This window comes from Neophocaena asiaeorientalis, unplaced genomic scaffold (assembly GCF_003031525.2).
Source record: "Neophocaena asiaeorientalis asiaeorientalis breed wild unplaced genomic scaffold, Neophocaena_asiaeorientalis_V1.1 scaffold190, whole genome shotgun sequence".
NCBI lineage: Eukaryota > Metazoa > Chordata > Mammalia > Artiodactyla > Phocoenidae > Neophocaena > Neophocaena asiaeorientalis.
In genome coordinates this window covers 2,509,983-2,582,071 of record NW_020175017.1, presented here as the reverse complement: position 1 = coordinate 2,582,071, position 72,089 = coordinate 2,509,983, and positions in this window count along the sequence as shown.

The following is a 72,089-nucleotide window of genomic DNA, read 5'->3' as shown; positions in this document are numbered from 1 at the left end:
ATGTTGAGATGCCTATGGAGCAGTAATGAATAAGATAAACTTAAGAAGTTTTCCTTTTCCTAGAACTAAGCAGAAAAGTGCAAAGGGGTAAAATTGATAAGTGAGAAGGTGATAGTGATAGATTTGCCTCCAACAAAATGGAGGCCTCATACCAGGACTGAGGAAAAAATGCTGGACAGGAACACAAGCAGTCATTAAAGACAAAACAAAATAAATATTCTTGATCTGAAAGTGACACAAGTATATAGAACAAACTAATTTGACATTTTGCCAGTACATACAACAATTTTTTTGAGACAAAGAACTGTAAACATTTAGTGAGAAAAAAGTGAAGAAAGATAGATTATTCATAAATGAGCACAAACTAGGACAAACTCTGGCTTTCTTCTGCATCAGTAAATGCTTAAAAAAATAAAACAACAGTGAATACAAAGAAGTAAGGAAAAAATATGTTCTCCTAAGAATTTTGTACTCAGACAAATTAACTTTCCAGTGTGAGGGCTACAACCCCCCTTCCAATTAGGTGGTGTCTGTGCTGGGTGCTCTCTTGTCATAAGGAAAATTAATCCTAACTTCAGCTGAGTAGCTACATTTGAAGACCACCAAAATATAATCTTGAACTTGCTTCTACTTAAGAAATTTCAAAAACTTGACTGTGAGCAACAATATTTATGAGGATTTTCTGTAGGGTACTACTGACATCCAGTTTCATAGACAGGTATTCATCAACTGTGTTCATGTGAACATAAATATTCCCAGAATTATTTGTAGAAACACAAAAAAATTTCTGTGATGAATATGCCAGGAACATGCTGAGCTAAACTAAGTTAAACAGAATTCTCTCCTATAGTATTCCGCAGAGTTTGTAAGAAGCAAACATGCTTTATAAATCTTTAAGAGTAGTATATAGTGTACAGTATTCAAACATATCCATTTCCATTGCATCCCTAAAACACACGGAAATCTCTTATCATTATTTCACATAGTACTAATACTCCGTAGACCATTCTTTGGGAAATGGACTTGAGATAGTTTTAAAATGTATCCCTGTAAATGCCGTGTTTGTTTTGATCTGTTCAGCCTGCATTGGGAGAGGTTATAAGAGATTTACCTATAAAACTCTTGATCATATCAACTACATTGCATAGTGGTGTTGTCTTTACATGAGCCAACAGGAGAAATATTCCACTGGTCTTAATACTGAGAGTGGTTGTGATTCTCCTAAGAAACAAATATGTTTGTTACTATGAACCTCCTAACTTATTGAGTTTTTCTTTTTACATTGTCTGCTAAAAACCCTACAGAAAAAAAATTGTGGTCAACTTCCCTGGAATGTGTAAAAGAGAAAGATGCAAACAGGGAAGAGAACAGCAGTACAATGATGGGCTTGGCAGTGTCTGTCCCACCACCCAGATCTAGCCTTCACAGTGGACTTGACCCCATGAGCCCTTCCAGAGTTGTGAGCAAAAGCTACAGAAACTGATTTTCATGAGAGATATTATGAGACTAGGTATAAGCAATGCTGCTCTGGACACAGGTGAATACATGGCAGGAGAGAGCATTTTCCTTCCCATTTGTGCTCTGACACAAGTAGGACAGAGTTATTGTTTTGGCACCTTAGGAGTTTGGCAGTTAGAGGACAGTAGGGTTTATGCTAAAGAAGGACTTGTTCTTCCCAGAGGGGCAGTGGCACCTAGGACAGCAGAGTCTCAGTGAAGACAGCCAAGAATGGCTGCAGACTGATACTGAGACACACGGAAATTTCAGAAATGCTTGAGGAGAAATTCTCAGGCATGAGTTCCTGCACTTATAAGGATGAGGGCTAAACAATGTGTGGAATTTAGGTACAAATGCTAATATTAGTGCATTATTTCCTTAGGATGGTGGGGCCTGGGATTATCTGGGCTTCTTGTTTTGATACTAGCTCCAATTACCTACTCTTATTTTCTTTAATCTTACTTTTTTAACATTAAAAAGTTTTATATTATGGTATATCTCTTATTAATGCACATTAGATAATGACTTAAATAATTAGATAAAACTAATTATTAAATACATGATTAACTAATTGATATTTCACAGTAGAAGAAACTCAAATGATCAATAAACATGTGATGCCAGTAGGAGCTTGTGGTGGACAGAATAAGGATCCCTCGGAGATGTCCACCACTTACCCAGCAGTACCTTTGAATGTGTTGTCTTATATGGCAAAAGGGACTTGATGTGGTTAAGGATTAAAATAAGGAGAGCAACCTGGATTAACTAGGTGGGTCCAGCATAATCACAAGGATGCTTATAAAGCAGAAGGTGGAGGCAGAAGAGTCAGAGGAGATGGTGCAATGCAATCAGAGGTCAGAAGGACACAGCCACGAGTCAAGGAATGTTGGCAGGCAGTAGAAGCTGGAAAGGGCAAGGAACAGATTCTTCCCTAGAGTGTCCAGAAGAAATGCAACTCTGTAAGTATATTGATTTTAGCACTGTAAGACCCATTTAGGACTTCTGACCTCAAGAACTGTAGGAAAATAAACATGTTATTACAAGCTATTAAATTGGTAGTAATCTGCTACAGTAGCAATAGAAAACCCATATAAAACTTCAATGAGATACACTTTATTCCTACTAAATTTTCTTTTGTGGATAGCACTAAATTTTTAGAGAGTTTAGGAAATATAGAGCTCGTATACCACTAGTATAATATAAATTGGTACATTTCCAGAAGGTAAGCTACATGGACCAAGTTCTAAGTCCTTAAAATAATTTTAGCATTTTGACCCACTAAACTAAACTTCAGGAATTTATAGTGAGAAAATAATCAGACACATGTACAAATATTTTTGCATAGTGATTTGTATTTAGATATTATATATGCCAAAACTGGAACCAAATTAACGATCCAATTTATGGAAATGGTTTAGACAAACTTCACTATATCCATGCCAAGAAGTATTATACAGTGGCCAACTCCATAAAATACTAAGGGAAAGAAGCAGACATCCAAACTTATGTAAATTACAACTCTAATATTGTAAAGGTAGACAGATATAAAGTTATATACAGGAAAAAATTAATTAAAATAACGGATTATTTTTGTATTATAAGATTTTGTGTGATTTTTATTTTCTCCCTTATATAGTACTGATTTTTAAACGTATTTCCCACAGAATTAATGCATTACTTTTATAATCATAAAAATTAAATATGAAATGTATATTTAATATACTGTTATGAGGAAACTCAATACATAAAACACATCATTGTTGCTATGTCAGGAGTGGATGTAGCAAGCTCAGAATCCTCACTGTTCTCCTTTTTGTACGATTGTCCTGCAGCCCTCCTTTTCCCCCTCCCCCCTTTCCTGGATTCCCACGGACCTCTGAGCTTCTAGGGAACATAGTGTGAAAATCACTGATCTAATCCAGTTCACTCATTTTGCTGAAATCCAAGAAACCTAAGTGAAAAACTGTTATTGTAAAGCTAGATCTAGAAGAAATGTTTTCTAGCTCCTAAGGCAGTGTGCTTCCAGTTATATCAATCTGCACTTCACATTTCCCCCAGACTGGTTTGAAAAAAGTATGAGTATCTGAATGTCTCCTTCTCTACTGAGACATCTTGCTATAGAAAAAGAAAAAAAAATAAAAATAAAAAGAGGAATCCAGCTCATGCTTAGCAACTCAAATAAGAGGAATGTTTAGTCCACAAATCCATTTGGAATCTTGAAAATCTTAGCCTTTTGCTTGTGCCCTGTAATCCTTTATGGGAGAAAACATATGTATTATGTTTGTCAATAAAAGAGTTGTAGTGTTTTGGTTTTTTTTTAAATTGGGCCCCAAATACACAGAACTTACTGTAGAGTTGCTCATTCTTTCCACGGTGTGTTCACTGGCAATGTCGAGCTATGTCCTGCAATTGCTGCCTAGCGAAAGTGGATAAGTTGTGCTGCACCTCAGTTCCTCTCATAGAGCAGGAACACCAAATTGTGTGGCTGTCTTTGTTGTGTTGTACTGATAGTGATGTTCTGGGCTAGGAATGCCTGAGGCAGTCACCTGGCCCATATTTCTCATAGGGAGCCCCCATGGACATTTTCCCCACTGGGGCCAAAGTTGTGGCTGGACTGACCCTTATGGTTCTTATGACTGCAGGATGTACTTCAGCAAAAAGGAAATTTTGACAAGATGTATCACTCTTGTGATATCACAAGTCCTGGAGGGTATAGGCAGGGGTCCCCTGTTAGTAACCAGGCCACACAGCAGGAGGTGAGTGGCAGGGAAGTGAGCAAAGCTTCATCTGTATTTCCAGCAGCTCCCCATCGCTGGCATTACTGCCTGAGCTCCGGCTCCTGTCAGATAAGCAGCTGTACTAGATTCTCATAGGAGCTCGAACCGTACTGTGAACTGCGCATGCAAGGGATCTAGGTTGTGCGCTCCATATGAGAATCTAATGCGTGATGATCTGAGGTGGAGCTGAGGCAGTGATGCTAGCACGGGGGAGTGGCTGCAAATACAGATTATCATTAGCAGAGAGGCTTGACTGCACAGAGACCATAATAAATCAATTGCTTGCAGACTCATATCAAAACCCAGTCAGTGAGTGGCAAGTGACATTTAAGCTGCATCTGGTGGCAGGCTTTATAGTAGCAAGTGAGTTGATGTACTGCAATTGTACAGCTGCATCTGGTGGCAGGCTTTAAGTCAGAATCCGACACTTATTTTAGTCTGAGTGTGGCCTGCACATTATTTCATTTACATGAAATAATGTAAATCATCCACGCCTCTTTCCCACACTGCGCACTGTCTGTCATAGTTTTGGTAAGCTAATCCTAGCCAAAATGAGTAAAAAACAAACGTCGCTGGAGAGCTTCTTTGAAAAGGGGGAAAGACCCAATGATGAGACAGCAGAAGACTCTCTAAGACTGCCAACAAAAAGAAAGCTGCATTAAAAGAAAATATTGAGTCCTATTAAATTACAGCAGGGTTCATTGGAACAGGTGATCCACATTCTTCAAGCCTGCTTTGTATAATATGTGGCAAGTGGCTATCCAGCGAAGCCATGAAACCTTCAAAACTGCTTCACCACATGGAGACCAAGCATGTTGCATTAAAAGACAAGCCTTTCTTTGTAGAACAGAAGCAATTATTGAAGGCCACCACTTCATCAAGTGTGTCTGCACTGAGAACATCATTCTTAGTGGCTAACCACATTGCTAAAGCTAAGAAGCCCTTTACTATTGGTGAAGAATTGATCCTGCCTGCTGCTAAGGACATTTGTCATGAACTTTTAGGAGAGGCTGCAGTTCAAAAGGTGGCACGTGTTCCTCTTTTGGCTAGCACCATGACTAGATGCATTGATGAAATAGCAGAGGATATTGAGACAATTGTTAGAGAGGATTAATGAGTCACCGTGGTACACAATACAATTGACAAGTCTACCGATGTTGACAATAAGGCAACAGCGCTTGTTTTTGTGCGATATATTTTTCAGGAGGATGTGCATGAGGATATGTTATGTGCACTTTTTTTGCCAACCAACACCACAGCTGCAGGCCTATTCAAGTCTTTGAGAATGAATACATATCAGGAAAACTGAATTGTTCATTTTGTTTCGGTATATGCACAGACAGAGCGGCTGCCATGACTGGACGTCTTTCTGGTTTCACTACTCAGGTCAAAGAGGTCACTGCTGAATGTGAGTCTACACACTGTGTCATCCATAGAGAAATGCTGGCTAGCTGAAAAATGTCACCCGAACTTAACAATGTTTTTCAGGATATGATTAAAATTATCAACCACATTAAAGTACATGTCATTAACTCATGTCCTCATGTCTGTTCATGCAGCTCTGTGAGGAGATGGACACACGTCTTCTCTTATACACAGAAGTGAGATGGCTTTCTAAACGTAGATCACTGGCCAGAGTTTTTGAGTTATGGGAGCCACTCCAGAGATTCCTTTTAGAAAAACAGTCACCACTGGCAGCACGTTTCAGTGATACAGAATGGGTCACAAAACTTGCTTACTTGTGTGACATATTCAACCTGCTCAACAAAACTCAATCTGTCACTTCAAGGGAGAATGACAACTGTGTTCGAATCGGCAGATAAAGTGGCTGCATTCAAAGCCAAACTGGAATTATGGGGGTGACGAGTGAACATTGGGATTTTTGACATGTTTCAAACATTAGCAGAGATTTTGAAAGAGACTGAGCCAGGGCCTTCTTTCTCCCAGCTGGTGTATGATCACCTATCTCAGCTTTCTAAAGAGTTTGAGCATTACTTCCCAACCACACCCCCAGATGGGACCATCTAGTTGCAGGAAAACAAGCTCAGGGCTCCCACTGATTCTGGATTATGGTGAGTTGTATAATTAATTCATTATATATTACAATGTAATACTAATAGAACTAAAGCACACAATAAATATAATGCACTTGCATCGTGCCGAAAGCATCCCCACCCACAGTCCGTGGAAAAATTGTCTTCCACAAAACCGGTCCCTGGTGACAAAAACCTTGGGGACCGCTGGTATATGGTATGCTCATGGTTCACACAGCAAGTTCTCAGGTAAAGAGAGTGAGAGAGCATGAGAGCAGATCTGGGGCTCTACCTTTGTTAGTGTCCAAAGGTGGGGTGCCTAGAGTTTCCTAGAAATCATTTTGTTCTCAAATATTTATCCTTTACCTTCCATTCCCATTGCTGCCACCTTTCAGAACCAATTCCCTAAGAGTTTGGTTAATCTCTCTGCTTCCAATCTCTGCTTCACACTTGAACCTGCCTTCCTATCCCTGCCTCACCAACACCATCACCAGTCTCTGCTGAAAAGCTCTCAAAAAATCATCTTTCAAATCACATATTTCCATATCAAGGAGTGCTCAATAAGAGCGAGTTCTTCTATCCACAAATCCAAAATCTTTAGTTATATTTGTAAAGACTTTTACATTCTCTGAGTACATATTTCACCCAAACTTATTTCTCAAAACTTCTCAGCATAGATACTCCATTTCAACCAAGTTTACCTCTTTATTGTTTCTTACACATCCTTGGTCATTTCATTAGCATATGTGTCTTTGCTCAGCTTTTTCCCCCAAACCATTTCCCCCAGTTCTTTGGAAAGTCTCTCTTTGTCCTTCCTATATAACCAAACAATATTTATCATGTAAAACCTAAATCAAGTTCCATTAATTAAGCTTATAATCAGTTTCCTAGAATTCTGGATGCCTAGAATTCAATTCTAGCATATTGAATTCCATTAAGTCTGGTACTTTGTTATTTTCTGATTTGATAAGTATACAACACCAACACATTCTATTGTATTTGAAGTACATATACTCATCCAAATTATGTATGCATTGTACTTGATGAATGGTTAACCCATGTAAACTCATGAGATGTGCTTATAGAGATAGGCTCTACTAATCAAGAGTGAAGTCAAGGTTTCTCCTCCAGTTGTCATTCTCATATCACCAGTCTCTGTACCCTTTTTCACCTAACCCATGTGTCTCTGCCATCTTAATGACACCACATTCTCCTGCATATCATTTCTCTAAAACCTTGTATGTTTCTCTTGAGTGAGTCGCTTCCTCTGAAAAATACCTCTGAACCAACATATTCTATCTCCCTTCTTCATTATCTCATTCTTCACTTTCTCTCTCCTTCTCTCTCTTTTTCCCTCTTTATATAGTGGGCTCATCTTTTCTCATAACTTCGCCCATGTCCTCCAGGTGAATAAATCGTATATCCTTATTTCCTTTCTGATGTCTCTCCTAAATTTCATGCTCATGTTTCTTATAGTTTCCTGCATATTTTTATTTGTATTCATCTTTTGTGTATTATTTATAATAGTTAAACTTCTTGATTTTTTTTCAAAATTCATATTTTTGAAATCTTCTCTCTACTAATGTAATTACCATCTTCTCAGTAATTCTTACCAAATGTCTCAGCTGTGTTTTCTATTTCTGCTTTCCCAAAGGTCTGGTGTCTTCCTGAGCAGCATGATTCAATAATTGATATAGAACTTGTCAAGTGAACCACATTTTTTGCTGTGTTTGGAACAAAAGTGCATGAAAGTTCTTTTTTTTACTTGGGTAATGTTTCAAAATTTATGGGGGATATTCCACTAAAATAAAATACATCCCCTCTCACCACTTCATTTCAACATTGTACTGGAAATCTTACCTAATGCAATAAGACAATAAAAAGAAATAAAAGATATGCAAATGGTAGAGGAAGAAATAAAACTATCTTTGTTTGCAGATGACATGATTACCTAAAAATCCAAACAAATTAACAAAAAAATTCCTGGAACTAGTAAGTGATTATAGCAAGGTTTCAGAATACAAAGTTAATTTACCAATGTCAATCACTTTCCTCTACACCAGAAATGACCGAGTGCAATTTGAAATTAGAAACCCAATGCCATTTACATTAGCAACCAGGAAAACAAAATATTTAGGTATAAATCTAATAAAGTATGTACAATATTGATATGAAGAAAATTATAAAACCCTGATAAAAAAATAAAAAAACTAAATAAATGGAAAAATAGTCCATGTTCATGGATAAAAAGACTCAACAAGATGTCAGTTTTTCCCAAGCTGATCTACAGATTCAATACAATCTCAGTCAAAATCCCAGCAAGTTGTTTTGTGGATATTGACAAACTGATTCTAAAGTTTTATATGGAGAGGCAAAAACCCCAGAATAGCCAACACAGTATTTAAGGAGAAGAACAAAGTTGGAGGACTGACACTGCTTCATTTCAAGACTCACTCTAAAGATACAATAATCAAGACACTGTAGCATTGGTGAGAAAAAAAATAGACAAGTAGATCAGTGGAACAGAAAAGAGTGACCAGAAATAGACCCCCATGAATATAGTCAACTGATCTTTGACAAAAGAGCAAAGTTAATACAATAAAGAAAAAAAGTTTTTCAACAAATGGTTCTGGAACAACGGGGCAACCACATGCAAAAAATGGATCTTACTCAGACTTTACACCCTTCACAGAAGTTTACTAAAAATGGATCATAAACCTAAATGTAAGATGGAATATTATAAAACTCCTAGAAGATAACTTAGAAGAAAACCTACATGACCTTGGGTATGACAATGACTTTTTAGATAAAACACCAAAGGGATAGTCCATGAAAGTAATAATAAACTGGACTCCATTAAAATTAAAAACTTCTGCTCTGCAAAGGATAGTTTCTAGAAGATCAGAAGACAAGCCACAGACTAGGAGGAAGTATTATAAAAATACATCTGATAAAGGATTATTACCCCAAATGTACAAAAAAACCCTTAAAACTATCTATAAAAAAACAAACAACCCAATTTAAAAATGGACAAAAGGCCTGACCAATGTATATCAAGAAGATATACAGATGACAGGTAAGCACATAAAAAGTTGTTCAACATCATATGTCATTGGGAAATTGCAAATTAAAACAGCAAGGAGATACCATTACACTCCTATTAAGATGGCCAAAGATGAAAACGCTGACAACACCAAATGTTGATAAGGATGTGGAGCAAAAAGAACTCTCATTCATTACTAGTGGAATGCAAAATGGTACAGGCACTTTGGAAGACAGTTTGGCAGTCTCTTACACAACTAAACACACTCTTACTGTGCAATCCAGCAATCAATCTCCTTGACATTTACTCAAATTAATTGAAAACTTATGTCCACACAAAAACCTTCACATGGATGTCTATAGCCTCTTTACTTATAATTGCCAAAGCTTTGAAGCAACCAATTTGTTCAGTAGGTTAATAGATAAATAAACAATGGTATAGCCACATAATGAAATATTACTCAGTGCTGAAAAGAAATGAGCTATCAAACCATGAAAAAGCATGGAGGACATTTAAAGCTATATTACTAAATGAAAGAAGTCAATCTAAAAAGGGTACCTATTATGAATCCAATTATATGACATTCTAGAAAATGCAAAACTATGGTGATAGTAAAAAGTTCAGAGGTTGCAAGGGCTTGAGGGAAGGAAGGATTAAATAGGTGGAGCACAGAGGATTTTTAGGACAGTGAAACTATTCTGTATGATACAGTAATGGTGGATACATATCATTATACATTTTTTGTCAAAACCCAGAGAATGTACAACACTAAGAGTGACCCCAGTGTGAACTATAGACTTCCTGTGATAATGACGTGTCAATGTAGATTTATCCATTGTACCAGGGGCAGGGCTTTATGGGAAATCATTCTACCTTCCACAAAGTTTTGCTGTGAACCTAAAACTGCTCTCAAAAAATAAAGTCTACTTATATGCCAAAAAAAATTTTAAAGACACAAAAGAAAAAATAAAAATACATTTTCTTTCAAAGGCAAGATAACAATGTTTTAATTTCTTAAAAAGTACAACATTGGTATTTTCTACTTGTAGATCACACAATAAGTTTGAAGTTGTATGATAAATTATCACAGATACTTAGGGAACTACATTTCTAGAAACACACTTGCATTTCTTGTCATTGTCCTCTTCCTTTGTAATAGGAATAGCCCAAGTTTAGCTTGCATAAATTTAGGGGGAATGACTTTTTTTTTTTTTTTTTTGCTGTACGCGGGCCTCTCACTGTCGTGGCCTCTCCCGTTGCGGAGCACAGGGCTCACGGGCCCAGCCGCTCCGTGGCACGTGGGATCCTCCCGGACCGGGGCACGAACCCGTGTCCCCCGCATCGGCAGGCGGACTCCCAACCACTGCGCCACCAGGGAAGCCCAGGAATGATTTCTTTACATGAGTGAGAGGATGTAGAAATTAAAAACTCTAAAAAGAGTCTAGAGAATAAAAACCTAGGGAAAGCATATCTTGAATATTCTAGATCACTAAGCAGAGTTTTCAGGATAGGTGGATAGCTTTCATTTCCTAATTACACAAGTAATATACAATAAAATTCTACACAAGTGAGATAAATGCTTAATTGAGGTCAGCCCGGCTAACACTGAAGTCTGGTTGTCAATGTCTCCCAGTATTCTTGTCTATTTTTCTCTTTGCTTCTGTCTTTGCTCTGATACTGATTATTTTCTGCTCTTTGCCTATCATTCTATTTTTGAACAACTACCCTAAGATAGAAACCAATAATGCAAGAGGAACTGTAAAAGCTGCTTTCAACTTTCAGATGAACGGCTTTCCTCTCTGAAAGTTACCACAATTGCTTTCACTGAATAACCAGCTCTCATTGTTTTATGAAAGGTTTTCATCTGCTATGCCATGCACCTAAAGACTAAGGCTTACAACACATTATTTTTTCATGCTGTACTTTGATGCCTATTGTAAAGCTTCTGAATGATTGACAGGTGCCAGCTAGACAAGTTTCCATGTGGTAAATCTTAAAACATATTTAGAAGGCAGTAAAAAGAACACTGCTAAAAATGTTTTGCCACTTTTAAGACTTATCAAGCAGTTTAACTGATAAATCCCCCCTTAACATAAAAGAACAAAAACTGTTAAACTACTACATATAATTTTTATTATTAAGCAGTAATGTTATTTATTTTTTGAAAAAACACTTTACTTCCTTGCAAAGTAGGAGAACACCCTAAATCAAAATGTTTATTTTATAGAAGTAATGCCACTCAGTTGACTAATATCCAGCCACTGACTAAGGGTAAAATATTGAAGAGTGATACACTCAGCTTCTTAAACATCTAAACAGTAACTAAACTGAAGAATGTGAGGTGGAAAATTTTATTTCTCATAATTTCTATGTATTTAGTTTCATAAAGAAGAAAAAATATATTCTCTGGCAATGGTATCTTTTACAAATAGAAAGTATAAAACTACTTTTGTAGAGGAGTAGCAAAGAATTTGTGTTCATCTTCATATTATCACATTAGTATCTATTGAATTCCTACCAATACAAGGGGCTGTGAGTAATGTAATCTTCAGACCCTGTTAGCTAGACAAACTGATAATGTAGTTGTACTCTTTTTGATCCTAGTTCTCCTCAAGATTAAGATCATAGGGTAAGAAATGTACTCAGTGGACTTAACTTATTCTGCAACCAAAAGTGTATGGATAGGGCTTCCCTGGTGGCACAGTGGTTGAGAATCTGCCTGCTAATGCAGGGGACAGGGGTTTGAGCCCTGGTCTGGGAAGATCCCAGATGCCGCGGAGCAACTAGACCCGTGAGCCACAACTACTGAGCCTGTGCGTCTGGAGCCTGGGCTCCACAACAAGAAAGGCCGTGACAGTGAGAGGCCCACGCGCCGCGAGGAAGAGTGGCCCCCGCTCACTGCAACTAGAGAAAGCCCTCGCACAGAAACGAGGACCCAACGCAGCCAAAAATAAATAAATAAATAAATTTAATTTAATTTAAAAAAATGTATGGATAGAACTTGGAATTTCTTGAGTGTATAAGTAAATTTTAATTATTTATGCTATGTTTCCCTTCCAATGACATAATTTTTATGTTAAAAATCAAAATCTCTACAAATCAGACCTCTATAGCTTTTCCACTAACTGTAATATTTTAAATGTATATTTTCTGAGAAACTAAGGTTTTGAAATAGCATTGAAATAACATTTCTTGTGATTTTGGGTTATACTAATGTTGTGTAATGTGATAAACGTGTAAGTTTGTTGTGGTATATTATTTTATTTTGTTGATTTTTCAAAGAATATGAGAAGTATGGCATAAAACATATATATTAAACATTCAACCAATATATAAAATGACATAGAATAAGAATCAAGTCCCAAAAGAGAGAGGAGGAAATAATGTGTGTGTGTGTGTGTGTGTGTGTGTGTGTGTGTGTGTGTGTGAAAGTACTCTCATAAATAAAATTTTCTGTCCTGTCATGAGAATTTTTTTCTAGATGAAAATACTAACAAGAATATCTCATATTTCTTCTTATTTAAAGAACACTGACCTATGTACTGGGTAGTCTTTCAACAAGATATTTATAAAATGATATTCCATATTATCCATATAGATATTTTCATATAACCTTCAAAGAAACTAAGGCATAATGTTAAATCACAGCCCTAAGGAAATTTCTATGGAACGTTAAAGAAATTGAAATAGGGTTGAAGATTTCTGGTAATCTGACTTGCCACAGGTGCCGAACCTAAGGAAACTAAGGCAGTGATTCTCAAGGTGTGGTCTCCAGATCAGAAGTGTTAGCATCAGAGAGGATCTTATTCGTGTGACTATTCAGGTCCTACATCAATTCTATTGAATCAGAAACTTCTGGGGCAGGGAAGGAAATCTTTATTTTATCAAAGCTCTTCTGATGATTCTGAATCACACTAAAGGTTGAGAACTACTAATCCAGTGCGACATTTCTCAGAATGTGTTTCATGGAACATTAGCTCCAGGAAGTATTCCAGGGAGGAAAAAATAATTGTTCTAGTTAAAAAACAAAACAAGACTTTGTGTGAAAGTTAAACAGATTTCTTTAAGCTTTCCTCAGGGTTTAATGTGATACACTTGCCTTAATACCACAGAGTTGGTTCTCCAACCAACAGCATTAGTATCACAGGGGAGCCTGTTAGAAATGTATATATCAAATCCCATCCTGAAACTACTGAATTTGAATCTACATTTTACTGCACATTAAGTTTGCAGAGCACTGTGCTGAAGTGTGAACTAGGGGATATGACAGAGTGCAGATATGATATGCAATCTGTTAAAAATGCAGTGGAGCCAGTAATGGGAAAATCTGATCCAGAGATGTGTATCCAACATATGGTTAGAAATCATTCATGTCTAGGATGACCTGGGTTGCAAAAGGCAGAAGAAAAGCATCCCCTTATACAGTATTCTTTTTCACTGTGAGCCGGGGGACAGGTGGCAGAGCTGGGGTTAGATGAAGAGGCTGTCTTAGAAATAACCAGAACACTTGTTTTCAAATGTTTAATGTTGTTTTCAAGGTACTGTCAACCAGAGAAACAGAAAGTAAAAATATTAGTCTATGAACATAGGAAAAGGAGATGTGTACAAAGATAGTTGATTTAACAGAGTATATTTAAAATGTCTTTTTAATAAATGGATTTGACTTTAAATGGCAAAACCTGATAGTAGTTCGCATTGAAAGAATGGTTCCAAGAAGGATTTAAATAGCTTTGGAATTAATGCAAAATGAGAAAAGTCTTCCAATAATAACATGGTCATATCCAGTGGTTTCTTCCTTAAAGCCACATATTTTCCTCACATTTCCAACAGAGCATCAGCTGGATGGTCTAAAATTACCAACAACTATAAATAGCTAAGGTATTAAAGCTATCATTAAGAAATCAGAAGTAAGATATAATAATGTGTTTTATGCTATACACTCTAGCAATATACATAATTTATAAAATTAGAAGCAAAAATGTAAAAGAAGATAATTCATCTAATTTTTATAAAATGTCTGTATGAGATTAAAAGTAATTGTAGTTTGGAAGTTTTGCCTACTGGGGTAAAAATACTAGCTATTATTTCACTATAGTTAAAGTGACTCACAACTGTGAACCCAGTAAGATGCAATTTTATTGAACTATTAATTAAAAAAATAATAATTTTCTGAAAAACAGAAATATCTAGAAAGTGATCATTCTTCTTACTATTATTAGAACATAATGATGATGCTATTTGATGCTATCTCATATAGTACTGTTGTAAATATACCAAAATATTTTCAAGTAGAATTATATTATAATAAAAACATATAATTACTTTAATGGAAAATAGTATTTTTCTTCTTACTATCTTGTGAAAATTATAAGACTTAATTTTCACATATTAACTGTGTATTTAATTAAAGCTAGATAACTAGTCAGGCAAAGAAATAACCAGTACTAGAATTTGTAATACTTGCGTCCAGATAACAAAAGAGAAATCCTATTTTGGAATGCAGTGGAAATTCTAATCATGCTTAAATTTATTATACATAGAAGAACCATTTAAAAGCTACCATTTTGCCGTGAAAAAAGAGTATTTATTAAACACTTACCTTTTAAAAGAGTTATTGAAGGAAAGGACTATGATTTGGGAAGCTGGTGCCTGTTAAGGAAAAACAGATGCTTTGATGCATTCATGCCCTCTACTGTCCCCTTTTGGCTTGAGAATCCTTCTTATATTTCCAAAGACGAAGATTTCTTTCAGGCCCACTTGTGAAAATATCACTTATATGGAACCCCTGCTGCGTGAAGCAAAAAAAAAAAAAAAATCACTAACTGTGGGAGAGATGTGTTTTTTCCTTCTCACCACAAATGCATTTTCCTATGTTGCTTTCTTAATGACCTTGGAAACTTCTAAATAATCATTACAGGATCACAGGGATCTTGCGGCCATATATACACGTTTTTTTGGTCCATGTATAAACTTTGGCAAGACCAATGTCTTTTTATCTTTATATCCCCAGCACCAACAACACTCCTCCTCAAGAAGATACTCGTGTATTTCTTGAACACATGAATAGCCAGGTCAGTAAATATCAGTGTCAAAGCAGAAGGACCCTTCTGCTTTATGAAATACAGAAGTTTTAGAAAGGTATTGGACTACACTGGGATTCATGAGTCTAAATAAAATCAATTATTTATTTAGTAGAATTATTGAACTTGAGGTCATTTAGTACTGCAGTGTCTTGTTTGGGATTTGTGGACTCAATTTAGCTGCCATTGTATTGGAAGTATCTGCATTAGTTTTAATATTTCAAAAGGCCTAAACATTTGCACAGAGTAAGTAAAATTCTAAGATTCTTTGCTTTAGCTGAATTTATACCAATTATGATGCGTTTGTAGAGGCAAGTATATATGACATTAAATAATTTAATATATGTATTTTAAATGTGTGTACATGCATATATGTATAGGATTTATATAAAGAAAAGTTAAAAGATAGGTTAAAAAATTAGAAATAATTTCTCCCGTGCCAAATGATTCATCTAAGTCAAATGTCTACTTGGTAAACAGGCCAAGACAAACATCTGACTTTACTTCCTAATCTAGTATTCAGTTTCTGGAATAATAGGGAAGTTTATTTCACTACGAGGTAGGAACTACATTAAAGGACAAAATGTAACAGCATTACCTTTTGAATTTAATAAAGCAACAAAGGTAAAAATCATGAATTTATATTCCATAAATAGTAACTAGGCTGTAGAAATACATGATAAGGCAATTATCTTTAATTGCCTTAGAGGAAAAGGATTTAGGATGATAGAATAGGTTATAAGCCTAAGGCAAACAATGCATTCCTGTTTAGAAGACCATTATGTTTTTTTTTATTTTAGAATAATTTTAAATTTACAGAAAAATTGTGAATGTAGAAGTTTTCCTGTACTGCACATCCAGTTCCCTCTATTATTAACAACTTATATTAGTATGGTACATTTGTTATGCTTAACTAATTTTGATACTTTATTATTAATTAAAATTCCATAGTTTATTCAGATTTCCTTATTTTTTACATAATGTCCTTTCTCTATTCTAGGATCCCACCCAGATATTACAGTGTATCTATCATGTCTCCTTAAGCTCCTCTTGGCTCTAGTAATTTCTCAAAATATCCTTATTATTAATAATTTTTACAGTTTTTAGAAGTACTGATCAAGAATTTTGTAGAATTTGCCTCAGTAAGGGTTTTATCATGAGTTTGTTGTTTTTATCATGATTCAGCTGGGCTTATGTGTTTTGGAGAGGACTGCAGAGATAAAATGCCATTTTCATCACACCATATCAAGGGTGTATAGCATATGTGACTTACTGTGTTAACTTTTATCACCAGGCTGAGATGGTGTTTATCAGTTTTCTCCACTTTTAAGATATTTCCCCTTTCCATGTTGAACTGTTTAAAATAAAATCATTACAAATAATTCACACTTAAGAAATGAGGTATGCTTGACCTCCTTGAGGGAGGAATATATCTGTAACCATTTGCATGTATGTTTAGATAAAAAAGAGTTCATACTGTTTCCAATAATCCCCCTTGGATCCTTCTGGTCTCCTCCCCTTGTCTCAGAATGTGATCTTATTTGGAAATAGGGTTGTTACAGATATAGTTAAGATGAGGTCATATTGGAGTACAGCAGATCCCCTAATCCATTATGACTGGGATTCTTATAAAAAGGGGAAACTTGGGCACAGATAAACACACAACAAAAACACTGTTGGTTCAAAACCTCAGGAATTCCCAGGTAAAATCTGAAACTGGCCCCCATACACACAAGGCAAGGACAGAGCAAAGAAAGAGGCAGATCACTGCAGACTGGTAGGTGGCAATTTTAAAAAGCAAGGGAACTTACTTGCAAGGTTTGTCTTGGACAGTGATAAGTTGAGTAGATCTCCACACCTGCCTGCCAAAATCTTAAGTATTTACATAGAAAGGTTTGATTGGGTTCAGTCACATATACCATCCACATGGTGTTGATAACATATTACTTTCTCAAGGCTATATCCTTGTAAATGGTTCCCACTGTGGGAATGCTGGGCAGAATGTACATTCCAAGGACAAGTGAGGAATGAGGAGCCTCAGATGGCCTGGGTGCAACTCCTGGGTCCACTGGCAGTCTCATCTTCTTGTTGACCTCCTCTAACACACACCATGTTAAGATTAGAGTAAACATCTCCCAGCTACAAGCCAAGGAACTACCAGAATCTAGAAGAGAGACCTGGAGCAGGACCTTCCCTATTGACTTCAGAGAAAGTCAATGGCCCTAAGTACACCTTGATCTCAGATTTCTGGTCTTCAGAACTGTGAGATAATACATTTCTGTAAGTTAAGCTACCTAGTTTATAGTACATGTTATGGCAGCCCCTAGAAACTAATATGAGCAATATCATAATTGCTAGCCTGTACCCTGAGGAGAACGGGTTGATCCATTAGAGTACAGTGTTATTGTACAGCTTTTCTTGCATTGAGTCGTTTTAAAATCCACTCCTTTCCAACGTTATTAGGTCAGCAGCCTATTCCTCATGTCTCTTCATTGAGGCTGTTTCATATGATTGATTCACATATTAAGGTGTTCCATCACATTCTGCATTCTATCCTTGTGTCATTCAATTTTCTAAATGATTTTTTTATCTGCATAAAATGAGGTTCTCATTTTGTGCTATAAAACTCTAAAGAGTTTGACAAATGCATAGTGTTATTTATTCAACTTTACAGTATCATACAGAATAGTTTCACCATCTGAAATAATCCCCTGTGTTTCATTTATTCAAACTACCCTACCTCTCCAACAAGCAAACTCCTGGAAAATATGAATCTGTTTATTGTCTCTATTTTTGCTGATTTGGAATGTCATATAATCGGAATCATACATTAAGCCTATACATACTGGCCTCTTTCACTAAACAATATGCATTTAAGATTCACCCATGTCTTTTTGTGGAATAATAGCTCATTTTTTATCACAATAATATTTCACTGTGTGACTGTATGACCGTTTGGTAATCCAGTCACCTACTGAAGGACATCTTAATTACTTCCAGTTTTGGGCAGTTTTGAATGTCTGATATAAACATTTGTGTGCAGGTTTTTGTGCGGAAATGTTTTCAAATAATTTGAGTAAATACCTAGGAATGAAATTACTAGATCATAAGACTCTATTTAACTTTGTAAAAAAGTGCCAGACTGTCTTCCGAAGTGGCTGTATTATTTTGTATTCCCATTAGCAATGAAAGAGCATTTGTTGTTGCTCTAATCCTTGCCAGTAATTGGTATTGCTAGGGCTTGGAATTTTAGCTATTCTAACAATGGTCTCTGACTCTTCTGAATTCTCACAACAAATGATGTTGATCATATTTTCACATGTTTTTTTTTCCCACCTATATATTTTTAAATTGAGGTAACTGTTCAGATTTGGGGATAATTTTTTATCAATTTCCTTATTGTTGACTTTTAACAGTTAATCTGTATTTTTTGAACATAAGTCCTTTATCATATATGTGTTTTACAGATATTTATTTCCAGTGTGTGGCTTGTCTTTTCGTTCTCTTGGTAGTGTCTCTTATAGAAGTTCTTAATTTTAATAAAGTTTAACTTATCAGTTTTTCTTTCAAAGATAGTAGATTTAATATCCAAAATATACGAAGAATGCATATAGTTCAATGGTAAACACACACACACACACACACACACACACACACAATCCTATTAAAACTAGGCAGAGGATCTGAATAGACATTTTTCCAAAGACATACAAATGGTGAACAGGTACATGAAAAGATGCTGAATATCACTCATCCTTAGGGAAATGCAAGTAAAAACCACAATGAGATAATACCTCACATCTGTTAGAATGGCTATAATCAAAAAGACAAGAGACAAGTGTTGGAAACTATATAGAAGTTTCTCAAAGAATTAAAAATTGAACTATCACATGATCCAGCAATCCCATTTCTGGGTATATATTCAAAAGAATTGAAATCATGATCTCAAAGAGATATCTGCACTTTCATGTTCATTACAGCATTATTAAAATAGCCAAGTTATAGATATAACCCAAATGTTCATGGGTAGATGAATGGACAAAGATGATGTGGTATATACATACAATGGAATATTATTTAGCCTATTTAAAAAAGAAGGAAATTCTATCATATGTGACATCATGGATGGACCTGAAAGACATTATGCAAAGTGAAATGTCAGCCACAGAAGGATGCATAATTCCACTTAAATGAGGTACCTAAAATAGTCAAAATTAGAGAAGCAGAAAATAGAATAGTGGTCACCATGGTTTGGGGGAGGGGAAATGGGGATTTGTTGTTCAATGAGTAAAAAGTTACTATTATACAAGATGAATCATTTCTACAGATCTGCTATATAACATAGTATCTGTAGTTAACAGTAAGGTATTTTACACTTAATTTATTAGGAGGGTAGCAATCATATTAAATGTTCTTACCACAAGGAAACAAGCAAAACAAAGGGCTCAAGGAAACTTTTGGATGTGATGGATATGTTTAATACTTGGATTGTGGTGATGTATCAAGGGTGTATGCATGTGTCCAAACACATCAATTTGTATTAATTAAATATGAGAAATTTAAAAATATTAATTATACCCCAATAAAGCTGTTTAAAAAAATACAAAGAAATTTGCAATCCTCTAACCACAAAAAGTCACAAACAAGTAAATTTAAGATGAGGAGATTATCCTATATTATATGGATGCACATAATATTACTATAATCGTTCTTATAAGTAAAAGAGGGAAACTGAAGTGTTAGTATCAGAGTGATGCAATATGTAAATAACTTGACAAAAAATTGCTGGCTTTAAAAAAGGAAGGAGTCACGATCCAAGGATGTAAGCATTCTCTAGAAGCTGGAAAAGGCAAAGAAATGAATTCTTCCCTAGAGCCTTCAGAAGAAGCACAGCCCTGCAGACACTTTGATCTTAGCCCAGCAAGACCCATTTAAGACTATTAAACTCTAGAACTCTAAGACAATAGAAATACATTGTTTTAAGTCCCCCAGATTTTGGTAATTTGTTATAGAGGCAAGAGAAATCTAGTGCAGGTAGTGTGAGTCATCCAAATTTATTCCTCTTCAGTATTGTGATGGCTATTCTAGGTATTTTCTTTTAACATATAAATGTTAAAACAATTTGTTGATATCTATAATATAGATTGCTTGGATTTTGTATGGATCGAATCAATAGATCATGTTGAGAAGAGTTACATGTTAACTATATTGAATCCTTTAATCCACACACATGAAATATCTCTCAATTTATTGAGATCCTCTTTAATTTCTTTCATCAATGTTTTCTAGTTTTCAGCATATTGATCCTGTTTATACTTTATTAGATGTATACCTGTTTCATTTTCTTCTTGCCATTTTGTTTTGTATTCAATTTTTAATTATTCACTGCTATTAGTTTATAACAAAGCAATTGACTTTTATATAATAACCTTGCACCCTGCAAAATTTGCTAAAGTCATTTATTCTAGAATGTTTTTGTTGATTGTTTTGGAGTTTCTACATAAATAATTGTCATCTGTGAAAAAACACAGCTGTATTTCTTCCTTTCCAATCTTTGTTATTTCATTTTCTTGTGTTATTGCACTAGTTACACTTCATGTACAATGTTCAACAGGAGTGGTAAGTGAGGACATCAACCTTTTTCCTAGTATTAGGAGGAAAGTGTTTACTCACCATTAAGTATGATGTTATTTGTAGGTGTTCTCTATCAAGTTGTTTCCATCTATTCCTAGTTTTCTAAGAGTTAATATCATGAATAAGTGTTAGGTCTTTTAATATTTTTCTGCATGAATTGCTATGATATATGGTTTTTCTTCTTCAGTCTGCTGATGTGGTGGTTTACAATGATTGATTTTCTACTATTAAACCAACCTTACGTCACTGGAGTAAATTCCACTTGGTCATGAGTATAATTCTTTTTTATAAATAGTTCTAGTTGCTAATTATTGTTGAGGATTTTTGTCTCTATATTCGTGAGAGATATTGTCTGTAGCTTTCAAGTAATGACTTTATTTGATTTTGGTAATAATAATGATTTCACAGAATGAGTTAGGAAATGTTATCTCTGTTTCTATTTTTTGGAAGAGATTTAGAAAATTGGTATAATTTCTTCAATTGTTTGGTAGAATTCACTAGTGCAATTACATGGGCCTAGTGCATATATTTTGGAAAGTTAATAATTATTTATTCAATTTCTTTAATAGATATGGGCCTATTCAGATGATCTGTATTTTCTTGTATGAGTTTTGCTAGTTCGTTTCTTTTAAGAAATTAGTGCATTTAAAGCAGTGTTGGTGGTTTAGTGGTAAGCATAGCTGCCTTCCAAGAAATTAGTTCATTTAACCTAAGTTATCAAATTTATGAGAATAAAGTTGTTCATGTATTATTTTGTAGACTTTAATGTACATGGGATGAATAATGACAAAGCTTCTTTCATTACTAATTTTGGTAATGTGTGTCTTCTCTCTTCTTTCCATGGCTTGATATAGTCCGTTTTTAGCACTGAATAGTAGTTCATTGTTTGGATGTACTACAGATTATCAATTCATCTACTGAAGGACATCTTGGTTGCTTCCAATTTTTGGCAATTATGAATAAATCTGCTATAAATATCCATATTCAGGTTTTTCTGTGGATATAATTTTTAACTCCTTTGGGTAAATACTGAGGAGTACAATTGCTGGATAATATGGTAACAGTATGTCTAGTTTTGTAAGAAATTGCCAAACGGACTTCCAAAGTGGCTGTATCATTTTGCATTTTGCAATGAATAAGAGTTCTTGTTGCTCCGTTTCCTTTTAAAATTTTTATTGATTTCTACTCTAATTTTTAAAATATTTTTCTGCTTGCTTTATGCTTAAATCTCTTTTTTTCTCTAGTTTCCTAAACAGGAAACTTAAGCCATTGTGTTCAGATCTTTCTTTTTTACTAAATTACACTTAGTACTATATATTTCCCCCTAAGGAATCCTTCTATAAGGTGTATTTTTATTTTTGTTTGGTTCATAATGTATCTTCTCTTGAGACTTTCTGACTCATGTATTATTTAGAAATGTGCTTCTTAAAATTTTAATACTTGGGGAATTTCCGGATATCTTTCTGTTGTTGATAATCTATTTTCATCAACAGAAATCATAGTTTCATTATGGTCTCAAAACGTACTTTGTATAATTTCTATTTTTTAAAAGTTGTTAAGGTACATGTTATTATTAAGTATGTGGTCTATCTTGGTGAATATTCTACGTGAGTTTGAGAAGAATGTGTAATCTGCTCTTGTTGGATGGAATATTCCATAAATGTCAGTTAGATCAAGTTGACAGATAATACTAATTAGGTCAGTTATATCCTTAACTGATTTTCCGTTTGCTTGGTCTAATAACTTTGGAAAGAGATTTGTTGAAGTATCCAACTATAATAGCTGCTTTGCCTATTTCTCCTTTCAGTTTTATCAGTTTTTGCTTCATATATTTTGACTCTCTTGTTAGGAACATATACTTTTAGGATTGTTTTGTCTTCTTGGAGAACTGACCCATTTTTTATTGCATAATACCTCCATTTATTCCTGATAAATTTCCTTATTCTCAATTCTGCTTTGTCTGAAATTAATATTGCTACTTCAGGTTTCTGTTGTTTAGTTTTAGCATGGTGTATATCTTTTTCTATCATTTTACTTTTAATTTATCACAGGCTTTATATTGAAAGTAGGTTGGGGTTTTTTTGTTGTTGATTTTTTGTTTTGTTTTGTTTTTTTGTATATAACATGTAGTTGGGTCTTGTTCTATTACAGACTCTGACAATCTCTGTTGTTTAATTGGCATATTTAGACCCTTCACATTTTAAGTGTTTATTGACAGAGTCAGATTAACATCTATCATGTTTTTAACTGTTTTCTATTTATTACATTTCCTCTTTGTTTCTTCTCTCTACCCTCTCTTTTTTTGCCTTCTCTGATTCTAACTGAATATTTTATATAATTCCATTTATCTTATCTCTTATCAAATATATTTTAAAAGAAACTTTTAGTTTTTTCACTAAATTTTTCATTATAATGTATCTACTAGTCTAACTAAGCCTACCTTCAGATAATGCTAGAGTCCATTGCTTGTGGTGCAGGCACCTTATAACAGAATATTCCTAATTTTTCCCTCCCATCCTTCTTGACATTGCTGTACTTATCCATATGCTGTACTCATTGATAACAATGTAACAATTAATAACAATTAATAACAATGTAATACATTGTTATTATTATTACTTTGAATAAAAATATCTATTATTATTTTTAAAGGAATTAAAGTTTATTTTAACAAAAGCTCCATAAGCAAATCTGTGTCAACAAAAGGCAGAGATTTGTACTGATTACAGTATAGACACTGTTATAGTATATCTGGTCCTTGACTACTTTGCAACTTAATTAATTTAAAAATGAGAAAAATAAAAGATTTCATTTTACCTTCATATATTCCTTTTTTGATATTCTTCCTTTCTTTGTGCAGAACCAAGTTTGTGACCTATATCATTTCTTTCTCCCTGAAGAATTTTTCTTTAACATTTCTTGCAGGACTGGTCTGATGTCACAGTTTTTATTTATCTTAGCCTTTTTCTCCTTCACTTGAAAGATTATTTCACTGGATATATAATTCTGTGTTGTTGGTGGTGGGGGGTTCCTTTAACACTTTAAATATTTCACTTTACTCTCTTATTGTTTGCATTATTTTTCATTATAAGTCTTCTGTAATTCTTATCCTCTTTCCTATATAGAGAAGATATTTTATTTTGCTGGCTTTTTAAAAAGATTTTCCATTTGTCTATGGTTTTCTGCAGTATGAATACAATATGTGTGTATAGATTTTTTGGTATTTATCCTGGTAGGTGTTCATTTTTGGCTATTATTATTTCAAATGTTTTTTCTACTTCATTGCCTCTTTCTTCTTCCAACTACACATATGTTACATCCTTTGAAATGGCATGTGGTTGAATATTGTGTTATGATTAAAAAATTTTTTTTTCTCACTGCATGTCAGTGTGGGAAGTTTCTATTGATGCACCATCAACCTCACTGTTTTCTTTCCTTAGCCTTGAACAGCCTGATGAATCCACATCAAAGGTATTTTTCTTTTGTTATGTTTTTAAAATCTAGAATTTCCTTTTGATAATTTCTTAGAGTTTACATCTTTCTGCTTACATAAGCCATGATTTCTTTCATACTGTCTACTTTTTCCATTACAGCCCTTTACATATTGATTGTGATTATTTTAAGTTCCCTGTCTGATAATTACAATATCTGTGTCATATCTTAGTCTAATTTTGATGCTTCCAGTGTCTCTTCAGACTGTATTTTCCTTGCATTTCTTTCAAAGCCTTTCTTTGGCATGCTTTGTAATTGTTTTTTTGTTGATGAAATAAAGATGTATTTAGTAATAGAAACTGAAGTAAAAAAGACCTTTAATATAAGTATTTATATTGACCTGACTAGGAGTTGTGCTGTGTTTAATGTTTAATATAGCTAGCTCTAGGGGCCAGCATCTTTCAATTATTGTAGTGCTCTTGTTTGTGTCCCTTCCTGACTTTGTGCTTCCTCGTATACTCCTCAGGGAAGGTCTATGTCTTGCAGTTCTTTCATCCATAATCCACTCTTACACTGGTGTCCTGTTGATGTGGTGTTACAATGTGGGACAGGCGCAGCTTTCTACATAACTTTATGGTTAAATCTCAGTATTTTATTGGGCCTATGTGTCTTGGCTTTGACCTTAGCTGGTATTTTTGTGATGATATAGGTTTATTTTCCCTTAGGTGAGGCACAAGAAGCCTAGAGGAGGCTGAAGTGGGTGGGAATTCCTGTCCCCTTTCCCAACTGAGATAGGGCTCTGATAAAGCCTTTTCCCCTGGAAAATAGAACACTTCGGGTGTATTTCACTATGATTACACTTTCCTTTTCCCTGCCAGAACCAAGAAGATACCTTTGTCAGATCCTTACCATAAAAACATTGCAGGATTTCTAATGAAAAGGCCATGCAAATGTGAGAGACCCTGTAAGACTGTAGTCCCCAGGCATTTCTAACTATCATGCTAGTCCACACTCAGCCTCCAGCGATATATCAAGGTTACCACTTAAGTGTTCCTGCCTGTTTTATTTTTTTCCCAAGTGTATATTGACTGTGATTCTCCATATTCACCTGTCTGTCCAGATTCAGGATGGCAGTTTGTCCTGAAACCTCGTATCTCTGTTGCGTCCAAGAAAAGTTGTTGATTTTCAGTTCGTACAGGTTTTTCTTGTTGTAAGGATTAGGGTAATGACATGTAGGACCTGAAACTGTAAGTTTCATTCCTTTTTCAGTTACACAAAAAGTTTCCATCTTCACATTGCTGTTGAAAACTTTGTTCTTACTTTGATAAACTTCACCTTCAGAAGGCTATTTTTTTTTAATAAAAGAGAAACCCTATATTTCCTATTACAATTTAGAAAAATTCTAGAAAAGCACCATCAATTTTAAGATCATATTGTAGACTTCAGTTTACCTGATGTGGCTAAACATTTATATTGTCTTTTATGCCAGTAGACAGAGCATTTGTTTTATAAAGGAATACATAATTTTCCCACAAGGGAAAGCAAATTTCATGCTAAACTCCATCTCCTAGATTTCTTCCCTTACATGGCAGAGTTGTAGGTGATGTTACATTCTGCTCTGTTCTCATCAAAGACTTCTTACCTCAACCATGGATATTCTTTGAATCAGACCATCCCACCAACACACCATGTAGCCAACATCCAACAATCTGACCGTTGTTTTCTCTGGCTATTTCAAGAATAAACTAGGCTAAGGCAATATTTTGTTAGAAATGTTGTTCTAGGGCACTAGATTCATGAAATGCAGTTATAGTTATCACCATTTGGGCATGATTATATTTTACCACCTTCAGGCCCAGTTCACTGTGAAAAATAAAAAATAGAAACCACATTTATTCTGTGTTTCAGTCTTCCCAATTGCTTTTCTTTTTCCTGACTTGAAACAGGATTGGTTTCTTCAGCTGCTATCTTCTTTTTATTCTTGCGTGACTATTGTGATTCTCCCTGAGAGATGAGCCTCCTCACATTACTTTCATAAAAGTGAAACACCACTGCTACTTGAAGGGCAAGACTTCTCCACGTGAAGCCTTCCCAGGCTTTGTGTGGAGATGTGGGCTGAGAGCTTCCAGAAGGAGGTGTGATTATGTTCCAGAAAACAGCACGTGGTTTTATCACATTTCTACTGTGCTCACTTTTGGCTTCTCCAAATGTTAGTCTTAGCTGTTTACCACTGAGCCTGGGACAAACAGCTCCTATATGGGATGCTTAAGAACAGGTCAGTGGAAGAGGTCAATCTCCCACTTGAGTCTCTTTTCCTATCCACACTCAGGAGCAGAAGCAATTTTTGAGGAACTAAACTGTTTGGTGCAGACCATCAGGACAATCCATATCCTATTCCACTATAATGTTTCCTTGATTTTAGTCTCAGACATTGTTGTTGTTGTTGTTCTTCCCTGACATTGTTTACTACTAGGATAAGAAGTAAAAAACCTTCGCTATGTCTGATACTGAGCCACTCCAATGTTGCGGCATGCCGTCTTGAGAACAGCTCCTATCTTTAGAAGTATTCAGCAGTTCCTTCTCCTCCAAGTGTCTCCAACCATTCAGTATGTCTTGTTTTTTCCATGGAAGTGTTTCTTATGTTTCCTTGTAAGATAAAAGGAAAAGTCTAGATGGTCCCTGAGTTCCCTTTGAGTTCTTACATTTTGTAATGAATACAAATGTCTTCACAAGGATGTAGTTACAGAGAATCTGCTCATAATCTCTCATTTTATGTAATTTTCTTATAACTTACATTTTACATGTATTTTCCAAGTAATTAGTGTCATAGATAGAATACAACCATTTTTTGTTAACTCCTGGGATACAACGAACTGAAATTCTTACCATACTTCTAAATAGGAATTCAGTGGCACAACTAACAATTACATACTGTCACATGAAAAATAAAAGCCACACAATGATATTTGACTTTTTTTTCAGTCTTTGGATGTTTAACTCTCACCCAGGCTTGGAAGGGTGGGGTAACTTCTTAAGTATCTCTCAAGTTCAATCTCCAGTATCTCCGAAGACTGCAAAACTCTAACCATGACTTTATTCATTTATTCTTTATTGTTTCTTTGATCCATTTGTTCAGAAAGTAATTGCTTAGGCACTGAGGGAACGACACAGAGGGGATCAACAAGTAAACATTCATAATTAATTGTGTTCTGTGCTCTGTTAGGACCAAGCACAGAGGGCTAAGGGAGTGCACAAGAAGGGCAATTGAATCTCCTTTGGGAGGTGTGGGCAATCAGGAAAGTCTTCTAGAGGTAAGAGGATAAGGGGGGCGGGGAACGGACAAACAAACAACAGTAAAAAAGATATTCCAGTAAAAAGAAACAGCATGTACCAAGGCCAGAGGAGAAATAGAGTAAAATCATGGGAAACAAATCCTATGTTCAGAAAACTTGAAACATAGGATAGAAAAGACTTGATGTACCATGACAGGTGTGGGCAGGGAGCTTAGAGGAGCAAGTATAAGTGAGAGCAATAATGAAAGCCTTCTCCTTCCGTTTTTTCTCCTGCTCATTTCACCAGGTCAGAAATACAGTCTCTGTCCCACAGTCTTCTTGCTCTAATCTTATTCTCTGGTTTATTCCTCTAGACTCGTCTTGTTAAAACATTTTATATTTTTATTTCAAAACCTTTTAATATTACATTCAAAATTTTTTTAATCTGGTAAATCTTTAAAAAACTAAAATAAATGAAACTATTGATCTGAAAGAAACAAGTAAAGCTGGAGGTTGTCTTCTATGATAGAAACAACCAGGTGAGACATGAAGCCGAAAAGGTTGTAGAAAAGACAGTTACAAGTTTTTATTTGTTTGTTTAATGAGGCCAGTGTAATATAAAACTGTGTGATCTTTCCATAATTTTCATTCTTTCTTTTCTACTCTTAAGCTGGCAAAGGCATGGGAGGGCAAGAGAAATCTGGAAACTTAGATTTTTAAGTCCTGTTAAGTCCTATTAAAATGAAGATGATAGTAATTAAAATTTATAACATAAAAAAACCTAAACATAATGCTGGCATTTAGCAAAACTATTCAGATGTCTCAAATATGATAAACCTATTACGTATGAATAGAAATAGAGTAAAAACACATGTGGGCATATCTTGAAGCAGAATTTATTATCCTTGACACTATTAAAATTTGGGCCAGATAATTCTTTGTTGTGGTAGTTGTCCTGTGCAATGTAGAATGTTTAGCAGCATCATTGGCCTCTACACACTAAATGACAGAATCAACCCACTTCACAAGCCATGGTATATAAAAACATCCCCAGACATTGCCAGAAGTTTTCTGGGGGACAAAATCACCCCTAGCTGAGACTGCAAAGATAGATTGAGGGCATGTTTTGAAAGATCTTCCATGCTGTGTTCAGAAACTGGGGACATTTTTCCATCAAGTGCTAAAGGACTAATTAATATGTTAGAGTACATTGGCACAATATTTGTGTTATGAATGTAATTTTTGAGCTTTATTTTTAAATAGTTTAAAATAATATCATAAAACCATAGTCTACTATCCATTACTTAGATAACAAGATTAGGAAGAGGTCTAAGTTTTGCATCTTCAAAGCCCTATCAGATTAGTGATGGTTTATCAAATTACAGATCACACGTCTTCAATGACATGGGTAACTTCAGGAAGATTAGCCTCACAAGCAATCTTCTCTGTTTTGCTAATGAATAGATGACTACTTTAAACAACAAAGTCTGAAAATTATTTAAGAGATTTTTATGACTTGTTGTAACAAGTAAACCAAAATATAAATATACACTGAAATAAAGACTTTGATTGCATTAGACTACATTAGGAATACTTTGAGGTGATGAATGCAGCCAACAACTAGATTAAGGTTGGCACGTGTCCATGAATAGAGTTGAGAGCCACTTGGATCCTCCTAGAAAGGACTCCAGTTCTTAATTAGCATAGACAATATTTTGGCTGTGCACACAGTGCTCAAATTTTGATAATATTTTGATAATCAAATAATCAGAAAAGATTATATTCAGCACTATTCTGCTGTTTTTAAAAAGCCAAGTAAAACATGTTTGTTAATGAAGAATTATTGTTCACAAGTGATCCCAAATAAGCCCCACATTATTTTGTTGTCTTAATATTGGTGAAAATGGTATGTAAACAAAATATCATATACTTAAATGAAAGAAGTTATAATAAATATAAACTTATACCTGTGTAATTTATACCCCTGGTTTAAAATATAGCTTATATTTATTCTTCCTTTTTCTGTTCTATTGTATTTTATTGTCATAAAATTTTTGATATGTTCTAATAGGTAGAGATATGAAATAATTGACTAAACAATGAAATGTAAAGCATGTCAGTTAGTGATAAATGGTATGAAGAAAAACAAAGAAGGGTTATTGTTGTAGGGTATACTTCTGTGGGATGGAAAGAAGAAGTGAGATGAATGTAGTCTTTACTACAGCAGAGACCAGAGGAGAGAAAGTAGCCATCCATGTAGACATATAGCGAAGAGTATTCCAGACAGAACTAACAAATGCAAAGCTCCTGGTAATGTGTATATTAGCTCTGAGGAAATGCAAGGAAGCCCCCAGAAGTTGTTTACTGCTTTGTCCATAGTATCTCAAAAGTGCTCACCTTATTGTAGGAACTCAATAAATAACATGCTGAATCAGTCCAGCATTCTAGAGTTGAAGGAGTGAGGGGAAGAGTATAGGAGATTGAGTACAGAAGTTCCAGAAGGCACTTGTAGGCTAGTCTAGCAAAACCTATGGCTTAGTCTGAGAGAAATGGGAAGTCATTAGGGGATTTGGAAAATACAGGTGATATCAACGGACATATGCTTCAATAGGACCTCTGGTGTTGTGCTTTTAGAAACTTAAGAAGAAAAGTGAAGAAGCAAGGAGAGAAATGATAGCATTTTGGACCAAGATAGTCACAGTGGATGTTGTAGAAATGGTCAGATTCTATATATGATTTGAAGATGTAAACTGTAGCATTTGTTAACAGATTTATGAGTGTGATTTTTTAAAAAAGAGTCAAATAGGACCCTAAGATTGTAAGTTATATCTGTAAGAATGTTATAAGGCATCTGTAAGAGTTATATTTATTGAGATAAAGAAGACTGTGGGAAGAACACAAGGGGAAAAGTTGTGGAACAAGGAGTTTGGGAATACACTGAATTTGAAATGTGCATTAGACAACTCTATGAAGTTGAATGGACAACTAGAAGTACAATGCTGAAGTTCAGGTTACAGTTCTAGACTTGGGAGTTCTTAACATACGTGGTATTTAAAGCCATATGATGAGATCATCAAGAGAGTGAGGGTGTGAAGGAAATATCCACAACTGAACTCTGGGGCACAGCAATATTCAAAAGATAGGGAGATGAGAAGGAACCCATAGGTGAGATTAAGAAGGAATGTCAAGCGAAGTAGGAAGAAAATAGAAAAGAATCTCGGCAGGATCACGTATTAAGGAGCAAGTGATGAAGTCAAGACATCCATAAGATGAGAACCGGTATATCAAATGAGTTGAAAGATGAAAATTAATATGACAGTCTTTGGTGATATGGACAAAATCTGCAAAATAGAAGTGGAAACAAAAGTCTAATTAGGAAGTTTCAATTTAGAAAGGAATTATAAATAGCAAATGTAGACAAGTCTTTGGATAAATTTTTCTTAAAAGTTAACAGAGAGATTGAGTGGTATCCAGAGGGATAAGTGTGCTCAAGGTTTTTGTTTGTTTTAAAAAGGATAGTATTACATGATATTTGCATGATCACAAGAATGACTCAACAGAGTGGAAAAGTTGAAAATGCAGGAGAGGGAGCACTTTGATACAATGATGTACTTTGATACAGTGTTGTACTTAAATGGATGAGAGCCAGTATGATGAAATGAGTGGTTGTTCATACATATGAATCGGCAATTCATCCATAATTCCATAAAAGAAGGCAAAAGAGAATATGGGTAGATTGGTAATATGTAGAAATCGTTTCCTTTCTTTCATTTTTCTCACTGAAGCAGAAAGGAAGATCACCTACAGGGGGTGAAGGAGGAGGAAAGAGGTGCTAGAAAATTAAATAGAGGAGAAAAGAGGCAACCATGGTTGTCTAAGATTGGGAGCATGAACTAGGAAACGTATGTATTAGATTTACTAGGTAGTACTAGAGGCTCATGTAGGCTTGTGGTCATTAAGTTAAAGTGAGGTCAGTGGACATAGTTATGTCCTTTTCCCCAAACATGTACAGTCACCTGCTATGGACATGGAGAAGGTGTAGAGCTGCGTATAACTAGGATTGGGTGTGAGATTAGTCACAAGTTAACAATATATGCCGTATGACATGCATTCACATATAAATAACTTCACGCTAAAAAAAAATTTCCCGGCCATATGAACATATACATAAAAAACATGATCCTATTTTTGTCTACTAGTCTTAAACTTAGAAACAACAAATGAACTACTCTTGTTTTGGCTGTATAATCTTCAAGTAATCTTATTTAAAATAACAACAACAAAAAATAACATATACTTTATTTCCTTGTAGACACTGATTTTTAAATTAATGTACTTTTAGCACAGGTCAAATATCAATCTCTCTGCCTCTCTCTCTCCTCCTTCCTCTTCACCGCTAAACCCCACAAAAGCACTTTAATGTGTTTTTATGTGATAGGGAAATAAATGGTGCCTAGACCTGGTCAGGCATAAATATAACTTCAGCTCGAAAGTCACCCTTGTATCTTCATATCTGAGAACTACAGCTCCTTCTAGTGGAACTGAGTGCTTTCTTTCACCTAGAGAGCGATGAAAAATGTACCTTTCTCTTTCACTGGGGGCATGGTCATTGTTCATACAGCATTTAAAACAATGCTTTTCCTATCTCCTAATAGGTATTTTGGCAAAATAGACTGAAGGCTTCATTAAAAATATAAGACTAATCCTGGAAAACAAAACAAAAAACAAACAAAAAATTTTAAATGGCCTTTTTTCACAGTAGGTTCTCATTGACTGGTAAGAAAGCAATTTCATGAAACTTGTGACTGATTCCTTTATAACAATGTGAGTGCGGCTGGAACCTGGCAGTAATTCTCCTCATTTGGAGCAATAGTGTCTTAGAAAGAAAAACAGAATTTGCTCTTAGAAATATATTTTTTGAAAGGACTCTTTTAATAGGTTTTTAAAATATATTAGAGGCAATTGAATATTTGTGTGGTAGAAGACTTCATTATTATTCTCATCACAATCATTAATATAACAATAAAGAAAGCAGTCAGCCATGAGCTGTATGATATTTAAAGTGATTTACATAGTTCAAGTTCATGCTTTTCAGTACCAAACATTTTTGAGGGTCTACCTTCTTTCACAAACCATTTTGACAAATTTCAGAGGAAGAATTATTTTAAGAAAAATGAATTGAATGACTTGCATGTCTACAACCTGTATTCAAAAATGGACTTCCAAGTTTTACTAGACAGTCAGGAGAGCTGAATTATCCTTTGAGCTTACTGTTAACTGACAGTTCAAAACAGGAACAAGATAATGTGTCGGTGTCTCTTTCTACCTCTGTACTTCATCTGTAAAATGAGAGATGGAGTCCAATGGATTTGTAGAGGGGGGAAAAGGAAATTAAATATATAAGTTCTTTCCCCCTGTTTTTAATTTTTAAAAAATATGAACTTGTGTCCTTTTGTGTATCCTTTTCTGAATATTCAGTTCTTGCACGATGTTATTGGTAATCCAAGGGTATACCTCTCTGACTCTCAGTTACCACAACTGTAAATGAGAATAATAAACCCAGACTGCTGATCTCAATGGATTGCTGCCAGACATCAATAAAACTACCTATAAAACTATCTTTTAAATGCTTAAGGACCATTTAAATGTAAAGTATCAATATTAATCCTTAAGTCCTCTTAATTAGACATTCTATTTAGAGCAAACTGGATATATAATATTTTGACAGAAATATTTGAAGAAAATCTTTTACAGATGATCAGAAAATTATTCCTTAAAGAAAAATTATACTATACTCACATTCTCTTGCTATTTCTGTTAATAAGAAATTATAAACCTCTAGGAGAAAATTCATGTAGATTTGATTCCAATGGGAAATAATTTCTGGGAAAAAACTGTTAAAAATAAACAAGAAAAAATTTAGAAAGCTTAAAAATGAAATTAGCTTTTGAATGTCTTTTCTGATTGTTTGATTTTGTGGTTTTTAGTTTTTTTCTTTATTTCCCCTTTATTTTTTAACTATGGGGGACAAGAACAATTTGTTAGTTCCTCCAGGCTTTTGCCAAATAGCTTGCATTATCTTTGTCAGCCTTTGTTGTTACTTATCTATCCTCTGCCTTATGTTATTTTTAAAGAATTTTATCTTACCTTTTCTACTCTGTGTTGTTATTATATTATTTTATTACTATTAGAAGGTGAACTGAGTAAATATATATATTTTCCTATGCAAAATATATCAGAATGAAATACACATGGTGGTTATGGTCAGGAATCCAGGGTAGAAAAATGAGCTAAATGAAATTTATCAACTAGTTTAGTGATGGATTGCCAAGTGAAAGGAAAGAATCACAGGGATGAGTTCTCAAGTGGATAAACCACCAGGTGGAGTTTGGAAGACTGGACAAACAGCCAGATGACCCAGAGGGTCAGATATGTGGTATGACCCCAGTAATAAGGGTAATGATTATATTAGGGATTATTGTATTATGTCATAGTGTGATATTATGTGATAAATTACAGACAGGAGATAAGGAGCATATCCATAACCTTAAAAAGGAGACAGATTTTTTCGGAGTATAAGTAGAAACGATCTGCTTGTCTTGCACAATAGAGTGCTTTCTGAAAAAAATATTTTTATAGAATACAGTGACACCAATTCCATGCATCATCTGGTAGTTAGGGAAAATAACACCATTCTGTTTTCAAATTCAGTCATTATAACATTACAAAAGCTAATTAATAATAATATCTAACAACTATTGAGTACTTACAATGTGACAGGTAATGATCTGAGCACTTTTAATCCATACAACCACCTATGAGAGTTAATACTTTTTCCTATTTTATAAATGAGGAAACTCTAGCATGAAATAGTTATGTAAATTAAGCAAGGCCACTTAGCTAGGGAGTTTAGGAGTGGGCTTTCACGCCTACATGTTGTGATTCTAGAACACACACACTTACAGGAAAAAAGAATAGGGAACCTGGGAATCATCAGCCATTCATCAGGTCTTACTGAAATCCATATGTGCCCCCACCATGTAAAGAGGATGATGAGAGATAAGAAATCAAAAGTTTTCCCAAGAAGCTTATGATCTAGTTGAGAAGTCATGAAAGAAAAAAATGGGGAGTCACAATTTTAACTGTCCATAATTTAAACTAGAGCTTGGTTTATATAAACTAGAATAGTTTTTTTGTTTTTTGATTTTTAGAAGGCCTGATGGAGGACACGGACCTTTTAAAAGGAATTAAGATGTTTATGGGTAGAAGGGAGAGAGGACAATACTTCTAGTGACAGCATTACATTTTACCTACCTGTTATGACTGTTAAGAAAACCACCACCCTTTTCTAGGAAACAGTTTACTTCAAAGAATCACCTTCCCCATACAACTTGGATAATACTCACGCATGCTCTCCTGTTCACCTATGGCAAAGCCAGACACAGACCCTCTGAATTATTCTTTCATAAATGATAAGCTGAGTTGTTTGCTTCATTGACCAATCTGGACAAAATGTCCACAAACTTGACTTGTCCAAACTTATGTTCCTCTCCTTCCTCAAGATTCCAGAACATTGATCCCCCTTCAGCATGAACTAGCATACAACCCATCTGTAAGGGACTCTCCTAAGAATCAGCTAACTCAAGGGAAGATATTCTTTAACCAACTATGTGATCATGCCACTCACGCATTCCACTATTCAGGGTCTTTCAAATTTTCTTTACCCTCCCTATAAAAGAAAAGCCTTTTTCTGCCCAAACACTGCACATCTCATGGTTAGAGTGTTCTATTGCAATAGTTCCCCTCACCCTATTGCAATCATCCCTTTCCCACTCTTCCATTAGTCTCCAAATAAAGTCTCCTTACTTAAGTCCCAATTTGTTATTTGACACTAGGTAAAGAACGATATAAGGGGAAATAAAGACTCACAGAGGAAAAAACCAAGGATTTTATTATGTATAGGACAGTGAGGGACTAGCCTAAAAAGAGCAAAAAAAAAGATATAATTTTCAGAGTACAGGGAAAATATTGTGTGAGCAACCCAGAGTAACATAAGACTTTGATTTGTTGTTTACCTGAATAATCATAACCAAAGCTGTAATAAAGACATTGCCATCTAAAATGAATTGAGTGCTTATACCATACCAAGTGCTTTACAGGGTTAGCTTCTTTAAGGTTCATGGGGGCCCTATTAATTAGAAATTGCTTGTAAGCACTGAATTGTGTCCCCCAAAATTCATATGTTGAAGCCCTAACCCCCAGTGTGACAGTATTTGGAGATAGGCCTTATACGGATGTAAGAAATGCTAAGGGAGGTCATAAGGGTGAAGTCTTATTCTGATAGGACTGGTGTCCTTATAAGAAGAGAATGAGAGACCAGAGAGAGATCTCTCTCTCTCTCTCTCTCTCTCTGAGTATGCACAGCAGAAAGGCCATGTGAGGGGACAGCAAGAAGTTGGCCATCTGCAAGTCAAGAAGAGAGGTCTTACCATGACCAACCCTGACAGCAACTTGATCTTGGACTTCCAAGCCTAGCAATGTGTGGAGCTGCACCAGTTTTAGTGAGGTCTCAATGGAGGGCTTCAAGTATAAACTGGTCAACAATTTGGCAGGAAGTTTCAAGTCTTAGAAAGTGGGATAAATAAGGTAAACTTAGAGACCTTCACCTCCAGATTCTTTCCTTCTTTAATCTGGGTTAAGGTGACCAGACAACAGACAGGGTGATGATAGTGGACACACAGAGGCAGGCAGCAAAATATTGTCTTTCAAAATATTAATTATAAAAACAATGCACAGCACTCACTGCCCTTGAGAAAATGATGCCTTAAATTCAGTACAATTCCATAATATTTTCACTAATTGTTACTACTAAGTCAGGTTCCATTTGCTTTATTCACACAATAATATATTATGGACATTATTTCAGGGTAGTATATACAATCTACCTATTTTGTTAGCTGTTGTCTTGTATTTATTGCATTTGTGCCACAACTTACTTAACTCTATTAATGGGCCTTCATATTGTTTTCAGTTTTTCCTTTTCACAATTGATAAGAGCAAACTCTGATAAGTGCTTTTGAGAATATATGTATAAATCCATACAGATGTTTGTAAAATTTATAAGGATTTATCCCAGGATTTCTAGGTATAGACTTGCTGGGTCAGATGTTATACATATTTTAAATTGTGAAAAAATTGCCAAATTATCTTCTAAAACTGAATGGACTTTATGGTTCACTAGCAAGGAACTAAGTGACTATATTCCTTGCCAACCCTAAACTTTATTTAATCTTTTGCAATTTAGTCTTCCCATTCAGTAATAAGAAAAGTATCATTTGTAAGAATACATGATTAAAATAAAATACGACTTTTTTGTTAGAACTGTTTAACTGACCTTCTTTATAAAAAAAGAGGGGGGAGCATGAAGTGAAAAGTAAGTGTTCTGAACCTAGTCTCAGAGTTAATCTCTGTTAATGGTTTTGGCACTCCTCACGTAACAGTGTTCTGCCACTTGTTTTCTCTTTTCTTTTAACAGAGTTTATATTTTAGAGCAGTTTTAGCTTCACAGCAAAATTGAAAGGAAGGTACAAAGATCTTCTGTATATCCCCTGTCCCCACACATGCAGAGCCTCCCCGACTATCAGCATTCCCCACCAGAGTGGTACCTTTATTAAAACTGAAGAACCTATGGAGACACATCATAATCACTCAGAGTCCATAGTTTACATGAGGTTTCACTCTTGGTGGTGTGCATTCTGTGTATCTGGACAATTTTATAATGACATGTATCCCCCATGATAGTATCATACAGAGTAGTTCCGCTACCCTAAAAATCCTCTGTGCTCCACCTGTTTTATTTACTATATCCTGGATATTCCTACATATTATTAGTATACCTTTTAAACAGGAAGTTTTCTACTGAAGACACTTACAATACTTTATTAAACCAGCTTCATACTGATAAATAAACATTTAATTGTTTTTAGGTGTTTGCTATTATTTACAAAAAACATAATAAGCATTCTTATATAAAGTCTTTATTGCACTTTTGTGAATATATCTGTAGGATAATGAAAGATTTTAAATGAGGAGAAAAAATGAATGAGTCAGCAAATATGAACATAGTCATGTGCAGGGCAACAATGAGACCATCCAAATTTAATGTTAGAGAATAAATGAGAGACAGGAAAGGATGGGAAACTAACATTTGTTTGGTGGATACTATGTACCATAGGTAAAAATCACATTTTTCCTGTGAACAAGATTTCAAGTTAACAAACATCATCCCCACATTTTAGAGGACTGAACTTAAGTTCAGAAAAGAACAAATGTCTTTATGTGGTCATTCATATTGGGAGATAGGACTGTCCTTCAGACCAAAAGGCATATTCCTGTATAGCCTTCCTGAGGCCAAGGGACTCACCTTGGACCACCTGCAGGCTTTGTGGTAGAACAGGTTTTGAACCCCAGAATCAGCCCTCTTTGCTATTATACTATGCTGCCCCAAGAGGAAATGTTGTCAGAAACAAAGTAGACACTATTCCTCAAAGGCCTAATGTTCTGTCTCAGTTACCAAGACAAGGATACCAGAACTGAGATAAAGGCAGATGTCCAGGTATGACAACCTGGGGAGATTGTTCTTAGCCAGCCTGGTAGCATTTATTCCTTTGTTGAGAATGTCAGAGAACTGGACCTGCATGTGAAGGTCAAGGGGCCTGTGAAAATATAAATGTCACAGTTGCTGAATACTGGAAAGCTTTGAAAGTGCTATTCTGATCTGGAGAAAAATTGGCATTATAAAAATGTTAGGTAAATGGAGCAAGAAGCTATTGTAAGTAAAATTGCCCAAGCAATATCAGTCATAATGTAGGCACTAAATAAATATTCATTGAAATTTTGTTTTATTATTTTAAAATGTGCATATTTAATAACAACCTATATTAGAAGTAGGTTTTGAATACATTTTACTAATTCAATGGAAACTTTACAATTTCTACCATTCCCACATTAAATACTAATAAATAAAAACATGAAAATAACACATAACTATTGTTAGACCCAGAAAGAGTTAGAAACTTTAAATGCTGCCCTTATTGAGAGAACTAAACCAAACTATGTCACCTAATAATAATAGATTTCTCTTAATGTATGTAAAGTCCTGAACAATTACAGAATTTTTAAAAAAAATCTATTCAATCAAACCAATTTCTGAATTATTGTGCTTTAAGAGCTTCACTGTATGTTAGAGATGCATATTATTTAAGAGAGGATGCAACAATTAAAATGTCAAGTATGGCTGAATTCCGTTAATGGAGGAGAAGAGAGATAACATCACCCATCACAGTTTGTCACAATGAGAGAATGTACTTTATCCCACCAAATACATACAAACATGACTTGAGACTTAATAAAGCCAATCAGTGATATAATCATACCTAAGTTTAGCAAAATGTAATACGTGACTAGTTCTACAAAACAGTTCATAATATGATGCCAGATATCTTGTTTTACAAATAAATTTATCATAAAACTTCTTAAATGTGTTCTCTAATGCACCTTAAACATTTTTTTTCAGGCATGTAAAAAGTAAGCACAATTGAATGATGAGGCATTTGAAAGCAAGTTATGGTAAAATATAATGATCTTTACTACAGACACCAAACCAATTCTACAAACTGCCAGTCAAGAATCCGATTTTCATAAGCCTATAGATGAAAGTCTATAATTTCAAGAGAAAAAATAAATTAATACCTTCTCCTCCTATAAAATAAACAGAAGGAAAGAGAAGTTTCTCCAAGTGGTAGCTCCAAAATTATTCCTCTGGATCCAGAAGCAAAGATTTCTGCAAACTATAATCAGGAAATACTAAGTTACATATTTTGGTTCAACCAAAATTAAACGAACCACTAAGAAGCAGGCACTGAATTTTGCACTGGTTCAGAACACAGATGTCAGGGCTGTACCAGCTGGGTTCTGACACTTAATCAGCTGTGAGCCTTTAGCAAATTCCTTGGAATCTAGTTCCTTCATCTGTGCTTCAGTTCCCTCATCAGTAACACATTAGCTGATGCTAATAGTAATAAAAATGCCTTCAAAGCGTCATGAGGATTTTGAGTTAACATATGCAAGGCACCTAGAATAGTGTCTAGAACATAGCAGATGAGCAGCTGCCATGTAAAGTTCAGCTTTTGTTGTTAGTTTTTCTAAATAGATAAAAATTTTTCTGCTCAAGTATCTCACAGTCCAGGCCTCGTTAAACTAGAGAGTACCAGGAAGAAGTGTTATTGCAATGTGGTAAGTATTAAGATTGTTACCTGAAGAGTGCTTCATATCTTACAAGTAGAGTGCTAGGCACTCTATTAAATCATCAGGGGTATGATTTAATACTTACATGCATATATTTAGGTTTATATCATGTCAATATGAGCTTCACAAAATTATAAAACTCCTGGCAAATATACTTGATTGAAATTCCATTTGAAATATTACTTATGATAGGGTATCTTTATCAAAATTATTTTCCATTTAACATTTTCTTTGACTCAATTATGAGTGAATTTTCCTTTTGCAAGGCTTTGGGAAGTTCCACATAAAAAAGCATTTGTAGAATATACATAGGAACTCGTATAACCCATCGCTATATAGTTAATTTAACAAAAGAGAACACTGGAGATTGCTGCAGTCTATGGCTTTCAAATATTAAAACATTATTGATTATTGCTGCCATCCATCTACAGCCCATATAATATTGAATGTTGGAGACAACATCCATAAAAGCCAAATAAACTAAATGACATTTTCCAAGTTTTTATTGTTAAGGTCATAAATATGCTTGGCACAATTAAACTAGCTCCAAGACTTGTCAGATGTTTTAACTTTATACGGCAGTTGGTTGGATATTTAGGGGTAGGCTGGCCTCTAGATAAGTCTCTGCAATTACTCTTAAGCTTCTTTGGGGGAAAAAATGGAAATGTATTGTTGTTTTAAAATACATAAGGTTTTTTACTTTATAACTGACAATCTGTGGTATCAATCAGGATTCTTAGGAGTCTAGGTTAGCTATTAGGTGTATTTGAATATCTCAATTAAAAATTATAAAGCACAGATGTTATTTTTGTCAAGTACTTTATCCCTAAACTTTTACAATCAAGTATCATTTTTAAACATTCAGTTATTTATCTCTTCATTAAACTGTAGTGTTACTTCTCTTGGTAATACAACCAATTCAGACTTTGGTCATCAGGCTCTTATAACACCCAGGACTGCCCTGGAGACTTGACATTTATTAATCCCTGGACAAGGTCTGTGTTTAGAATATAGCAAATATCTACATCCATATAAATCATGATATTGCGGATAAAACCAGAATCATGGCCTAGAAATTCAGTCAACAAGTATCCAAACCATATCTTTGGACAAATACAAAGAAGTGAATTTTTAAAAAATTCTCAAAGAATCATAATAGACCAGCTAGAAAACAACTCAAGAAACACAAAGATGTAGAGCCCTATTCTGAAGAGGCTACAGGAAATGAAAGCAGACTGACTGAAATTACAAAAGATGCCTACTGAAGATTGGTTACTCAGATTGCTAAAGAGCAGCTACTCACGGGGCTATAAAGGGAAGAGGTGAACAGTAATTAAAAGAAAGCTCTAGAAGGAGAGATATCATTCTGAGTTTTATGTTCTCTTGATCTAAGTATAAATATCATATATGTGAAGGGTCTCAACTTTGGAACTCTTAGAGATAGATTTATTTCACAATTAATCACTTCTAAACTTCTCAAAATATCATTATTAGAAGAAATATTGTAAGGTAAAATATGTATCCAAATGGAGTTTCAGGAATTGCATTATCATTATTTTGTGATGAAAATTATCTTACATAGACTCATAACCTGGCCACAGAGACGTCAGGTTTATCACCAGTTTGTGTTTCCCACAAGAGCTAAGGAAAATGATAGGGATTTCAGAAGGCAACAGAAGATAAATAGACATTTTCTACTAGGGGTTGAAAAGAATACTTTCTTCTTAGGGAATCTAAATCTGAACAAATCTAAATTTAGTTGTGTGTGTGTGTGTGTGTGTGTGTGTGTGTGTAGTTACACAAAGTTAGTTCTCAAATGGTTATATTTTTCCAAATATATTGTTTAAATATAATAATTCTACTAGCCCAAAGTTCACAATTAATTATACATAATTATGTATCTTTATATATTCTCCTTTTTACTTGGAAAAAAAGATGATATTACAGAAATAATATTCTTGGGAGTCAAGACAGATATGTGTTCCTCCATATTTATTTAACTTTCTGAATAATATCTTTAGTCATTATATGTGTATTACATTGATTGAGCACTAAATATGCCAAGCACTGTAGCAAATGCTTTAGAGACATTATACTATTTAATTTTCACAATAATCCTAAGAGGTAGATACTATTATTATAACCATTTTTCAAGCACAGAGGGTTAGATTATGTAACTTGCTTAAGAACATGTCACAACAGCAGTAAATATGGAACCAGGACTCATCCTAGGCAGGTTGACATCAGAGTCCGCATGATTAATCAATGTGAGAGTCTGCCTTCTTGGAACATAAAAGAATGGTCTTGGAGATATAGGTTCCCTATATTCTAGAGTCTTGCTGAGTTCAAACCCCATTCTACTACATATAATTCTGTTTATTTAATTCTTAAAATGGGTATGTAAACCAGGAGTTTTTTTCCTATATTTTTAAACAGATAGATAAACTGAGGCTTAGGGAAGTTAAGTAACTAAGTTCCCTGAGGGAACATGACTAGGAAGTGGAAAAGCCAGTATTTGACATAAATTATTTTGACTCCAAAGCCTATGCTCTTCCCAATACACTGCACTGTCATTCATTTCATTCTTATATAATCTTCCCAACAACACTGCAAGGTAAGTCAGTCCTATTATCTACCTTATTATAAACAATGGAACACGTCAAATGACTTGCCTAAGTTCATCCAGTTATTAACTATCGGAGCTAGGGTTCTAGGCCAAGTCTGTGTGACTCAAAAGTTCATTCTCTATGATAGACCTTTGTCACTGAACAATTCTTATGATCAAGCCGCCCATCATATAGAGGTTTTTTGACAGATTAAGAGCTTGTTCATCCTAGCCTTTGCCATAAGATCCTGTTTGTTGGTAAATGAATCTCAAGCACAAACTTGACCATTTTATAGCAGTCATTTGTTTTCCTAATCTGATCCAAATGATGCTTGGAAAACATAAAAGACTTAGAAAAGCAATAGACTAAGAAGACGATACTGCCATACAATATTTGGAAAGTTTATTTTTGGAAATTAGTTTACAATATTTGGACTATTTTAAGTGAGTTTATTTAAATATTCATTTAAATAATTGAAAATGCCTATTTTATTTATTTATATACTTCCTCATTTTACCAACAAATTATTTAAGGAGGCTTTAGAATGGTGTTTTATTTTTGTTAATAGATGATCTCTAGAATAGATCTTCTTTCAAAAATGGAATTAATAATGATAAAAGTCATTCTTGATTTAGAGATTACATTATGCTTGGCACTTACAGCAAATAGATGGCACACTCAAATTAGGATCATCTGGGGAGGGTTTATTGGTAAAGCAACTAGTTGCAAAAGCATGGGAAAAGGTGGGAGAAACACAAGGACTAGAGTATATGTCTCAAGCTGTTACCGCCCCTCGTCCTGTGTGGATGAGGGAAGGGAGAGGTTGCTGGAATGAGGAAGGATTGAGCATTGAGTAGAAAAGGCCAGTCTGAGTAAGCAGTGACCTTCTGTCACTAGACATACCAGCCTAATGTAATTGCAGAGGATGCGAAAAAGAGGGAACTACTGACCCTATATTTCTATCCTCCTGCCTTTTAATCTTATTTCTTGTGCCTCAGATTGGCCTAACTCAACTGTAAGTCAGAGGGTGGGAACCTATCGATGTTAGCTATACAGGTTGGTCTCCTAGGACAGAAAGTAGGGTGGAGAAGGCAGAGAGCAGAACTGGAGGGACAAATGGAAGTATCCAATACAGAAATTAATACTCATGTTAACTAATTACGTACTCATGTATTCATATGTATTTTATGTAATCAACCAAGTTGCATACATATGCTGCTGCAGCATATCAAAACTTTAGAATAATAATAATTGTGATTAATAATGTCTAATTATAAATACATAAATATTTGTAATCTATCTCTTAACAAGAAAACAAAGAGGGCCAGAGTAATATTTTAGAAAACTCAAAAGGGCAATGAGTTAGAATTCCTACACTTAAGTCATTTATTGAAGGTGTGATCTTGAACAAATCAGTTAACCTCTCAATATTTCAGTTTCTGTTCTGTTAAATAGAAATAATAAATGCCCTATCTCTCTCCTGAGAATGTGGTGATAGTCTATTGGTTACAGTGAATGAGACAGTATTTTGAAAATTTAAAGTATTATTTATTTTCAAGAAGAAAGTATCACATTGAATTAGATCATCTGGAAAACAATCTTAAATTCTGTTTTATTTTTTAAAATGAAAACTCATATTAAGAAATTATGTCTAAAGCAGAAACTAACACACCATTGTAAAGCAATTATACCCCAATAAAGATGTTTAAAAAAAAAAAAAAAGAAATTATGTCTACACACTATATATATATATAAATATTCAATTTAGCTTAACCTGAATGTCCTAATTTCTGTCTTTAAGCACAATTGCCTTTTAAGCACAATTTCTGAATAATTGACAAATATAATCCTTACCATATGGTCACCTTACATAAGCCTGGAATACTTGTAAAAGGAACAAATGTAGCAAGTATACTTTGCCATTCTGAAAATCTCAAGCCTATATTAGCAGTTGTGCTTATTTAGATAAGAATATTAAAACACTCCAGAAACATAAAATAATTTATGTAAGTTCTTAAACATGAATTTAATTGTTAGTTAACCTTCCTATTTTCATTCTATATACTCTTCCTGACATATTGCACAACATGGTTCAGTCTATCAGCTATAAGGCAACAACTTCCAGGTCGTTATTATCATTATTATTAATTATTATTCATTGTAGGCATCTCTACTTTTATAAATCATAGGTACCTGAAGCTCAATATGATAAAATGCAATGAGATTATTTTTTATCCAAAATGATACTGCACCTTTATTCAACAACTCATTATCTATCCAGACACCCAGAAATTTGGATACTAACCAAGTAGTCACCACCTCCTAATCACCTACAACTAATTCATCGCAAAACACACAATTTGGTGGCCCTTGCCTCTAGGCTAACCTTTTCAGTCTACTGTTCACAGTGTTGTTGGAGTGATCTTCTAAAACACAAATGTGAATAGTTACTTTTCTGCCTAAAACCTTTTCATATCTTCATAACAGCGAAGTACCTGATGATGGGAGACCATTATTTGAGCTTTGTCCAGTTACCTCTACTTTACCATCACTCCCACCCTACGCTAGTCCCCAACAGATACAGATATCTCCCACCCTCAAGCCTTTTCCTAACGATCCATGGTGTTTCAGGTCTCCATGTCTTTTGGTCACACTATGCCCTTCCCATAGAATAGTCTTCTTATTCTCCACCCCATCACCACCACCAGTCTGGCAGATACTCATCATCAAAATACGCTCAGTGTTACCACCTCTATGTGTGCTCCTCACCTTTCCCAAAGAATAGACCACATTGTCTTTTGTGGTCTCTTATCATAGCACCCTTATTTTTTATCCATTCCTTTCCCCTGACTGGAATGTAAAACTCCTTAAGTTCAACAGTGCTGACTTGGTATTTATAATGATTAGAAAAAGCAGAGGGTTAAAAATTACATATTGAATGAAAGAATGACCAGAAGGACACAATTATATAAGAATAATTTTCTACTTTTACCATTTTATCTCTGGATTCCCCAACTGTCCTTGATGAACCTAAAAATAATGATTGTTTTTGATACAGTAAGAGAAGTATACTAAAAATGTATAAAAGAAATGGTTGGATAACTAATAGTTATAGTAGCATAGTTCTCATATAATATTTCCCAACAGATTAAACATGCAAAATAACAGTAAATCTATTATATTTCACTGTTTCTTTTCAGACTAAGCTCAGGATTTTATTCATAGTTTTATCACATAACTATTCTTTCACACTGAACTTTCTGCCCCAAAAGAATTAGATACTAAGGGAGATAAATTCCCTATATTTTTTGCCAAGATGAAAGAATTCTCTACTAAATTTGTTCTATCTTAAAATAAGATAAGAATTAAAACACATAAATTTGCATTCTCAATATAAAAGTTTACATTTAAAAAATCAAAATGTGAGTTAGTCATGTCTTTTTTTTTTTTTTTTTTTTTTTACGCGGGCCTCTCACTGCTGCTGCCTCTCCCATTGCAGAGCACAGGCTCCGGAGGCGCAGGCTCAGCAGCCATGGCTCACAGGCCCAGCCGCTCCGCGGCATGTGGGATCTTCCCGGACCGGGGCACGAACCCGTGTCCCCTGCATCGGCAGGCAGACTCTCAACGACTGCGCCACCAGGGAAGCCCTAGTCATGTCTTTTAAGTATAGAAACATTTTAAAATTAGAGCTGTACTTATGGGCACTTGAAAAAGAGACATTATCAACTTCAAGTCACAATTCTTTTCCACTTGAAAATTTTTTCAGATCAAATTTCTCTGCCTACCCTTATGTTGAACTGATATAATTTTGGACTATTTAACGATAGAATTATATGAACCTTATGTTAATTAATCTATGGTATTTTATTGAGTCCATCTTTTTCCAACCATATATTTTGTTAAAACTAAGATTAGAAATCTATGTTCTTATTGTGTTTTTTCTAAAGCAAAACAGAAAACATTATCATAGCTAGCATCTACTTTACCCCAGGGGAAAGATTTTATAATAAGAAATACAGCATACATATTTTCAGTATGTTTCATATAGTGTAAAGGAAATGGAATTTCTTAAAGTTCAAGTATTTGCAACAAATTTAAAAAGAAGCAAACTTTTGAAGAGAAATTTCTAGAAATTCTTGTCACGAGATTTACAGAAATCTTGTTAGAAGGCTGTATTGTAAGCCAGAGTAGGGAGGCCTTCTAACAGAAACTGTGAATTATTTTCATTTATCACACAGCCCTATGGAAAGCAATGACCTGACGAATAAGTCATAGCACAGTTCAGTTAAGAGTATGTGACAGCAGGAGCCACAAAGAGGTAAATGAACTAAGGCAACTAAACAGGCAGAAAGCCCTGGATGGAGCATGAAGGGTATTCCTCTCAGCCATGACTTGTTACAGCTCAGAGGAATCAGACTGGCACAGTCTGATGTGTTAATTTTTTTCCTTTCAATGCATTTTTTTACTGAGATATAATTGACATATAACATTGTGTAAGTTAAGGCATACCACATGTTGACTTGACACATTCATATATTCAGTGTGATCAGTACCATAGAGGTAGGTAGCAGCTCTATCACATCACATAATTATCATTTATTTTTTGTGATTAGAACATTTAAGGTCTGGTCACTTAGCAACCTTGAATCATATAATACAGTATGGTGGTGTGTTAATTTTTGAGACAAAGAAACAAAGGTAAATCAAGTTTAAATTACCAGTCCCATATTACATAGCCAACATTGATCAATTCAGAAGTAGTTATATCTCCTTACAGCCCTTCTCTCCTAACACATCACATATTTCTATTCATAAGATGTATCCTGATAAAAAATGCCTGGAGCTGAAGTAGAAAAGATCCCAAACCCCATCAAATATGAAAGTAGAGACATACACAACTGTGTCCGCAGTTGCTTGTGATTCTGGGATTAGTGTGAACAAGAGGGCAGAAGCATAGTTAGCTGTAGAAAATATTTTGTAGTACAAGTCTCACTTCTGGGCCTCATGCTGAAGTCTATTTCTTTTTCCAGTGTCAATCATAATTCCACATAGCCTCTATTTTCATAAAACACTATAAAAAGATATATTATGTAATGACTTAAAGTATAATGTAAATTTTCCAAGTCAAGACTGAATTTTGTGAAAAAGTGCTGGTGTTTGACTGCTTAGGTTCAAATTTTAGCCCTAGTTTGAGCACACGTGGGCAAGTTGTTTAATCTCTTCATGCCTCAGTTTCCCTAATTATCAAAAGGCAAAACTAACAGTATCTTAGTGTTGTGAGGCGTACATAAGTAAAAATGCCTAAAGCCTTTAAACAGTGACTGGCACACAGTGAGCCCCATGCTTAAATTTTGGTCATTATTGTTATTTTATTACTAAACTTTAACAAAGGCATTCACCTCTAAATAACAATATGGACAATTTTTTTCCTTGAGTTTTTATGATATATTTAAAACATATAAACTATATGTGTTAGTATTTTACATTAAAATATTTTTTCTATTTCAATTCCCTCTATATTGTTTTAAAGTCTTTCCCCTTTCAAAGCTGACAATATTTCACCCCTTATTGAATATTTTGAAACTGAATATTTCCTTATTCAATCTCATTTCTTTTCTTTCCTCTTCTTACTGTTTTCCAACCTGACTTAAAGAACCTGAAGGGAATTCCTTCACTCCTTGGATGAGTCTTATACCTAGTAAGGGAATATTAAGAAGGTAAAGAAGCCAGTACATCAGTGGATCAGCAAGAAAGTGGCTCTATACTCAACCTATCCCTCCCCAGAAAGGAATCTTGTATGTTTATTTTTTTCATATATTCATTTATTTATTCATTTAAGAAACATTTATTGAAATCTGTTCTGTGCCAGGCATTGTGTTGGGCATTCAACATACATTATCTCTTAGCCCTCACAATAACACCATCTATCTATTGTTAGTAGTACTATCATTATCAGTTAGCAGTACTATTATTATCAACTAGCAACGATTGTGCCTTGGATAAACCTTACTGTGTATGATACTGCTACTGCACAAAGCTGGCAGTACTGTTTTTATCAATCTCAATTTATACATGAAGACACTAAGGTTCAGAAGTTTTAAGTAACTGATCCCAAATGGCAAGTGTTAGACACATCTTGCTGACTTTCTCTACAAATAAGTCAGTCAGATAATATTCATACAAAACTAGAGCAGGCCATCATTCACTCATTTATTCATATAAGCATTCTTTTTTTTTTTTCTACAAAAGGTAATTGTGTGCCCAGCTTTGTGCTAGGTATTAGGATAAAGTCTACTTTTAGGGAAAAATTCAGTGATACTTACCAGTGCTGATGCTTTATGTATGTTAACTAACCTACTTCTAGAATGGTCTGGCCAAGTTTTGGTCCAGAGGACTAAATAAAATTGTTCTGCCAACCTGGCTCAAGGGTATTATCCTGTACCATTTGGACCTGATTGCCAAGATTTGGTTATTCTTTTTGAATAACGCTCCTTGAATGGTTGCAAGCCTTTGATTAACTTTCAGAGTTCTGAAAAGGCTGACTTTGACAGCTTTTGCTATTGTTCTCATTGGTTTATTGAAATGCAGATTTTTAGGGTCCTTACTCCATCATTCCAGAATTCCCTCCCTGCTGTGGTTTTAAACTCACTTCTAGCATCGCATTCCTGTCTCATTCTTTGTGATCAAATTCACTGGCATCCTTCAGTGGCAGTAACTGAGTCTTGGCTGTGATTTGTTTTGTAGTAGTTCAATATCTCCATTGCTGAGGTGGTGCTACCTAGTTTAATCCATCTTCTTAGAAATCATGTTGCTGAATCCCAGTATTGATCCCCACTCTCTGCTTAAAGACTATTTTAGAAAGGTGATTTCCTTGCTACTCTCTGTGTATATATCTGACATAGAACTTAGAAAGGGGATGAAGTCACTTCTCATATTCTTTTGTATTAGTCCTGGTATTAATCCTTGTGTATGGTGTAATTTATATAGAAAAGAAAGTCACCTTTCTCTCTCTGGGCCTTATTCTTTGGGCTTAGATTTGCAGAGGAAAAGTTATCCTAGATGTAAGTGTTTAAAAGATGGTCCTTGCCATATGAAGACAAAAGTCCCAAGTTGAAGATGAGAAAGCTATATTTTAAAACCAGCTGTCTTAGTTGACTGCTACTTTGAGTTTATTTTCCTTTTATTTTAATAAATTTCTTAGTAAATTCCTGTGTAGAGATTTTAGCTCGGTCTACAGCATACTAGGAGCATGTGATGAAGGGTATTTTGATATCAAGGGAGGACCATAAGCCCTAAGGTCAATATGGTAGAGAAAACTACAATTAGTGAGAGACCTCCAAGAGAAAGGTTTATCTTTTTATAGGGTAAAAATAAGGTTACAAGGGCCACTACACATCAACATAGATAATTCCCTTAGTAACCTTGGAACATTGAAAGTTATATTAAGGAAACCTAGATTTTCCCTTACATAGATATTATCTGCTAACTACCCATATCCCTGAACTTCTTGAGAGAAGTCCTCCATGAAGATTTAAGTACTTATATCCAGAAATCTGCCACGACCTCCCTCCCCAACTGCAGGCTGGATTAGATCCCCCCATGTCCCCCCACCTCACTCTGTACCTAACCACACCTACTCTGTAAGCCTTTCCTTAATCCAAGGACCTACAAGAATTTTGACTTGCCTTGGAATTTCAATGTCTAGAACAGGACTTGGTGCTATTAGATGCTCAATAAATTGCTTGTGGGACTTTTATTTAACATTCCTCTTGCTAGTTCAGACTCCTTTTCGTTACTTCCAAAAAGTCTGCCAAGCCGAGCAATTTGTTCCAGAAGGATTTTCTTACCCTTTGAAGTTCGACCCATCTGACTTCAAGAGTTACTATACTATCATCTAATTCTCTTTTCCCACTGGCATTTTATCTTGCCTCTGCTTCCCTATAAAACACACCAGTATTATTTTTCCTTTCTTTTACTATCAAGGATCATATTGGGGAATTTAGCTTCCGGAATTAATTTCCTCTTCCTCATTTCCTTCTACTTGCTTTCACTCCCTTTAATATGTTGAAACTATATGTATGTTGAAATTATACAGTAGGTATCACAAACTTCTTGTCTCTAAATAAATAGTGTTTTCCTCATCTCCCATAATTCTAAACATTGTTTCACATTACTGATCTCACCTTCTTAAAGCTTCTTGCAAAACTCTTGAATTGCTACCTGCTATGTGAGAGCTCCTTTTTCAGTGCCCTCCAGAGTCTAGACCCTTCTCACTGGAGCATCCATGACACTCATCAGCTATGAACGAAATACTGCTTAAGTCAGGTTAGAGGGCAGGTGTTCCTCTCCTGTGATTTACTCATCTGCAGATGGTTTGGATCCAGAAATACTTCTCTATCTCTCAATGCAAATTCCATTCCTTACCAACCACATTGTGTCTGATTTGAGCCCTGTGTTTTTATTGTATACAATATTGTTATTTTATACAGCGACCTTAATTCTGCTTGTGATCACTGTCGATCAGGGGACTGCACAGAAACTCCACTCCCGCTCAAACTCTTGTGTGCTGTCCCACCCAGAGGGGATTTCAGCCTCAGTTCTGCTGGGAGGACTCAAGAACCACACCCACCCTTTCCCTTTCCCTCTCCCTCTCCCTCCCCTTCTCCCACTCTTCTGACATGGTTGTCCCTTTTCTGTCTTCCCTCACTCCCCTTATCACTCACAAGTCTTAACATGACTTTCCCTGTTTTCTTCCTTGGAGGGTACTCAGCCTCCCATGATTTTTCATTACCACAAATTACTTTCAAATTTATTTTCTTTGCTGCTTTCTCTTAAAACAGTACCTGACCCTGCGATATCATTCAATAAAAATCAGCTTCTATTACTATTTTACTTATACCTATTCCACACCCTGGGAAGACCCAGGGGCTAGGATTTTCTCAGACATATAATTGCCTGTGCTGTGTAGTTTAGCTCAAGTAATTTCTCCATCTCTCACCAAAATGTGTGTGTGTTGAGGGTGGAGGGATGGGGGAGTTGACTTAGAGCTTTTATAAGACCTCCAGTTATTTGAGACTTGTGTAAAACTATTTACTGGCATGCCGAGGTGACATATAAATTCCTGCCAAGGCTTCTTTGGTCTTTTTGTGCTCATCTTTTCGGTTCAATACACAGAGGCTACCTCTTTCATGTATCTTTCCTACCCATTCCAAGCCATTGTGTTGTTTTCCTTTGGTCTCCTAAAAATGTTCCACCCATGTAGTCTCTTGCACGATTGTCGCTTTTTTGTGTGCCTTTGCCCCCAGTTTTATTAGGTCCCTTGAGAACCCACCCTGCTTTATGGGCTGAGTGTGCACAGGCACGCACACACAAATACATGGTCAGGTATGTGACCACGTTCATGGTCACACACCCAAGAATGAAAAATTTTCCTTCAATCCAGAATAACTAGTCAGAATCTAAGACCTTATAGCAAGTTAAATCAGAAGGGACAAACACAGCACAAACTTACAACTGTATCATAATAAAACCTTGCACGTTCATAAAAAATTCTTCCAGCATAAGGACTGTTGAATTAAACTCTTTGATGGTAAAATTTATTCGAAATAAAACCTCACCTCCATGCTGTGCCCTTTCTACATAAGAATTGGAACGAACTATGCATATCCTGCACCTGTTGAGTTATACAGAAAACCTGCAGGGGACCAAGAGTATGAGTACGTGTCATTAAATACAAAAGATTAGAATAAAAACCTTAGGTGGCTATGGTTTCTGGTGTTATTTTAACTCTCCATGCTCTTGTACATTGTATAACATTAGTGGGCAAAATCTCACATAATAAATTACTAGCCTTATGCTTAAAGTTCTTAGACAATGCATATTATGTGAACATCTATGGCTGTTCTGAGCATACAAAATGATTAAGCCAAACAGAAAGGTTATCACGTTGCGTTTATGAATTTTGATAACAGTGGCCTTGTGTTCTGCATGTCTGTGACTCTGAAGAGCAGATTTGGGTTCAGCCTTGTGGCAGCTCCTGTAGGGGCTAATCAGGAGAGCTGCTGTGACTAAAACTGAAGTGGAAGTTGCAGCTGCCTGGGAGATGATTTTCATTAAAGCTGCCTGGCAGTGTCAACACAGAATCCAGACGGGATTTTAGAAATGAAACGTGGCACTTGCAAGGCACTCGGGCAGAGTATTCATAATTTTCTAATGGTGGGATTGCATCTTTTCACTTAGAATGGAAATAAAATCACTAAACAACTAGTGACATAAAATTCACTAAGCTGGCTAACTGTGAACATTTCCATATTTCCTTCTAACTAATAATTAAAATATATGGAGGTTTTGTCATTAAATATACATGTCTTCAGCGTTTGAAAATGAATTATAGCTATGGGCAGAGATTAGAGTATAATCCTGAGTTGTGTTAAAGTAATGAAATTGTATCTTTCTTCTTTTTTCTATCACACTTATTGTCATGTTGCTTTATCGCAAAGAGATAAATGTAAAAATTTTGGTAACAAATTTTGGTTCACTTAAGGACAAAGGTTAATCTTGAGTTAAAATTATATTTATAGTACTATACTTTTATCCTTGGTTTCAAAAAGTAGCTCTATTTACAGAAATTTTTCTAGTAAGATAACAGATATTTAGGGAAAAAACCCATGACTTTCAGGAAACCTCTAATAGATATCAGAGTTTCTATGGCCATTAAGATATAGGTTTAATAAATAGTATTATCTTCATTATTTCAGTGTTAGTCTACAGATTTCAGATGATAAAATGATCCTGTAAGATGATATAATCCTTTGTTAAAATAAATTTAGTGCTTAGAAACTAGGCTGATAACATAAAAACAGGGAGTATTATTTTCCAAGAGAAATAAATAATGTGAAGAGGAGTCACATAAATGCTGTATTAAAATAATGGTATTTGGCTTCAGGCTAGAAAAATATCCTCCCCTCCATTGCTTTACCTCAATAAATATATTATTTCTTTAGTCACATGCACATTCTATTTGATTTTTTAAAATATGTTATAATTTATTTGAGAAATAATGAGGAAATATCTTAATTCAAGACTATTTCCTGACACGTGCCTCCAAGTACCATCCTAGCCTACTAGACATTCCTCCTGTGCCTTTGAGACTGGCTCACAGGAGTCCATGATTGAGCCACATCTTTGACACACACCTTGTGCTCAATAAATATTAGTTTACTAAATGAATTTTTCTGGTTTCTACTACTTCAACTGAAAGGATTCAACCTCTGAATCCTGTGCTCCAGAGCACAGAAAATCTGATTGTCTGGAAGATTCTGTACCAGTGGTAGATAAGAAACACACCGGAAAATTCATGATTGCTTACCAAAAAAATTTAGATGGTTGTTAAGAGCATACATGTATAATTGTATCCTTTTAGATAAGTGCAATAAAATGCTTCTTGTTTTAGTTATTAGGGTCTAAATTGTTTTGTTTTGTTTAACAACCAAAAAAAAAGAAATAAAATCTCAGAATCCAAGAACGGAAGAAGTAATTGTTTTGCTTGGGACCTTACTATCTTAGAACAAATGAGCACCTTCACAGTTTCTTCAGACACAGAACTGCACTGGTGTTTAGCACAAAATCTTTCAAGGTAATATAAATCCTAGGGGAGACATAAATTTCTCAAAGAGGAAGAGAAAGAAATGGTACGGCTTGATAAGATGAAGTTGCCAAAACACTGTAGAACTTGCCTATCTCCATGCATGAGGTTGACCCCTTTGCTTGCAAAAGTCAAATGATAACTTCTTGATGCATGTTATTTGAATGTGTGTGCATAAGTAAATGTAAACACAAAAGTTTTTCAATTCAATTGCTGTTTAAGTCTCAATAGAATGCTAGTCATTTCAATCTGAGAATAATTTGTTTCTGCTTAGTGATACTTGGTACATGATAACCACCCCTATCAGTTGATCTCTCCAGCTCCAGGAATCTACTTGTGTTACTTAAACCAGGGTTTCCTAATTCAGGCTCTTACTCCAGTTTGCCCTTCTCACTAGTACCTTTGCTCTACATTTTATTCCTCCTGTTTCCCTTCTTAACATGCTGGGTTGGGTTCACTACTGATGCATAATTGTATAATCTGAAACAGAATTTTGGTTTCTGAAACAGAAATAAGATTTCATAGTTTAAAATCTCTCTACTCTCAGCTAAGCCTAAGGGAGTGAGTAATGTGAAAACATCAGATACTATCACAGGGTCAGTTTGTGCACAGTCTCCTAAGATCTACCTGATACACGTACATGTGCATTTTCTACACATCCTGAAGACTGGCTCTGTATGAATATCCACACTCACGATTAATGACCTTATATAGCTTAGAGTTTCTGTATGTATCCCTTATATAAACACATATAAGGGACTTCCCTGGTGGTCCAGTGGCTAAGACTCCATGCTCCCAATGCAGGTGCCCAGGTTCGATCCCTGGTCAGGGAACTAGATCCCACGTGATGCAACTAAAGATCCTGCACAAGGCAACTAAGACCCCGTATGCTGCAACTAAGACCCGGCGCAGCCAAATAAATAAATAAATATTTTAAAATACATACATATATATAAGAAGCTGAATAGACTTTTCATACCTATACTCAAATTATATTTTGAACTGTATGAAAAGAAGTCTTTTCCTAACCTGAGTGAACTTATGTCAAATTTTTAGACATTATAATTAGAAATCTTCCATTAGGATTAGTAGTAACAAGAGCCTGTGGAATCTGTAGAAATAGATGCCCAAGCCCCACCACTATGGATTCTAATTTAGTGTTGAAAAGGGCCAAACCATGTAGTTTTTAATGATCAAAAGTTACTAGTTATTACATAAATTATTAAGTTATTTAAATTTCAAAATCTATTAGATTTAGAAATATTGCTTTAAGTGTGATCTCCTAAGTGCATATTGATATATCAAATTCTATATCTCAGGACTCATGGTGAAATAAATAGCAGTCACAAAATTCAAAGTTTTTGCCGATATATCTCTTAACATTTTATTTAAAAGAAAAGCAACATGGGATATTACTCAGCCATAAAAAGAAACAAAATTGAGTTATTTGTAGTGAGGTGGACAGATATAGAGTCTGTCATACAGAGTGAAGTAAATCAGAAAGAGAAAAACAAATACCGTATGCTAACACATATATATGGAATCTAAAAAAAAAAAAAAAAGGATCTGAAGAACCTAGAGGCAGGACAGGAATAAAGACACAGACGTACAAAATGGACTTGAGGACATGCGGAGTGGGAAGGGTAAGCTGAGACGAAGTGAGAGAGTGGCATTGACATATATACACTACCAAACGTAAAATAGATAGCTAGTGGGAAGCAGCCCCATAGCACAGGGAGATCAGCTCAGTGCTTTGTGACCACCTAGAAGGGTGGGATAGGGAGGGTGGGAGGGAGATGCAAGAAGGAGGGGATATATGTGTATGTATAGCTGATTCACTTTGTTATAAAGCAGAAACTAACACACCATTGTAAAGCAATTATACTCCAATAAAGATGTTAAATAAAAATAAAAAATAAATAAATATCAGCAAGTGAATTTTTAAAATGACTAACACTGCAGATATGCAGTAATGTCCCCCATTCTCTATTTCTCTCTCTCTCTCTCTCTCTCTCTCACACACACACACACACACACACACACACACACATCACTACAGTTGGAAGCATTTTTTGAAAAAACAGCCTAACCATTTTATCTTAGGCATAATATATTTTTAAAATAATAAAACTGTAGTTGTTAGACAATATCACTTTGCTGATATTTATACTACAAAGTTTTAAGCAAAATTAAAATATTAACCCTCTGTTTCCTCAAAAATAGACAAATCTTAGAAACTTTACCAAATTTCTCAATTTACTAATGAGTGATATACTGTATTTTATGTAGAATTGTAGATATTGTTATGTAGATTATACATAAAACCTCCACAAATAGAATGGTGGAAAAATGAGATAAGAAGAAACAGGGAAACTAGCCAAAATATTTAAAAACTCAAATATACATAGCTGATAAGTCCAGTGCCTTATCTTCTGCAACTGAATACAAGACTGTGATGGCTATTTGTTGTCTTTCTTTTTTTTTTTTTTTTTTTTTACCAGCTATTCAGAATTCCCCTTCTTTAAGCAATGCTTCAGTTCTCACAGCTTTAGAATGGAGATTTGGTGATTCAAACCTTTGTTCCTAAGGAATCAGAATGCTTTGTAGTCCTGACTATATTCTTCTTCTAATATTTCCCACTGATGGTGATGTAAACATGGGACTTCAGGGATGCCCTAGATTCTGTTCACACTTTTCCTGGCCCAGTTTTATAGCACCATATCATTTCCTCTTGATGGGAAAGACTTTAACCCCAGTCAACACCTAAAACCCCTATTGTACCTATTCATTCAGGGGCATGCAGAGCACAGTAGGAGCATTTTTCCATGGACATTAAAATCTGTACACCAGCAGACCACAAATTAATAGGGATGGGAAGCAATTTTGCCAAGAGATCACCACATATTTGAGTGAGAGTTACCATCTCCATTTCTATCCCTTTGTTCTCAAACATATACTCTAGTTATGGGGAGAAAATATTTTATATCATTCACTGGCTTAGTGCATACATCACAGACTGCCAGAGTGTAACTCAACACTGACAAGGCACTGTCTCTTCACTATTACCATAACTGTCTTATTTTCTTTTTACAGTCAAATGAAATTATTTTAAAAAGTGATAGCTTGTGACGTAACATGGTGTTGTACAAGTCAGTTAGAAATTCCTCAGAGGATGATTCTGGCAGAGACGTGATGAAGAGAAATAAATTCTAATCCAGGATACATCTATTTACATGTGAGAAAAAAAGGCCAACTCAAGGGAATGGGTCCATGTAATAAAACTTCCTTAGGTAGTGTGCAGTGCAGGTCCCTTCAAGGTAACATTCCCCACTGGGGCCCAGTATTTATTGTTCCTCGTAGAAAGGTACGACTTAACTGGGGCAGTAGCCAAGTTAGCCTTGTCAAGGTGAAAGTTTTAGTAGCATGAATAGCCTCTATCTTTAGCGTGGTCATTTGTATGACCCTACAGAGAAAGCATTGAGTAGGCAATTTTCCTTGTTTATTTTGGAGACCTTATGTGTGAGTATTTATATGGTCAAATAGTATCAGGTTCTGGGCCTATGCCCATTGTGAGCGATCCATCTACTTGTAACTTCCACGAACCTCCTTCTCACTCATGTTAGTTCTAAGTCCTACACCACCTAATCATCCTCACAAAGCAATGTAGGTGCTAACTTCAAGCCATCTTTGCTTTTAAACAAAGTAGACAACAAGGTGTACTACTGGATGTCCTGCCCACTGGGAGGATTTCTCTCCTGAATGCTTTTCCAGGGCCACACCTCAGTGAGACACAAGTGTCCTTCTGGCCTGTGCAAGCATGTCATGTCGAACATTCTGTGGCCCATCCGCCAATAGTTTACTCCCTTATCAACAAGTCTTGGGGACTCTGTATGAGACCCCAGTTTCAGAATAAGGGAGAGAACAGAGTATGCAGAATCAGGCATCCTTGGAATGTGATGGTAAAGAAGAAAACAAAAGTGAAAATTACATCGCTTAAGTATGAATTGTCATTCTCATGTCCAGAATGGCTGCTATAGTGTGGGCATCTCAATATGGAATCCAAGAAAAGATTATTTTTTCAGAGACATACTTAGACAGGTAGGTAGGCAGTTGTCATGACATTGTTTGGAGGGAGGAAGTTATCCAAATAAACACCATGTAGTGGAGAAAAATAGTATTTTCAGACAATGCGTGGATTTAGATTCAGGAAATCCAGGTTACAATTCTGGTTCCTAAGAGGGTCAATGCTGAAATGGCAGAATATAGACCTTCAAAAATCCATTCCTGCACGTGACTAGAGGAATGGAAAAATCTGGAAAAAATTTCAAAATCAACAAATTTTGAAATCAACATTTTCAGAACTTTGGAAATCAGCTAAAGACCTGCAACAATCTAAATTGTGTTTATTCAAGAAAAATGGCTGAATCTCAATACAAGCAGCAAGGTATGTTTACTGCCTTAATCTCATTCCTTGCCTCTCCAGCTCTGCAGTAGCCTTGAAAACTAACAGCGTGGCAGTTATAACTGCTGTGAAAACCAGCCACTTGGAAGCTACTGGATGAGACAAAATAGGATTGGAATGCCCCAAAACCTCCAGAGAATTGTCACTATTTGACCTGTCTGGCAGCTACTAAGAAGCTCCGTTCACAAGGGATGTCTTTGTTTGATGTGGTTTAGGCCCTGCTCTGTGAAACAGCCATCCTCTGAACATTTGTCAAAAACAATTACAGATGTCTCTTTGTATTTGCAGGCGATTAATTCCAGGACCCACCATGGACACTAAAATTTGCAGATGCTCAAGTCTCATAGTATTGGTGGCTCCACATCCATAGATTCAAACAACCTCAGGTCATGTAGTACTATATGTATTTATTGAAAAAAATTCACATATAAGTGGACATGGCAGTTCAAACCCATGTTGTTCAAGGGTCAACTGTAGTCATCATAGCTGCCTAGGTAGCATTTCAAGTTGGGGCCAATAAGAGGCTGATCAAAAAAAGTAAAAGGGAAAACTGGGGAATGATATGTCATTTAAAAACTCCAACACATTCCTGGGAATCTAGAAAGCTGTTTCTATGTGCAAGATCGTGCTCATGCTAAGGAAAGACTTGAGAATGTTCTAATCTCTGATCTCTAGTTGACCTTAAGGATCTACACAAGCAGAAAGTGAATACTAAGAGAGACTGATGGACTGTTTGACAGAGTATTTATGGTATGTCCCAGTATAAACACAGCACCCCTCAGCAATATCTAGGAGATTCACTGGTTCAAAGCATTGAAGGAAATCTCTGTTCAATCATTAGTTGACCACTAACTGAAACAAGCAGAGACATCAGTAGCATATATGACAAAGAATACATACTCTACAGTATACGCTCAGGAAAGTAACCAAACAAACACAGCAAAAATAACAAACCCCAGGAAAGGGGAACATTCTGATTTCCAGATCTGGAATATTTTATTATTTAAAGTGTCCACTTTTAGCAAAAAATATGATTCATGCAAAGAGGAAAGTATGAACCATATACAGGAATAAAAGCAGTCAATAGATAATGCCTCTGAGGAATCCCAGATGTCGAACTTACTAAACAGAATTTAAATCAGCTATTTTAAACATTGTCCAGGAACTAAAGGAAATCATGTATGAAGAACGAAAGGAAAGTATGAGAAAGATTTCTTACCAAATAGAAGATATCAATAAAAGGATTATAAAAAAGAATCAAATAGAATTCTGGAGTTGAAACTATAATAACTGAAATTAAAAATTCACTAGAGAATAACAATAGCAGATTTGAGCAGGCAGCATCAGTGTATTTGAAAATAGGTCAATTGAGATTATCTATTTTAAGGAACTAGAAAGAAAAAGAATGAAAAAAAATGAACAGAGTTTCAGAGACCTATGGGACAGCCTCAAGCATACCAATATACATTTAATGAAAGATCCTGAAGAAGAAGACAGAAGGAATATTTGAAAAACTACTGGCTGAAAATGGCCCAAATTTAATGGAAAACATTAATCTGTGCATCTAAGAAGATTAGTGAACTCCAAGTAAGATAAATTCAAAGAAATCTACATGTAAATATATCATAATCAAATCTTTGAAGGACAAGTACAAAGAGAGAACTTGGAAAGTAGCAGGAAAAAAAGTGACTCATCACATACAAAGGACTTTCAATAATATTGACAGCTGACTCCTCAGAAATCAAAGAGGCTAGAAGCCAGTGGGATGATGTACTAAAAGTGCTGAAAGATAAGACTGTCAGTTCAAAAATTCTATATTCTGCAAAACTATTCTTCAAATAGTAGGGAGAAATTAAAACATTACAAGATAAAAACTGAGAGTTTATTGCTAGCAGACATGCCCTGGAAGGGAGTTCTTCAGGCTGTAATGAAAGTAAACTAGATATTAATTTGAATGTGCACACAAAAAATTATATGCAATGGTAAAGGGGCTATACAGAAAAACATAAGAGACACTATAAATGTAGTTTTTGTTTGCAACTCTTTTATTCTGCTATCTGATTTAAAATACAGTTGCTTAAAGCAATGTTTTTAAAACTGCGTTGATGGGCTTATAATGCATGAAGATGTAATTTGTGTGACAATAATTGTACAAAGAGGGAGGAGAGATGGGACTACATTGAAGCAATTTTTTATATTTTTGAAATTGACTCAATATTAATATGATTTAAATTATTTTCAATTAAGATGTAAATTGTAATCACCAGGGTAACCATTAAGAATATAACTCAAAAGCAAATAGTAAAAGAAACAACTAGAGCATTAAAACATAAAATATAAAAATGAGACAATTTAAACCATCAGATCAGTAAAAATTAGTTTAAAAATCCACCATAATTAACAATACGCTTAAATAATTACTATTTTGGTGTTTACTTTTCTAGTCTTAAAAAAGAAAGTTCACATATATTTGTACACACATATGTATCTTCATTTAACATGATACTGTAAACCTTTTTTGGTCTCAAATTTGGATTTGAAATATATGGTGGGGAATTTTAAACTAATTTTTCTGTATATTGTAGAATCTGCACTTGTACACAAGTAACCTGATATTTTTTGTTATATATAATTAAAATATATATGGATTCACGACATGTTCATTTCTGTTAAACATATGAGATATTTTTAAATAATTGATTATAATTTCATAATCAATTTGAAAGTTAAAATCAAATCCAGTCATAATTCTTTGCATACTCACATGGTATAAGGAGCTACCAGTAATATACACGCTAATACTTATTCTTCCTCTGAAAGATTTTTATTAATCTGAAAACAGTTTAAAGAATTCTTTAACCACAAAGGGTTATAAAGTGTTTTAATAAGCAAAAGTTGATAACATTTAAAATAAGTTGCGTGCCCCATTCAAATGCTTTTGGTTTGTGGGCATGTGCAAATTTGCTCAGTGTTCCTTTCACATGGGGATTTCTGTGATGTTTGTTTTCACTAAGAAGGAGAAAATGGAAAAGCTATTTCAGAACCTGATTTGATTGCTTTGAAAACAAACAAACAAAAATACTTTTTTCTTGTGGCTTTGGGCTAATTGCTCTTCCCTTCAAACCTCTGTTTTCTTGGTGTGTGGGTTTTTTTCCCCATTTATCTATTTTCAGGTAGATTTAATGGCTTATGGGAAAAACTTTAATTTACTTCTTCCTTTTGGAAAAGTTTTCTTCTGTATCTTTTCTTGCCTTACTCTGTAAAGTCTAATTTTAGCCTTAGCATGTTAAGGAATTAATAATGCATGTGACAGATTTTTTCCGATATTTTTCAACTTTTAAGAGGTTGTGCATAATGATCTGATCCCAGAAATGATATATCCTCATTTCAATTCTGCCTCTGAGCAAAACTATATTATCTCCAGAGAGCCATGACATAACCGTATCCACCTATCAATCGCCTTACCTATACAATAGAAAGGGAGAGAAGCCCATTTTAGACGAAAGCACTTTGAGTTAAAAAAAAAAAAAAAATAGGAAATTTACATAATTAATTTTAATGATGTGAAAATCTAATGTAGATATGCTCATACCCTCAGTAATTGCTGACTAACCTTAACTTCAAAACTTGCTCTTGAAATCTCTGTACCCAAGTGATTTCTTATGTGTTATTTTCTTACACAAAAATAATAGCTACTGTTAATTGAACACTTACTATTTACCAAGCACTATTCTAGGCTCTTGGTATGTGTCACTTCATTCAATAATCATAACAGCCTGTTAAGTAGATACTATTATTATTGCAGAGGATTCTAAGGTAGAAAGAGGTTGAATAACCTGTCCCAGGATTTGACTTTCAGTAACGTTATAATACAACCTGCAATTTTAACCTCTATCCATTGTTAACTATGGAAAAGTTATCGACAGGAGAATTTCATTTAGGATCAAAAATAGCTAATGTCTTTCCTACTGCACAAAATATAGACACGTATGTGGAGTTATAAATAAAAGTAAAGATGTCAGAGATCTTCCAATGATTAAAGCTCTATTCACCATAAAGCAGCAAGTTGGGGCAAGATTTGGAGGTAGACATTTGTCAAACATATTTTTGAGGCTGGTTTATCTAAAATGGATGCCAGATATTTATATCTGAATTTTTTAAAGTATTTTCTTGCTGATTCAACAAAATGCAAGGTAATCTAGTCTTAAACAAACAAACAAAAGTAATGTTTTTAAAGACCTCAAGAAAATACTAGTAGTAGCATTCACTTTCATATTTTTTATTAAAGAATGAAAATTATGGTTCTGTCAGATATACACTAAATTAATATTTGTGGTTGGGTCAGAGACCTTTCTGACTAAAGCATTAATTTATGGGTTTAGAATAAATTTATAATTTTTCTAAAGTCTTTGAATGAAAACAACAACAAAAAGCAAAACCATATACATTTGAGCTTAACATTAAAATTTTTTTAAAATAATAGTTTATTTTTTTAATTAATTAATTAATTAATTTATTTTTGGCTGCATTGGGTCTTTGTTGCTATGTGCAGGCTTTCTCTAGTTGTGGTGAGTGAGGGCTACTCTTCATTACGGTGCATGTTCTTCTCATTGCGGTGGTTTCTCTTGTTGCAGAGAAGCTTCAGGAGTTGTGGCTCATGGGCTCTAGAGCGCAGGGTCAGTAGTTGTGGCACATGGGCTTAGTCGCTCAGCGGCATGTAGGATCTTCCCAGACCAGGCTCGAACCCAGGTCCCCTGCATTGGCAGGCAGGTTCTTAACAACTGCGCCACGAGGGAAGCCCTAAAAATGTTAATGTTTAATGTCTTAACATTAAAAAAAAATGTTTTAATGTACTTTTATGTTATGCACATATTTTATGCCAGGTGCTTCTCTATGTGTTCCACAGATGTTACTTCATTTCATCTTTCTACCTACTGTGTGCAGTGACTATTGTCACCTAAATTTTACAGATTAAGAAACTCAGAAAAGTTAAACAGCTTGCCCAAAGTTATACAGTTGAGATGTGGCAGACATAGTAAATAAAACTTCAGGTCTGATTTCTAAACTTGTGATTATACCACTATCCTATACTGTATATCTTGGGCTTTTAAAATTGACACCAGTTCTCTCTCTCTCTCTCTCACACACACACACACATACAGACACACACACACAAAGTAAAACAATTCAAGTCTCTAAATATGTCTAACATTTTATCGATGGGTCAGATCATCCAGGGGAATTATTGTAAGGATTAGTTAATGTATGTTTTATGGAAAATTATATTACTCTATAGTCTGAGTATATACATATACATACACACACACACATACACATTCACACATTGTGAGAAGTGGTGGCCCTACATGTAAGCTTGAATTATCTATTTAGTTATACTCCTAAAATCAGCCCATATATTTCATGATGAGTATTCAGGTGTTTTTATTACTAAAATTATTTCCAATAGCTTTCTTTGCATTAATTGGTAGTGAAGTTTTAGTCATGGTTAACAATGAAGAAGCAGTTATTCCTTTTCAAATAGAGTTGGATAAATGTAATTTTAAATTAAAAGCTTGAGATTCTGAAATGAATAACTATTATCATTTTTTTCACCATGCACCATTCTGAGAAGATACTCATTAACCATTTCTGTTAGAGAAAACAGTGACCCTACCTTGAAAGCACCTACCACTGGAAGTTTTATTTTCTTCTGTGTACAGGCATACCTCAGAGATATTGTGGGTTCAGTTCCAGACCACCACAATAAAGTATCTATCACAATAAAGCAAGTCACATGAATTTTTTGGTTTTCAATGCATATGAAAGTTATGTTTACACTATACTGCAGTCTATTAAGGGTGCAATAGCACTATATCTAAAAAACCAATGTAGACACCTTAATTTTGAAATACTTTGGGGACTTTCCTGCTGGTGCAGTGGTTAAGAATCCGCCTGCCAATGCAGGGGACATGGGTTCGATCCCTGGTCCTGGAAGATCCCACATGCCGCGGAGCAACTAAGCCCGTGCGCCACAACTACTGAGTCCGTGTGCCACAACTACTGAAGTCCGCATGCCTAGAGCCCGTGCTCTGCAACAAGAGAAGACACCACAGTGAGAAGCCTGTGCACCGTAAGGAAGAGCAGCCCCCGCTCGCCGCAACTAGAAAAAGCCCGTGCACAGCAACGAAGACCCAATGCAGCCAAATACATAAATTAAATACTTTATTACTAAAAAATGCTAACCATCACCTGAGCTTTCAGCTAGTCATAATCTTTATCCTGGTGGGTGTCTTGCCTTGATATTGATGTTGCTGACTGACCAGGGTGTTAGTTGCTGAAGCCTGGGGCAGCTGTGGCAGTTTCTTAAAGTAAGACAGCAATGCAGTTTGCCACAATGATTGACTCTGTCTTTCACAAACAATTTCTCTGGGCATGCAATGCTGTGTGATAACATTTTACCTATAGTAGAAATTCTTTCAGAATTGGAATCAATCCTCTCAAAACCTGCCACTGCTTTATCAACTAAGTTTATGTAATATTCTAAATCCTGTGTTGCCATTTCAACAATCTTCACAGCATCTTCACCAGGAGTAGATTCCATCTCAAGAAACCACATTCTTTGCTCACTCATAAGGAGCAGCTCCTCATCCATTAAAGTTTTTAAAATTATTATTTTTATACAATTTTTAAAGGATATACTCCATTTACCAAATACTCCACTGCAGAATATTGGCTCTATTTCCCATGTTGTATAAAATATCCCTGTAAAGTTTTATCATGAGATTGTAGCAATTCAGTCACATCTTCAGGCTCCGCTTCTAGTTTTAGTTCTCTTGCTGTATCTACCGCATCTGCAGTTACTTCCTCCACTGAAGTCTTGAACCTCTCCAAGTCATCCATAAAGGTTGGAATCAACTTCATCCAGACTCCCGTGAATGTTGATATTTTGACCTCTTCCCATGAATCATGAATGTTCTTAATGGTGTCTAGAATGGTGAATACTTTCCAGAAGGTTTTCAATTGCTTTTGCCAATATCCATCAAACTAATTACTGTCTATGGCAGTTATAGCCTTCCAAAATGTATTTCTTAAAGAATGACTTGAAAGTTGAAATTACTCCTTGATCCATGGCCTGTAGAATGGATGCTGTGTTTGCAGGCATGAAAACAACAGTAATCTAGTTGTACCTGTCCATCAGAGCTCTTGGGTGACGAGGTGCACTCTCAGTGAGCAGTAATAGTTTGAAAGAAATCTTTTCTGAGCAGTCTCAACAGCAAGCTTAAAATATTCAGTAAACCACATTCTAAACAGATGTGCTGTCATCCAGGCTGTGTCATTCCACTGGTAGGGCACAGGCAGAGTAGATTTAGAAGAATTCTAAATGGCCCTAGGATTTTCAAAATAGTAAAGGATGATTAGCTTCTTTAAAGTCACCAGCTGCATTAGCCCCTAATAAGAAAGTCAGCCAGTTCCTCTGAAGCTTTGAAGTCAGGCATTGATTTCTCTTCTCTAGCTATGAAATTCCTAGATGGCATCTTCTTGCAATACAAGGCTCTCTTGTCTAAGCTGAAACCCGTTGTTTAGTGTAGCTGCCTTCATTAATTATCTTAGCTAGATCTTCTGGACAATTTGATGCAGCTTCTACATCAGCACTTGTTGCTTCACCTGACACTTTGATGTTGTGGAGACAGCTTCTTTCCTTAACCTCTTGAACCAAGCTCTGCTAGCTTCAAACTTTTCTTCTGAAACTTCCTCCCCTCTCCCAGCCTTCATAAAATTGAAGAGAGTTAGGGTCTTGCTCTGGATTAGGCTTTGGCTTAAGGGAGTGTTGCGGCTGGTTTGATCGTCTATCCAGAACACTAAACCTTTCTCCATATCAGCAATAACACTCTTTCATTTTCTTATCATCCCTGGGTTCACTGGATTAGTACTTTCAATTTTCTTTAAGAAATTTTCCTTTGCACTCACAACTTGGCTAACTGCTGGGCACATGAGTCCCAGCTTTCCACCTGTCCTGGCTTTCCACAAGCCTTCTTCACTAAGCTTAATCATTTCTAACTTTTTTTTTATTAAAGGGGTTGCATTTATTCTATGAAATTTTATTTTATTTTATTTTTTTGGCCACACTGCATGGCTCATGGGATCTTGGGATTGGTTCCCTGATCAGGGATTGAACCTGGGCCCTCAGGCGTGAGAGCATGGAGTCTTAACCACTGGACTTTCAGGGAGTTCCTGTTTCTAGCTTTTGATTTAAATGGAAAGATGTGTGACTCTTCCTTTCACTTGAACACTTAGAGGCTATAGTAGGGTTATTAATTCTCCTGATTTCAGTATTGTTGTGTCTCAGGGGAAAGGGAGGTTCAAGGAGAAGGAGAGAGACTGGGGAACAGCCTGTGAGTGGAACAGTCGGAACACACACAGCATTTATAAAGTTCTCCATCTTATATGGGTGCAGTTTGTGACATCAAAACAATTGCAGTAGTAATATCAAAGATCACTGATCACCATGACACATATAATAATAATGAAAATTTTTGCAATTTCGCAAGATTTACCAGTATGTAACACAGAGACATGGACTGATTAAATGCTGTTGAAAAAAATGGCACCAATAGACTTGGTTGATGCTGGGTTACCGCAAACCTTCAATCTGTAAAAAACAAAATATCTGTGCAGAGCAATAAAGCAAAGCACAATAAAACAAGGTATACCTATACTCAGGGTTGCAGTGGAAGATTTTAAAACTTAAATAAATTATACATAAAATATACATGATGATCAGCCACTTATCGTGGCAATGAGAAACCAAGAACTAACAATTTTTAATCACATTTCATAACTAGAAGTTAATTTCATACACATTATCTTTAAGAATCTTAAGTTAGATAGGCAGGTATTATATATTCCCCATATTTTTGAATAAAGATAAAAGAATCAATATTCATAGAGCACCGTGATTGCTGATAATTAACTGGGTAACTTTAAGAAAATAATAATTCTTCTGCACCTCAGTTTTTTAACCTACAGAACAGGGCTGCTAATATACACTCGTCTTACTTCAAGGGGTTTCTACTAGAACCAAGATAAGGCAGGAGAAAAGTAACTGCGTACTGCAAAGAGTTTTCCTTTGCCTCCATTTACTCATGTGTACAACGTGAGCTAATGTTAAGGCCATAAAGTAACATGAAAATTCTTTCTGTAACAAAAAAATTCCGTTATGTAAGTGTGAGATATTATTGGTCGCTCATGCCTAGGTTTTCAACTTAATTTAGCAAGACTTTAGGTTATTAGTGTTAATATTTTTCTTCCTCTCAACATTCATATTGTACAATTAAGATTTTTAAGACATTCTACTTCTGTTTTCCTGACCTGGATTCACTCAAGGTTAAGTTTGTAATGCATTCCTCTTCTTCCTTCTTACCCTTAAGGGGATTAAGAGACTTGCCAGGTCTATCAGTGTTTTAAGGGGAAGCATAACAAAAGAACAGCAGAGCACTTACTTTTGATGATAAACAGTCTCTTCCATGTAAAGCCTAATAAGTGTTAGTCCAAAACTGGGATATTAACCAATGCATATTGGTGTTATAGAAAGACTTGATGCCTCACTTTAAATGCATTACTAGTAGGCTACTATTTTATAAGTCTAGCAATTGAAACCCCTTTGAAGATACAATTTCATTACACCATAACCCCATAACCATATCATTTACAAAGGCTTGGGTCATCATTTACTACAAATGGTTTTAATCAAAGGAAAACCCTTAGAGGAACAGAACTGGCAGAACTGGCTCCCCCATCTTACAGACTGAAGAATATAGACTGGAATTCTTCTTTTGATAAATAATATTAATGACATCTGTATTTTATTTTGTTAATTCTATTTTCTTAACTCTTTCAAAGAAGAGAAACCTTATCATTGATATAACTGTTCCAAAAGTATTCATTATTTCTACATGATTTTTGAGAAAATAAAATCCTTACAGGACACTGAAAATATCTCAGTGACCATGATATTTAAAAATCATCTCATAAAGATTAATAAATATATGGATATCTTATGTCCTTTTAACATGTTCTAGGAAAATATAATTTTATCTTCTTATATGTTTAAAAGTGATGTTTGTATTTGAAAAGTCTTTTTTAAAGGTTTCTTACATTTTGATAACTTAATAACAATATTCAGGTTTTCTCTCCAAATTAGTTTAACTCAATACTTAAACAAATATTTATTCAACATTTTCAGTCTTGCAAAGTAGCTGAAGTAATTACCAAGTAACTTACTTCAGGTATCCTTAATAATGATTACATAGATAATTCAATTAAACATCCTAAAAATTACTTACTTAAGACAACACAGGTAAAAGGATTTTCTTTCTGAAATTCATAAAAAATTGCATCTACATATATAAAATTAATATATGTAAAATATTTTATATAATATATGAATTAAAATGTTCAACTTTCAAAGTTTTATCAGGCCCTATATACTGTAGAATTCTCCTATATTTAGCAGTATGAAGCAAACACAAATTTTATGAGAGCCAGAAAAAAAAAAAGCTCACCACATAAAAATATTCATAATAATGAATAGAATAAAAGAGAATTGCAGGTACTTTTCATTTTATAAAGTAGGTATTCAACAGCCTATTAAATGTAAAACAGATTTTTTTAAAAAAAATCAACATCAAAGACATGATTCTTTTTGGGGAAAATCACTCCCCCACTCCCATAGACACCACCACCCAGATTTCTTGAGACCATTTGGCAGAAAATATACTGGTTACAGCAGTTGAATATTTAACAATGGAGCCATGTGAGGACACTTTTAGAACCCTGTAGCCAGTTGTATGCTGTCACCAGTTCATTGGCTAGCTGAAGCTAAGTGTGCGTATCTCTTCCCAAATCTGTGGTCACTGATCTCATATGGTAGCTTGAAATCAAGCTTAAATCATTTAAACCAAAGATTGATAAAGATTGTGTATCAGACCTTTTCTCCTCCTTTCCCCAAATCCTCCTTGGTTGTTAAACATTTACCAGCACACTTTAGCCAGCAGTAATTCCAAACCTATAAAGTATTTTTCGGCATCAAGATTTCCTCTTTTTGCTGTGCACTCTGTGAAACATTTCCCAAATTCCTGAAATTTCTCGTACTGTCAATTATCTGGGTCTGTGATGCAAGTACAGAATATAGAACTTTTTTTTTTTTTTTAAAGAGGTTGGAAATCTGATCAGGGTGCTAGCATGGTCAGGTTCTGGTGAGGACTCTTCCTGGATTGCAGATAGCTACCTTCTCACTATGTCCTCACATGGCTGAGAGAGATCTCTGTGGTTTCTTCCTCTTATAAGGCCACCAGCTGTTTTCCAGCTTCTAGAGATTGCATTCCTTGGCTTGTGGTCCTTTTCCATCTTCAAAGCTATCAATGTTGCATCTCTCTGACCCTTCTTCCATGGACATACCTCCTTCTCTAGAACATCTGTTTTTGCTTTTATACTCATATCGTCTAAATTGTTACAGAACTACATTTGGTAAATGAAAACCATTATCTAATTCATGAATTTTAATCTGAAAATTCCATGATTTGTCATCGTCCATGAAATTAAACGTTGCCATACATAATTGATTCCATAGATTCTGCAATCTTGTGAAATTAGTTCTCAAGAGAAAGTAAGAAAAATTTAAAATTAATGTAATAACTAATTACTAATTTAATATAGTTGTTAAAGCTACAACTTTTTTTTTTTTTTTGCCGTATGAGGGCCTCTCACTGTTGTGGCCTCTCCCGTTGCGGAGCACAAGCTCCAGACGTGCAGTCCCAGCGGCCGTGGCTCACGGGCCCAGCCGCTCCGCGGCACGTGGGATCTTCCCGGACTGGGGCACGAACCCACGTCCCCTGAATTGGCAGGCAGACTCTCAACCACTGCGCCACCAGGGAAGCCCCATAACTTTATTTTTGACGCAAATATATATTTGTGAATATACACAGAGTATTAGAATTTTTTGCATACTTCAAGCATTTTTGCTAAACATCAACAACTAATGTAAGCTAAAGGCACAAGTACAATTAGAATGGAGAAAAGAGAGAACTCAAATAAAATAAAATTAAATAAAATACAGGTTTATTAAAGTGATTTTCTTGTGTTTTTTAATTCAAATATGCAGTGAAGTAATAGATGGACTTTAGTATTTAAATAAAACGTGTTTTGTCATTTAAACAGAATTAATAAAAAGTGTTTAATATTTAAATAAAATTAACATAAAATTGGAATATCTGTTTTGCATCTATAATAGTTATTATAGATAAATAATCACCTTAAACAGTGGTTCTCAAAAGACAGGGAGCACAGAATCACCCAGAAGACTTGTTAAAAGATTCCTGGGACCCAGCCCAGAGTTTCTGTTTCAGTAAATCTGGGACTAGAATTTGCATTTCTAACAAGATGCTGGTCCAGGGACCACACTATGAGAAGTACTGCTCTAAAAGTGAAAGTCTTCTAAATACTGACTTTGTCAAGGCTAACCACAGTGACACGGACAAATTACTCAGATCTTTGAAAAATGAATTGAGCTGTTATCTATTTAATAAACCATAGCACCTTTGCTTTTAGAAATATAATAAAAATAGTTTTGAGATTATTATCCTATAATTTTAAGTTTCTTCATAAAGTATTGTTTTGGAAAAATCAACATTTTTCTGTGTGCTTTTAGAAGAAAAACTTTTACCTATCTGAATTCTCGTAAAAGTTGTGATAATTGGTGACAGAAAAACTAACCTGTCTTTGAACAGTTTTCGTTTTTCTGATTTTTTTGTTTAAGTAAAATTTTATGTTGTCTTTGGTCATTTACTTAGTTTTTTAAAATATCTAAATGCTGGAGAGGGTGAGGAGAAAAGGGAACCCTCTTGCACTGTTGGTGGGAATGTAAATTGATACAGCCACTATGGAGAACAGTATGGAGGGTCCTTAAAAAACTAAAAATAGAACTACCATATGACCCAGCAATGCCACTACTGGGCATATACCCTGAGAAAACCATAATTCAAAAAGAGTCATGGACCACAATGTTCATTGCAGCTCTATTTACAATAGCCAGGGCATGGAAGCTAAGTGTCCATCGACAGATGAATGGATAAAGAAGATATGGCACATATATACAATGGAATATTACTCAGCCATAAAAGAAACAAAATTGAGTTATTTGTAGTGATGTGGCTGGACCTTGAGTCTGTGATACAGAGTAAAGTTAGTCAGAAAGAGAAAAACAAAAACTGTATGCTAACACAAATATATGGAAAAAAAAAAAAAA